General features: G+C 39.2%; 5 protein-coding genes and 2 long non-coding RNA genes across 9 annotated transcripts; all 7 read right to left on the minus strand.

Moving 5' to 3' along the window:
• Nucleotides 1–294: 294 nt before the first annotated feature.
• Nucleotides 295–1554, minus strand: LOC112555615 (complement C1q tumor necrosis factor-related protein 5-like). The gene is made up of 3 exons (XM_025224045.1): nt 1410–1554; nt 1000–1270; nt 295–780 (listed from the first exon to the last, which is right to left on the minus strand). The coding sequence occupies exons 2-3, from the start codon at nt 1046–1048 to the stop codon at nt 386–388; spliced, it is 444 nt and encodes a 147-aa protein (XP_025079830.1). The 5' UTR covers nt 1049–1270; nt 1410–1554; the 3' UTR covers nt 295–385.
• Nucleotides 1555–2112: 558 nt separating this feature from the next.
• LOC112555419 lies at nt 2113–3304 on the minus strand. Its single transcript, XM_025223805.1, has 2 exons — nt 3052–3304; nt 2113–2496 (listed from the first exon to the last, which is right to left on the minus strand). The coding sequence occupies exons 1-2, from the start codon at nt 3098–3100 to the stop codon at nt 2120–2122; spliced, it is 426 nt and encodes a 141-aa protein (XP_025079590.1). The 5' UTR covers nt 3101–3304; the 3' UTR covers nt 2113–2119.
• Nucleotides 3305–4155: 851 nt separating this feature from the next.
• Nucleotides 4156–9068, minus strand: LOC112555570. Its single transcript, XM_025224005.1, has 7 exons — nt 8935–9068; nt 7356–7465; nt 7142–7195; nt 6188–6550; nt 5813–5958; nt 5331–5655; nt 4156–5034 (listed from the first exon to the last, which is right to left on the minus strand). Exons 1-7 carry the CDS (start codon nt 9066–9068, stop codon nt 4613–4615), a joined length of 1554 nt encoding a protein of 517 aa, XP_025079790.1. The 3' UTR covers nt 4156–4612.
• A 535-nt stretch (nt 9069–9603) lies between these two features.
• On the minus strand, nt 9604–11680 carry LOC112555262. Its single transcript, XR_003097429.1, has 4 exons — nt 11573–11680; nt 10845–11205; nt 10067–10212; nt 9604–9927 (listed from the first exon to the last, which is right to left on the minus strand). It is a non-coding gene; the product is annotated as an uncharacterized LOC112555262 (long non-coding RNA).
• Nucleotides 11681–12619: 939 nt separating this feature from the next.
• LOC112555238 lies at nt 12620–15996 on the minus strand. Its single transcript, XR_003097427.1, has 5 exons — nt 15752–15996; nt 15023–15384; nt 14441–14586; nt 13615–13938; nt 12620–13466 (listed from the first exon to the last, which is right to left on the minus strand). It is a non-coding gene; the product is annotated as an uncharacterized LOC112555238 (long non-coding RNA).
• A 15542-nt stretch (nt 15997–31538) lies between these two features.
• On the minus strand, nt 31539–34696 carry LOC112555909. Of its 3 annotated transcripts, none has more exons than XM_025224483.1 (5): nt 34415–34696; nt 33741–34102; nt 33229–33358; nt 32275–32629; nt 31539–31982 (listed from the first exon to the last, which is right to left on the minus strand). In XM_025224483.1, exons 3-5 carry the CDS (start codon nt 33262–33264, stop codon nt 31555–31557), a joined length of 819 nt encoding a protein of 272 aa, XP_025080268.1. In that variant the 5' UTR covers nt 33265–33358; nt 33741–34102; nt 34415–34696; the 3' UTR covers nt 31539–31554. The 3 variants fall into 3 exon arrangements, with proteins under 3 accessions (XP_025080268.1, XP_025080267.1, XP_025080269.1); XM_025224482.1 differs by having other exon boundaries at nt 33213–33358; XM_025224484.1 differs by lacking the exons at nt 33741–34102; nt 34415–34696 and having other exon boundaries at nt 33229–33398.
• Nucleotides 34697–35242: 546 nt separating this feature from the next.
• LOC112555224 (serpin B8-like) lies at nt 35243–40805 on the minus strand. Its single transcript, XM_025223520.1, has 8 exons — nt 40723–40805; nt 40090–40342; nt 38863–39044; nt 38187–38338; nt 37854–38037; nt 37307–37548; nt 36867–37088; nt 35243–36623 (listed from the first exon to the last, which is right to left on the minus strand). The coding sequence occupies exons 2-6, from the start codon at nt 40133–40135 to the stop codon at nt 37363–37365; spliced, it is 750 nt and encodes a 249-aa protein (XP_025079305.1). The 5' UTR covers nt 40136–40342; nt 40723–40805; the 3' UTR covers nt 35243–36623; nt 36867–37088; nt 37307–37362.
• Nucleotides 40806–55129: the final 14324 nt, after the last annotated feature.

A 55129-nucleotide genomic window follows, 5' to 3' on the forward strand; every position in this document is an offset into this window, starting at 1 on the left:
TACGCTTTTAAATTTTTTAAATTATTTGGTGATCAAAGACCTATGTTCTAGTGGAACAGAAATCTGTGTTTTATTCACGCATATCTCTAGTCATACAATGAATACAGGGACGAAAATTAAACGAAATCGTTTGTGGACATGGTATATAAAACTTGTTATTTTATTAAAAACTTCATTATTTGTTAAGGATCTTTACAGGGAAGACATTATTAGCCTGGAAACATTTATGTGTGTGTGTGTGTGTGTGTGTGTGTGTGTGTGTTGTGTGTGTGTGTGTGGTGTGTGTGTGTGTGTGTGTGTGTGTGTGTGTAAAATTATGAACTTTAAACATTGTGGTTCATGAAAACAATTTAAGGGGAGGGGGAAAAATAGAGCCAAATTTTTGTTATGGGATGTCAAGGTGCAAGGAAAAGCCAACGAAAGAACTGAAACGAAAATTTAAATGAGAGCTTCTAGAACTCCTCACCCACACCTGTTGACCCTTTGCTCGGTACACTGTGGCTACACAGCTTTTTGCAGTATTTGTAGTTTCCACTTGACAGAATGTCGAGCCATTGTCACCTAAAGATAATAAGACTGAGCTATAGTGTTGGTATGCGGCTGCGGTGAGCACAAAGAAATAAGTCCCATTAAAAGGGGCAGTAAACACTCCTGTAGCTGGATTGTAAGCATTTCCTTCATTTCTTCTCACTTGATCAAACACCACGGGATCTCCAGAATCAATATATACATTGCTTTCACTTCCACTGGCGTCAAACATGACCTTCTTGGACCAAAGCTCTAGAAACACAAAAACCGGACATCAAAAGAAAAATTCTCAAGAAATTACATTTGTGTTCATACAAACATGACTAAATTAGCCTAAGAACAAAATTTTCTATAATTCAACAAATAAGTATATCAAAGATATTTTAAACAATTTTGCTAATTCAGTGACTTTGGCTTCAATAAATACTTTAAGAGCTTTTTTTTTCATCATAAGCCTTAAGGTCTACTTACTTCGGGCATTTCTCTGTTGAGAGTTCAGAATCTTTATATTATCAGTCATTATCTTTCGTTCGCCTTCCAGCAGTGACAGCCTCGCTTTCACCTCGTCTATAGACACCGAAGAGACTGCAAACACACTGTCATTGTGGGGTAGGCACGACACGGGCGGTAACTTCGAGGACAGGCGACACGTGTAGTTACCTCCCTCCACGGGGTTGGGCAAGGTCAGAAAAAACTTGCCGTTGATGTGCGTTGAAACAAGTTGTGTTTCACCAGAAGGGAACTGTCCAACAAATTAAAAAAAAAAACATTATTAATAAGGAAACTAGATTTTTTCTTGATAGTTATTAAAAAGTACTGCTTATCTACAACATCATAATCTGTTTACTCATTTATCAATTCATCCATTTATCAATACACACCGTCCATTCCACAGAGACAGGCGGGTGTCCAGTGATGATGTAATTTCCACACGACAGCTGCACGTGCAGCTGACCAGTCTTGTTGTCGTGGACCGTCAAACGCTCTTGTTGTGCTTTCAGAGCCTTGCTGTGGTCAACCAGGGCCTTTTAGGGTCACTATATGTTTGTTTGTTTTGTTTTTTTGGTTTTTTTTTTTCATTCTGTATGATATCCGACACGTAATATTCTTTCAATTTTGTGGTTTTATTTTTGTTTTGGATTATTGTAAATCATGTATTTCTCACACCAGCACGTTACATTTTGTTTTAGCAGGACAGGCGCTTAAAAAAGTAGCAGTCGTAATTTTTTCATCACTACTTTTAAAAACAAAAATATGTTTTTATGTTAAATATGAATCACAGTAACGCGATTTAACAAGTTATATAAAATAAAATACACCAAGAAAGGAAAAGAAAAGAGAATGATCCACGAACAGACTAGATGACATCATTCATTATACTCACACGCGCGCGTACAAACACATGTATTTAAACGCATATATTTTACTTATACATATAATTAATACAAACAAAAGGTATAGACAAATAGTTCAGAGGGACGGAAAGAAAGACGAAATCTGACAAGAGATAAAGCAAAATACCTCGGAGGTATTAACGCTAAGATCAACGGTAAATAAGAGATGGAGAGAAAGAAATGTAAGACACCAAGGACTACAAGTTCTTGCCTTCTGCTACTACAAGAGACACAGTGCGCGTGTGTGTAGTGAAACATGATGAGTTCTGAACGGTCACCGCCACCGAGTATTGTCCGTTATCTCTTCCGGTGACAGAGGTCAGCGTCAGTCCTGCTTCCGGTACATGGTGGAGTCTCTTAGAGTTAGAGGAGGAGAGGTGGAAAAAGCGATTTTCAACGATGGCGGCGATAGCTGTACGGTTGTTGTTTCCTGGGTCAAAGTACCACTTGACATCCTCAACCACTTCTCCCTCCTGCACCGCGTACCGCCACCTCATGGTGACAGTGTCATCTACACACGCGTAGACACCAGCGCCATCTTGGAGGTCAGAGATCCACTCAAAAGAGTTTACTCCTGGAAGAGGAAACAAGTTTCATATAAGTGGAAGCTTGTTTGCATGCCTGTGTGAGAGAGAGAGATAAAGGAAAACGTGAGAGTGCATACGAGAGAGAAAAAGTGAAAGTGAGTGTGGGATAGTGTTATTATTATAGTTAACATTGTATTTAAATGATTGTATTCTAATGTGCTGTAAGAAAGAAAAAAAAATAAAAACGTTTATTCTGATATTAACCCTTTTGGTCTTAGTACCATAAAGCTCGTAATCTGAACTCTTACTGTAAATGTGTTTATAAGAAAGCACACTACTTGTGTCAAAGAGCTAAACAAAGACTATCAATAATACTATTATCATTAAAATCACAATAAAAACATATATCCTAGTCACTTATAGTCGCCAGGGATTCATACGGATACACACTGAAAGCTACAGTGTGTGCTACTTATTTCCTTTATTATAAATAGTTAATGTTTCTTTTACAATTCTATTTTACTCATATCTAACGACTTAGGCAATGTTTACTAATCTTGAAGTCGATTTTCTCTAACAGTGAATAGAGTGTCTTCTCTTACCTTGACAGAAAAAGGAAAGAACGACCGTCGTCAACAATGTTAGCCTCATGATCTTGCTGGCTTTCCGCAAATGCTAACTTCCTTTCACAAGACTGGGATGTAAAAAAACTGTCTTGGCTTTAAACACAGAAGTCTCTCGTCACGTGGTCGATTGTAATGTAAGCTTTTTCACTTCTTAGAGGTTTTAAACAAGACTTCTGGATCAAAGAGACCGACAGCAAACTGCAAACTAATTAGGGTTGCTTGGAATGCTCAGTAATGTGTTCTCGAACTTATATACAAAACAAAGAGAAAGCAAACACTGTGGTTTTTTCCCAAGAAAGATGATTATCAAACCTTGTGAAGGACCTGTTGTGAAATGTGAACAAATAAATAAGACCTTGAGGACCTGCCATCTGATGGCTGGAGCCTTTACTTATTGCTTATTATTGAGTTCTCTTCCATATTCTTGATATGATATGAGAGGAAGAAGGATTTGGGGGGCAATGGTTAGGAACTCATTAGTTAGACCAAGTGGGCAGAACACTTGACGAGAAGCTTGCTTGTAATCTGAGCTTTGTGTGATAATTGTTGCCATTTGCGTTTACACTTCAGTTGCTAGCGATGTGCTGTGAAACTATACATGTTTGCTATAACTTTCTTTATTGGCTTCCCTTATTTCGAAATATCGTTTTGTTCTTCGACAGTGATTTATTGATGGCGACACGTCCTCATGTGACGAGAATTTTGTACAGATTTGCTTCGTCCACAGAGTTTTACTCGGTAGCTCTGGCCCCTGGGGAAGATATCATGTGAGACTGAGAAAAACATTTCTAGTCAATCTCTTTGTTTCCCTCTGTGTGTATGAGCATGACTAGAACGCTTGATGAAACTTTTATAACAATTGTTTGAGTTTACACTTCAGTTACTAGCGATGTGCTGTGGACATGTAAATGTTTGCTTTCTTAACTGTCCTCGATAATTTCGATATATTGTTCTATTGTTATATAGTGATTTCTATAAGACGACATGTACTCAAGAGACGAGAAAATAAAAAAGCTGTTGAATAGAATCCTGGGGAAGATAATTTTCCACTTGTTTTCTTTTTCGACAAGTTAACTCAAATTAACAAAACTTCAGAAAATCTTTAATTGTTCACCAGAACAAAAAGCATAAATATACAGTTTATAAACATACAATTGATTAGAAGTATTATTATAAGTAAACATTTAACTTATAGAACTAATTAAAAGCCAAATAAAATTATAAGCTGATAAGTTTAAAACTGATCGGAAATATTATTATATTAACCATACAGATTATTGTACCTAAAAATTACAATACCAAACAGTACTATGGATCATAAGATGAGGCAAAACCACTGCAAATGTTTATTAGCCGCCATCTTTATTCAGTTAAAGAAAAACCAACAACCTAATGACATAGACGAGGACTAATATACTAACCTTGTGTCGTTGATAAGAAACTAATTCAATGTGACTCTTCAGGATGTGCTTTACATTCAAGTTTTTTTCTTAAGATAACTCATTAAATTTTAAGTGTTGTGCCAGGCATGAAATCCTCATGTTTCTGTTGGGATGTCAAGGTTTATAGAAAAGCCAACGAAAGAGCAATACATTGCAATTAAGCTAAAACTATAGCCATAATTACTTTGCATCGTTACCCACAGCTGTTCCCCCTGTGATAGGTAAACAGTGGACTCACAGCTTTTTACTATGTTGTTAAATGCTTGAAGATCTACTTGGCAAAAGTTGTGGTCTGATTGGATAACTTTGCTCCAGCTGGGTAACCGGGATGATGAATATTGGTCCAGCGTGAGCTCAAACAAATACAAGCCGTTTAAAGGGGCCGTGAATACTCCTGTGGTTGCATTGTAGGCGTTTCCTTCATTCGCCATCATGAGGTCAAATATTATAATTTGATTAGTACTAAAACCTTTTGCTGTTCCCAGTCGGGCGTCAAACCTGACCTTCATGTTCTCTTCTAGATGCGCACCACCGGCATCAAAAGAGACCAAAAAAAAAAAAAAAAATCAGTGTAAGTCAAACTGCTTTTCAATGTCTACAAAAGTGTTAAAAAAAAAAACAACAACACCATTAATTAAGTTATTCATATTACTGGCAAGTTGACCTCAATTTAATATTCAACAACGAAGGTTAGTATGAACACAAGCACATGCTAAATAATCAACAAAATGTAGGAAGATACGCTTGTGTATAACAAGTGTTACTTACAACACCATTTAGAGCAATACTTCTTGTCAAAACACTCCATCATACCTCTGTTGTATCTCTGAAGATTGTTGGCGATCTCCCTGAGCTTCTGGTTTTCCTCTTTCAGGCGATCCACTTCCTCCCGCAAGTCTTGTTTCTCTATTTTATTCATCTCTTGCTCACCTTCCAGCAGTGAAAGTCTGATTTTCACCTCGTCTACAGTCACAGATGAACTCGCAAACACGCTGGAATTGCGAGGAAGGCAAGACACGGGAGGAAACCTCGATGACAGGCGACACGTGTAGTTACCTCCCTCCACGGGGTTGGGCAGGGTGAGAAAAAATTTACCGTTGATGTGCGTTGACACAAGTTGAGTCTCGCCGGAGGGAAACTGTACAAGAAATTAAAAAATCTTTGTACATTGAAATAAATTACAAATCATGGCAGAAAAATATGCAGGCTTGTGATGCACATTTCTTTTAATTTTCGTCCTCCACGTGTCTGTTCCTCGCTCTACTCATCTGTACATTCACCAACTTTATACTCACCTTCCATTCAACAGACACAGGCGGGTTCCCAGTGGTAACGTATTTTCCGCACGAGAGCTGCACATGCAGCTGCCCAGTGTTGTTGTCGTAGACTGTAGCACGCTCTTGCTGTGCCCACAGAGCCTCGCTGTGGTGAATCAGAGGAGCTGCGATAAAAGTCTCAATGTAACGCTATCTACTTTTCCACCTGTCTCAAAGATGACACATGAGGACGCTGAGCAGCACGAAAATTGATGATGATGATGATGATGATGATGATGATGATGATGATGATGATGATGATGATGATGATGATGATGATGATGATGATGATGATGATGATGATGATGATGATGATAACGATGATTATTATTATATCCAAAGAAAAAGACGTACTTTCTGCCATTATTAAGAACGCTGTGCGATTGTAGGTAGCGAAGGACAATCCGCGGAGAACAGTGACTGTCACGGAGTAGCTCCCCCGGTCACGTGTGGTCGGAGACATCAGCTGAAGCCCCGCCTCCTCGACTTGACGTATTCTGTTAGAAAATGGCGTCGGCAGAGGGAAAAACTGACCTTGAACGGTACCGGCAATGCCCACGTGACTGGAGGTTTGTGATTGAAAATACCACTTGATGTCCTCGACCACCTCTCCACGGTCTACAGCATAGCGCCAAGGGAAGGTCACGCTCTCGTTTACGCATGCGTACACATCGGCGCCATCTTGAATGTCAGACGTCCATTGAAACGAGCTTATTTCTGGAAAAGGCAATTTTATATGCATATTTTTGTATATTTATTACTGTTTCAACAGTAACAGGCAATCCGACAAATGTAACAGTGTCGGTTATTTATATTAATAAAGTAGATCATTACAATTATCACTACTTCCAGTTTGTTCTTACGATATTAATATACTAATGTAATACGTGTTATTGACAGTTCTCATTACTGTTGCCATGAAATAGTATTTTGTGTAAGTACTTGAAACTCAGTACTGCGCGTTCCATTGTTTCCAGTGTTTCTTATTTTTCTTAGACATGAGCTAACAAAACAATGATGAACTGCATATACACTGTACATTACATATTGCCTCTGAAACATCGAAGACTTCCACATCTCGATCAAGTGGAATTTCAGAAAATCCTAAATAAAAGTTTTTATTTTAATACTATTGTTGCAGAATGTGAATGCTTTCAAACTGCAAAACAACTAACATATTTAGAGAGGAAGGCAATTCTGATGTTCTAAAATCATATCTGAAAGTTGAAACATGTACTTTCCTGTGTATGTATTTACGTGAATATCTGGAATTATGGATGGCGATCTTTTTTCTAAAAAATACATTACCAGTGCATAACAAGAGAAGGACGACCACCAGCCAGCCAGTCGAACTAAGAACATCTGTCAACAAGAAACCATCGTGAGATTACAAAATGTTTACAGCCACATCACATGAGAGGGCTTAGTTTCTGAGACAGAGAAATTCGCTAAATACTTATTGAGAGGACAGACATCAGCATCATGTCAACTAAGTCGTGGATTTAAAACTGAAATCTCTTACCAAATGGTTGAACATAATGAACTTCTTCCACACAGCTACAAGTCACTGAGTAACTACAATCTCCAGCCAAGGGGTAGATTATGAGCTCTGCGGTGTCATTGATTTTTTTTCTTATAGGAAAGTAGAAATAACAATTAATAGACTGTTGATTGGCGAGAGTTAGAACAAATGTGTGACACGTTATCTTGTAGTCACGAGGACATCAAGGTCGCTGGGTCAGGTCAGATAAAGTCGGGCAGGTAAGTTCTTGCACCTATCGAGTAAACTTTATCACCTCCTTCATCCCTTTTTGTCAAGCACACCTACAGGCCCAGTAAGCTAATCCCTAAATGTACATTAAGTGTAAGAAGTTCACTGTTTCCAGAATAAGGCTTTCTAGCTGCATGCTTGGGACACCTTAATTAAGTCATGGCCTTTCTAAGAAATCCGAGGTATACTAACAATCAGCTAACGATCTATTTGTTGGATGTTTTTGATATAACCCAAATGGTTTGTTAGTCTGTGGGTAGATTTTAACAACAATCATGTCTCCTGACTTCGGAAGTATTTTTTACGTGTCGGCGTATGTGTACTTATCTATAAGTAATTATAGAGAAATACAAAAGTATAGTGCGACCCTATGCTCCTCGAGGAATAACGAGGACTAAAACTAACAAGAATGTAGTTCACCAACAATTTTAATACATTAACAACGAAATCGACTGTTTAACTATCGAACTGACAGTGGAGAAAGCCCTGTTTGAGCACAACCACTAGAAGTGCAGACATGAAAACAGGTATGCACATTTAAGGGATGATTGTATGTTCAGAAGTATGCGTCCGTCGGTCCGTCTGTCTGTCAAATATAATTTTGCAATCAGTGAATGAGTTAAGCAATTTTTAAAACTTTTTTTTAAAAATTAAGATGAAGTCATTAAAAGACGAAGTACTAACAATCTATTTGTTAATGTGTGCAAGTCCATCTTTCAGGTCTTCCGAAATAATTAATTCCAAAATAGTAAAGTAAGATTCAGAACCTTTGCAAAACCGTACAGTCTCTATAGAACAATAATTTTACTGAAGACGAGCACTTACATGATATAAAAAAATCATAAAGTTTAATGTTTGTGTAAATAAATATATATATATACGAAGATTAAGCTCTAGTTATTAACCTTATGTTGTTAAGAAATGACTCAGAAAAGAAGTGATTCTTACAGAGGGTCTTTTGCACTGTCATTCTCTCTTGAAAAACTCAAATAATATCATGATTCGTCAAACGTCTGTATTATTTTGAACATTAAATCAATATAGACACTTTAATTTCAGCCTACACACAATTCTGGGTAATTAAAATGCAACACAGCTAGCATCATATAGTTGTTGAAATGTCAAAGTTCAAAGAAAAGCCACTGAAGGAGCTGTAATTACCCGATAAATACAAATGTTCGTTGCTCTCTATCCACACGTGTTGACCCCGTGCCTGTGGACAGTAGCCTGGCAGGTGAGACCGACATACACCAGCGCCTCTACCAACTGTAGTTGACACAAGGTGGTGGTGTCATCAACTAACGATGCTGCTGATGAGAATAAACCATACTGAGCCACAGTCAAGATGAAGAAGTAAGTGCCGTTGAAAGGGGCCGTGAATACTCCTGTACTCACGTTGTACCCGCTTCCTTCATTTGTGATCACGTGGTCAAAGATCACGCGCTGGGGGACTCGTGTAGTCATAGTTACCAGTCGGTCGAACGTCAAACCGGACCACATCTTAAAACACAACAAACCGGAAACAGATAAACATTAAAAAATATCTTTCATAATCAACACATAAGACTCCAGTATCCTAATAATAAAATCATATACAAAAAAGAAAAGTAATTAAAACAGATGCAAACAAGTTTATAACACAAAACTTCCTTGAAAAACCTTAATTTTTTTTTAAATATCAGCTGGAGTTTTACTTTTCTTGATTAAGATTTACCTGTATGTATGTTTCATCTCTAAACTGCCCATGTTAGTTTCTATATATCAAAAGTATGTTTTAAGAAGTTATTACAATGTAAAGATATTTACATTAATTAAAATATTTGCCCATTCTGAATGTGAAAGCTTTCTGTTGTATTTTTGTGGGGTTTACCTGGATCTTGAATCATGTTCCTCTGCATTTTATAAACAGATTCTTTTTCCATCGATTCTATAGTCAGTAATTGTTTGTAATTTAATTGACTTTGTAAACATCGCTCGTTACAAATACTTCCATCATACCTTGAAGGTACGTTTGATGGCTGCCGGCGATGTCACTGAGTTTTCTGTTTTCCTCTTTCAGCAAGTCGATTTCTGCCTGTAGACCTTGTTTCTCTGTTCTAATCAACTCGTGTCCGCTTTCCAGCAATGACAAGCCTCATTTTCACCTCATCTACAAACACCGAAGCGCTTCCAAGTGTGCTGCCATTTTGGATAAGCATGACAAGGGAGGTAACCTGGACCCCAGACGACACGTGTAGTTACCTCCCTCTACTGGGTTAGGCAAGGTAAGCACGAACGTACCGTTAACGTGCGTTGAAACAAGTTCTGTCTTGCCAGAAGGGAACTGAAAAAAATTCGAAACAATATTATAATTTTTACCTGTCAGTTAACTAATGACACTTTTATATTAATGGGCAGTAACTGGTAAAATATTGCAAATTTAAGGTGAAATATATTTACTGTTCCTCTTTGCTGATACTCACTGTCCATTCGACATAAACTGGAGGCGGACCAGTGATGACGTAACCTCCACAGGTGAGCTGCACGTGCAACTGAGAAGTCTTGTTGTCGTAAACCGTCTCAGGCTCTAGCTGTGCCGACAGAGCCTCCCTTTGGTTATCCAGTTCGTCTGGAATAAGTTTAATTTCAAAGATCATATTTGCTCTCTTCTCTCATCAAAGAATAATTACTACAATGGGAACTTTTGGATATTTTTCGATCTAAAGGCTTAGCGTATTACATAAAAAGCTTACTTTGGGTTTCCTGCAATATTTAAAATCATTTTCTTGGTTAGTGGAATGCCCACGTGAACGGTTTATTTTGCTTTATCCTGGCATATTCTTAAATGTCAATAATAGTCAGTTGAATTACTATTCACACCCACATACACACACGCACACACGCACACATTGCATTTAGGCAGCCCACTTTTAGAGAGTGAGAAAGAGAAAACCAAGCAGAAAGACAGAGAGAGGTTAAACGAAAAAAAAAACAAACACATCTTGACTATGTGGCTGTAACAATACGGTAAGCTGAGCACAGCTTACACGTTTAAAGATGTCAGGTGTAACATATACGTAAGTGTAAATAAAAGCTCACGTAGACAATTGTTTCAGTGAGTAAATAAACAGTGAGAAAAGAGAGAGGGAGCAGAATGCCAGGAGTGCAGATGAAGTAATTGGAAAAGAAATAAGAGATATAAAAAAGTATGAAAGTCGAAAACTAAAGAGACAATCAAATAAAATCAGTGTTTCATCTTACCTTCCACTAGTATCAAAGACGCTGTACGGTTATAGGTAGCAAACGTTGACCCACTAAGAACGGTAACTCTCACTGAGTAGTTCCCCTGTCTCGAGTGCGGTGAGAGACGTCAGTGCAAGTCCTGCCTCCCAACTTGATGTATCCTGTTAGAAAACGGCGTCGGTAGTTGGAAAAACTGGCCTTCCACGGTGACAGCAATACCTACAGGACCTGCCATGTTGGTCATAGTACCACTTAACGTCCTCAACCGTCTCTCCATCTTGTAGAGTATAACCCCAGGGTAAGGTGATGTTGTCTCCTTCGCACGCATATACATCAGCGCCATCTTGGAAGTCGGATGTCCATTCAAAAGATGTTATTTCTGAAAGAGAGAAAAACAGTTTTTTCCCCTTTTCTGCCATTATTATAGCTATGATGGTTAATATTACTGCAACATAGTATTTACAATAATGCATACTAATTATCCTAATATAAATATAATTTATTGTTATTTATAAAGAGCCCACTTTTGCGATACCAATTCAAGGCAGCACTCACAAACGCACTTTCAAAAAAAGCTATTGTTATGTTGTCATTGTTCAAGATCTTGACTGCTAATTAAAATATAATGAAAATATATTGTCTGGATACTGCTGAATTTCTTAATTAATCAATTTCTTCAAAAAAAAATAATTAATTTGACTAAAAATAATATATAAGGATGATTTTCAAAGAATTTTGTTAAATACCTGTACATAATAATGGAATGAGAAACACTATCCAGTCACCCCTCATCTTCAAAGAAACCTGTAAACAACTCGCAAGCATATACTGTCTTCTGCATGTGTTCTCATCTATGATGCTAACGAGAGTTAAAACGATTTTACCTTTCATAGAAGAGCATTGAGTTGATTCGTGAAGCGTTATCAGCCAGTCACGAGATGATCAAAACAGCCAGGTAGGGCCAGGTGTAGTCAACAGGTGAACTAGTGCATATTAATTATCATGTTAAACAAATACACTGTCTGCTGTCCCACAAACTCACCCACTCCCCAGTCATTTCTCTCGGTAAATTCAGTCTCATAGACATCCTCAGACTGACGAACTACATTGAAATTTATTGTACTAACCAGTATGTTGTTGTTTATTTTTAGACAATCTTTGATTTACATTGACTTGCACGTACACTCCACTGTCTTTAAATAAACTGCTGCCGTCTGCTTAATTTATGTTTGTCAAGTCCGCACACTTTTTGGGTGCGGTTATCTATACTTGAACATAAATTCTCACATGATGATAGTGCTCGGGCAATGAAACATTGTGTGTGTGTGCGTGTGTGTGGTGTGTGTGTACGTGTGTGTGTACGTGTGTACGTGTGTACGTGCGTGAAAAGATTATTTACGGGGTTAAAAGGTTACAAGCATTGATACAGAGGTAGGGCTTTAGTAGAGTCGTTTGTCAGGATCTCTTCATTTAAAGCATGTTTCACACCATACTAACAAGCTTAATGTAATACCTTTACCTGTCAGAACTAGCACGGTTACCTGAAAATAGTGTCAACAGATTTATTTAACACACAAACACACACGAGCGCGCGCACGTATAAATAATACTTATACATCAATGATAAAAAAGCGGAGGTTATATTCTTTTAAATATTTTATTACCACCTTAAGCTACCCATGACAAAATGGAGCATTTGCTTTTCAATTCATAAATTGCGCGTGCAGATGAGGGACATGTTTGTCTGTCGGTTATAAGTTTGTGCACTCAAATGTCTATGAAAGAAATCAAAATACTTTGGTGTGTTCAAGATATTAGAGAAGATATTATTGAGCGCATTTATCAATCTACCTCACACTTAATCATTCAACTAGTTACTGTCGAATGTAGATAGTAAAGGTCAAATATGCGTATCAGCAGCTTCGGAAAGCAGTTTATCAATCTTATCTACATCATCTGGACTAAAAAAATTTTTTAGCTTACGCCGACCTGTAGATAAAAACATTTGCATAAACCATAAATGATTTTAAAATATACTGCGTTCGCTTTATACAAGCGTTTGTGGATGTGTGTCAAGAATGAATTCATAATATCTCATAATATTAATTTAAACTCGACGACGCATTAAGTCTCTATTATATTTTTTAAATAACAGTTTGAACCATCACAGACATTGGACTACAGTTAATAAAAAAATAAAAACCCAACTAGAACTCAATATTAAATTCACATCAAGGAATATTAACTTTGTGTTGAAATGTCAGAGTTCAAGGAAAAGCCACTGAAGGAGGTGTAAGGACTTGACAGGGACAACTCTCCGTTAGTCCTGATCCAGAGTTGCTGGCCCTGTGCTCGGTACACCGTAGCGTCGCACGTGAAGCCGACGTTGATGAACGACTGTAACAGCACCTTGCAGAACGTTGTGACGTCATCAGCCAACGACACGCCAGGTGAGTACGTGACCGCTGGGCCACAGTGAGCACAAAGAAATAAGTCCATTGAACGGGGCAGTGAACACTCCTGTGTTCACATCGTAGGCGTTTCCTTTGTTTGTGATCACGTGGTTGAAGACCAGACGCTGGACACCATTAAAATACTCGCTTTCGCTTGGACGGACGTGGAACATGACCCTTCTGACCCCTAGATGCGGAGAAGATCAAAGCGAAAAAAAAAAATTTTCAAAACCGGTGAACCATAGAGCAGTTAGGAAAGACACACAAACACCAGTTTACTGCTTTACTTTAGTATTTATTTATTAAATCTGCTTGTCGAAATCCTCCTACCATACCTTGGAGATACTTCTGTTGACTGCTGGTGGCCTCGCTGAATCTCCGGTTCTCTTCTCTCAGTCGGTCCACCTCCGCCTGCAGGACTTGTTTCTCTGTTCTTATCATCTCCTGTTCACCTTCCAGCAGTGAAACCTCATTTTTACTTCGTCCACAGTCACTGAAGAACTCCCAAACACGCTGCTGTTATGGGGCAAGCAGGACAAGGGAGGTAATGTAGTCGATAAACGACACGTGTAGTTACCTCCCTGAATGGGGTTGGGCACGGATAGAACGAACGTACCGTTGATGTGAGTTGAAACGAGTTGTGTCTTACCTGATGGAAACTGTCCAACAAATTGAAACATTTTAGTAAAATATCTTGTTCATGTATCAACTGAGATGTGATTATCGAATTGGCAATGAAAATAATCAATCACTGACTTAAAAACAGAAACATAAATGTCTAAAATCTTGGGCTTTTTGTAGTGTTTTATTTTTTTGTAAATGCTTAAAAAAATCTAAAGAAATGTATTAACCAATAAAACCAAAGAATATGTGGACACATGTCCGCAATAATAAAAATTAGTAAACACAATGAAACAATTTAATGTAAGCTTTTAAACTCTTAAACGTTTTTATGTAAGTGAATCTACAACAGACTGAAAAAAAGTACTTAACTGAGGAGATTTTAAAAATAAAACATGTTCGGAGATTGTTTTAAATAGATCTTTTTAATTGCAATCTTTTTGTAAACCCCTAATTTTTAAAATTTTGCTGACCTACTGCTCCGTCATTCTTATTTATCCATCCAACCAAGAATCCATCCATCTGCTAGGTTACACTCACCGTCCATTCAACAGACAGAGGCGGGTGACCAGTGATGACGTAACCTCCGCACGACAGCTGCGCGTGCAGCTGACCTGTGTTGTTGTCGTGGACCGTCAAACGTTCCTGCCTTGCCCATAGAGCCTCGCTTTGGTGAACTTGGACATCTTGAATAGATTTCCGGTCATTATATATCTCAGAATGGTGAATCCAGTTTAATGATACTAGTCAGTAATTTCTGCAGCTGTGTGCCAGCTGCATCTGGTATAAGACATATTGAATACCTCCTTAGCTGATAATGTTTGATAATATGTGGTACGCTGTCAGGCCATTTGTTTTTAAAGATGGCCCACCTACTGCTTATTTACAGCTCAGAAAAAGGACTTTGCTATTTACCGTACGGTTTGACGACACACACACGGACAGGGAGTAACACCAACAAAAAGGCAGATAATAAGACAGAAAAATGAAGATGAAAGGAGTGAAAAAGGAGTTAAGAGAAGTCACCAGAGAGCAACTAACGCCGTTGTAAAAAGGGAAAAAAAAGAGATGACTAAAAGAGACTGATAGACATAGGAAAACAAAAAAAGAGCCTTTTCTTACTTTCTGATAATCGCAAGGACACAGTGCTGTTGTAGACAGCAAATGTAGACCCACGGAGAACAGTGGCCGTCACAAAGTAGTTTCCCCTGTCACTTCCAGTAAGGGAAGTTATTAAGAGTCCTGCCTCCTGCACTTGGCGAATCCTGTTAGAAAATGGCGAGGTCAGGGGGAAGAACTGGCCTTCCATGGTGACAGCAATACCACGTGGCTGCCATTTTGTGGGTCAAAATACCACTTTATGTCTTCGACTGTCTCTCCATCTTGTGCCGTGTAACCCCAGGGCAAGGTGACACTGTCACCGATACACGCGTAAACGTCAGCGCCATCTTGGAGGTCAGACGTCCATTGAAACGAGGTTATTTCTGGAAAAGCACAGTTATAGTTTTTTTTTGTTTTTTTTTGTTTTTGTTTTTTTTTTTGGTTTTTTTGCCACCTCTGGAATTCGCCAAGTAAAAGTAGCTTCCCAATCACTTATCTTCCTTTTTTCAGTTTAATTCCCTGTACGAATATCCACTGTGACCCAGAACTAAATGAGGTTTTTCAAAGTTTTAACAGCTGTTAAGCAAACGATTTATATGTGATAGCAAAAATCTTTATATTTGACCTGTCATAACCACCGAGAAGTGTAAACACATTGTTTTAAGAACGCATTTAGTTCTTCCTTCCATGACATAATAAACACAGCCATACGCTCGTACATTTATTGCAAACTTTAAAAAAAAGCATTACCTGGACATAATAAAGGAATGATGATCATCAGGCAGTCGAGCCTCATCTTGAAAAAAATATTCGCAGAACGAGATTGAAGTGAGGTCACATAGTGGATTCGAACACAAAAATCTCGACTGTGTTTCTGAGATTGCTGAAATATGTTAAAGTTTTATCTTCTGGTCTTCCTGATGTCGTGTGACAACCAACTTGTTTCTAACACACTCAATATCAAACCTAGTGATAGAAACAAGTATAACCGTCAGTGACAAGACTACAATGACCCAGCATCCACCTGATACAGAGAACAAACCGAAAGTTTAATTACCTGCAATAGAATAACGGTTGACATGCGAAAAGGATGAAAGTACTGAAGTGTGATATGTTATCTGCTTGTCACGAGGTGATCAAAAAGGACAGTTAAGTATAATCAGACAGGTGAGTCACCTGGTGTACATGTTGTGTTTTCTTTACATGTACACTGTCTGCCAGTGTTTGAAAGTTGCAGGTCTGCAAGGTCAGGGGGATGAACAATAATAATAATATTGCAGACGCACTATCAAGCCAAGGAATTATGTGCATACCTGAAAGATGTCCTGAATGACTGTATGAAACTCTGTGTATGTGTGTTACAAAGCTACATCATTGGGCTAATGTGGAAAATGTCCTCTTGTATTTGACTAGTTTCTAAGAATTATCCAATACTGGTGCAGATTGCTAACATTACCCGAACACAGATACCCAATACAGTGTTACAATATGTTATGTTTACAAGATAAGGCAGGTGTAACTGGTCCTCTCAACTTTTATTATTTTATTATGTAGCCATGACTTTGGGTGTGCATGGGAATGTCAGATAGTGTCGGTAATTTTACCTTACTCATTACCACGGTGAAAGAAAGAGTCAAAGAATATTTTCGTCGAAAAAGGCACAATTCAGTGTCTACCTCTGATTGTTGTGACTATCATTCAGACCTAATTAGAACAACATACTTATAAACCAGGTACCACGATGCAAACACAGGTGTGTCCTGTATTTGTTAGCAACTCTGTGTGTGTGTTTTGGGGGTTATGCTGAGGAAAGTAATGCCTAAAAACAAATAGGATGCATTATTTCATTAGTATGTGTTTCTGTGTCTGTGTGTTTGCGTGCGCGCGTGCTAGTGTGTGTGTTCATGCTAGCGCTCGTGAGTATATGTGTCTGCGTATGTCAGCGTGCCCGCCGGATAAGTCTAAATGATGGATAAAGAAAACATTTTATGATGAGACTAATTAAAACCTGATAATTTGGTTGTTGGAATGTTTTTACTTTACCTGAACTAGAATGCTTCTCTGTCCATGTGTAATATTCTTCATCCATTAACATCAGTCGACTTGGTCTCATCCTTCAGTTATCTCAACAGGTGAAGGAGGATTCAGTGAGGTGAAGGTTTGTGCTGTGTTTATTTTAGTCAGTCTTCGCAGTTCTGTCCATATGTCTTACAGTCTGACAATCTCGACCTCTGACTTATTGTTGTTCTGTGTTGTTGACGTGTTTAACGATTTCGATATCAGTGATGAATCTTCAGTAGCATTTTCTGCTATTCTAAATTATTCTGTCGCCGAGCTACACCACCATTACATAGAATGGAAGCTTAATGATCAAAAAGGCTGATACTGCATGTGGAGATAAGTCTTAAATACATTATCCACAGGCAAGCAAGATGTGTGTTTATGTATCATATATGAATCAAATTATATTTGTGAATCGAAATATATATATATAATTTAAGCAAACAAGGCTATATATACTCTGTGTGGCTCTTAACTAACAAAAGTCTTCTATTCGTGATTGTTAACGAAATCAACAAAAACAACAACAGTTATTGATGCCTTGGTTGTTTTATTTCAGTGAGTTTAGAAACAGAACATCAGGACAGTCTACCTAAGATGCCATCTTCAATAAGGAGAAGTAGAAATAGTACAAACTTTTTTTATCCAATCCAAAGCATGCACTCAAGAGCTATTAGGTTCTAATATGACGTCATATGAAAAAGAAGTCTACTGTGGCGTCATATTGATGATGTCTACTATGACGTCAAATATTAGTTGACGTCAGGGTCCTAAAGAAAACAAATATTATATGTCTATTGTGACGTCAGGGTCCAAAGAGAAACCAACGAAGGAGCTGAAAGGACTCGACAGGTACACCTGACCCTCGCTCTTGACCGAGACCTGTTGACCTTTGTACAGGTACACAGTGGACTGACAGCTGACCGAGATGCTGCTCGTGATGGGTAACTGCAGTCGGCAGAAGGTGGTGTCATCATCACCGAGCACGAGGCCGCCTACGCGGTCGCTGTACTGCGCCCCGGTGACGACGAAGAAGTAGGTGCCGTTGAAGGGCGCTGTGAAAATCCCAGAGTCCACGTCGTAGGCGTTATTTTCGTTGGTGATGACCTGGTCGAATCTTATCCGTTGGCCGGTGATGTAGTAAGGGTTACCGGCCAAACGGACGTCAAATCTGACCTTCTTGGAGTCCAGCTCTGGAAAAAGCAAAGTGTCAAAGTTTTAGGAAAGTACTTTAAAGTGTTTATCTTTTAATCTGCGGCTAGTGAATAATTTACAATTAAGCATAAACTAATATGAACTGCGATCTAAGACAGTTTGTGCAAATTTTAACCTGTAATTATAATGTTAATGTGTTCTTCTTTATTTTTTAGATTTTACGTTTACAAGACTAATGTATCACATTTTAAATGTCAAGGTCCTAATTAAAATAAATTAAAACGGTGCAGTTGGTGTCAATAGAGATCACAAATCCCTGCAAAAATGAAAAATTTTTGACAATTTTTCGACCGGTGTTAAAAAAATAACAGCAATAAATGTTTACTGCAATTAAAAGCCAAGATTCTGGGACAAAAATACTTGGTCTAGTTTTTAAAAAAAAGTAGGACAAAGTCTGAAATGAAAGCGGAAACCAAAAAAATAACATGAAGCATGAAAGCAGCAATGAGACCTATGCTTGATGGTTGTTTCACTTGAGGCATATCTTTACAAAAGAAAGGAGAAATTATGTTACATGGTGTGTGCCGAACCTTTAGTTGTTTAAGAGTGTAAGTAGCAACTAGAAGCTACCCTGCTAAAAGTCTCCTTATCTCAGTCAAACATAATAGACAGTGGAATACAAACCTTTTACTTCAAAGATGCTTAGAGGTCAGATCGTTTCGTCACAGCATCTTTGGATACGTTTTATAAGCATGACCCAGGGCTTCTACCTTTAGTTTGTTTAGGGTTATAGGTGCAAGAAGTTTGGAGCATACACAACTTATATACTTGAAAAATTCTATGCAAATAATATCATACATGTTGTGTGTGCTTTATTTTGTCTTTCATGCCGTCTGCATGCCTCTAAGTAATATTTATTTAATTACCTAGTATTTTCAAATATATTTGTCTTTTTTTAGCTTTTCATATTTGTTGTTGCGAGGTATATTTAGGTTCACCAGTCGTACTTCCCCATAAGATTATAGCAAGGGTTTGTTTGTTTGTTTGTTGTTGTTGTTTTTTGGTTTTTTTTTTGTTTTTGTTTTTGTTTTGGCTAAAACGGTTTTAAGATTAGCACAAATATTAAACGAATTCTGCTTGCTTTTATACCTTCGAGGTAGTCCTTTGCTCGGTTCAATTCGTTCTGGAGAGCTTTTTCAGAGTTATTCAGACTCTTGTTTTCATCCGTCAGTAGTTTAACTGTTTCTTTCAGATCGGTGTTCTCTTGTTGTAAGATCCTCTGTTTGACCTCCACAACTGTCAGCCTCGCTCTGACTTCGTCCACAGTCACAGAGGCATTCTGGAATATTATATTGTCAGGTTCCAGGCAGGATAAGGGAGGTGAATCACTAACCAGACGACACGTGTACTGGCCACCTAGATAGGGTTAGTCAGATTGTAGAAAAACGTGCCGTTGGTTTCTTCATCAACCCTAGTTGTCTCACCTGTAGGACTCTGACCAACACAGAGACACAGATAGACTAATTAATACAATTTTAAACTCGACTTGTAAAAATGAATTCAAAAACAGTTCAACAACAAGAATATATTCTTTCTCTTTCTTACTCTGCTTCACACAAAAACACATAATGGCGCGCGCGCACACACCACAACACATAAATAAGCATCATCCCGGTTACTAGAAGAAATGCTTGAAGGAAGAACGAACCCTGTAATAATAAATGTAATGTTCAGACTTTCTACATTAAAGAAAGGCTAATAGTGCTTAACGTATCTGTTTTTTCCATGTTAAAAAAGTTTACGTTTAAGAACAACATTTTAAAGATTGCATTATACTTTTCATGTATCAGCCATTGTTCTGTACATTTTGTAACTGCTTAATTTCCCGAAAAAGAGTTTTTTGTGAAGCTGCAAAAAAATACAGAACTCAACAATCCGCGAATAGTAACTGTGCAAAATGAAGGGGAGAAACTTGTATGGCACCAATAAGACTGAGTAACAGATTTTTTTTTTTTAGCGAAGCTATTTTCGCTGATAAGAGTCTAGTAGTCAACAAACAAGGCTTTGAATTGGGTTTCCGAATTTTTCAGATCGCTTCAAAACTTCCAGGTATCTTAGTTAAAAAAAAAAACAATACCGAGACTAAGGTATGCACAAACTGCGAACTTTAATGTAGCAAAGTGCATCTAATGATCCTGCTGTATTATTAATTAAACTAACCGTCCACTCTACAGCGACAGGGAGGTTTGCTGGTATGCTCAATTCCCCACAGGACAGCCGCAGAGCAAGTTCATTTGTTTGGGGGTCGAAAACTGGATCTCCTCCTGGCGAGCTACTAGTGTCCCACCCAAAGTCACTTCTGAACCTTGAACAAACGTCAGGCCACTATCATTTTACCTTGAACATAGATCAGATAAATATCAGTGAACCTTGAATAGACCTCAGGTGATTTGATTATCATGTAATCGCGAATATAAACTTTGCTTTCTCTTTACTTCTATTTAATCTTCTTACTAATTTCCTTTTTTTTCTTTGTTATATCCATTCTTTTAAAACAATACTGAAAAGATTGCACTGCTTACAATTCTGTGTACTGCATCTATGATTAATATTATCAAAGAAACTTTATTATTTTACCTCTTTTTAGACAACTCCATGCATACATGACACAGCTGTCATGAGCGTGTTTGAGAAAAGAACAGGTCAAACTGAGACCCGTGTCATATTAAAAAAAATATTGTTAAATAAAATTTATCTAGTAAACATAGCAAATGACTGAATCTGCAATGAACGGCTTGCTGACACTGATAAGATATTAATTAGTCTGCTGTAAAGGTCATAGGTCATAATAATATTCTCTCACACACCACACACATGCTGTAGGGGAAAAGGCACTACAATGGCAAGCTTCCAGAAAACGCCTACTATGACCAGGCAAAAGAAAGGGAGACCACGCTTACCATTCGTAATGTCAAGAGTCACCGAGCTAAAGTATTGGATGTAAGTTGTTGAGTTTTCGAGGATGAGCACAAATACTGTGTACGTGCCGCTGTCCTCCACTTTGGTAGACGTGAGTTCGATTCCCCCTGTGGGCATGTAGTTCAGCCTCCCCACAAATGAATCAGAGACAATAGCGAAATGACCGTTGACGTAGTTGGCAATGTTCTCACGTGTTCCATTAAGAAAATCGTGATCCCACTTGATGTCCTCCAGCTTCTCTTTGGGTTCTACGGAAAAACTCCATTGCAAAATCAAAGACTGATTTTCGCAAGCGTATGTCTTATTAGGGATGTTCGATGTCCATTGGAACGAGTTGGCTTCTAAAACAGAAAACAATATTTGTGTTAACTAGTCTTACTTTTTTTACAACAATGAATCTTTAAGTGTTTTCAGGTTTGTTTCTACTGCTGCTGTCGTTGTTACTGGGAATACAATTTAAATAATGTTTAACCATGGTTTTTTTTATTTTCTACATAATATGTAAGCAATGTGTGTATGTCTCAGTTCTTTCTAGAATCAATAACAGTTTTATGGAGATATTTTTTCTGTCATCTCTGAAATTTTACATTTCACTTGCTTCTGCATTTATGTGTATCAACAATGAGAAAACCAGATAGCTATGTAATTTTATCTTTAAACATTTCAGTACAAGTTCGTAAATTTTTAACTGTTAGTGTACGAAACACATTCTCTACACAAGAATCCTTTCCATGTTTGAAATCACAATCTATGCTCATTTTAATACTTTAAACAGTAATTTTAGTAATTTAAAAGCATTAATTTTCTTTATGCTTAGTTATTTCGAAAGAATTTTCTTGTTGAAGTTTATAAAACATCACCTCGACAAACAGAAGCAATGATGACTGTAAGTAGCCATGCAGACTTCATCTTGAAGGAAATCTGTAATCAAAAGGATTATTTGATGACTACAGAGAAACACATAAACTATAAAATAAAAGACTACTTAATAATTTCTAAAGAACACGGAATCTGTAAACAATCATATTACTTCCTATATGGTAACACCAAAAAAGGATCCTTACTATTTGAAGAATAACATATTTTTGATATGATCACGTGATGAAATGATAACAGGAACTCATGGATAAGTTAATAAGTTGTCCCGTCTGAAAAATAGCTGGAACCATTTTGTAGAGTTTTACAAACATGGTAAAGTACTGCTTGATGTTTGATGTTAACCGCTAGATTTAATTTAAGAATCGTACATCATGGTATTCAGCGCACAAAGAACACAATGTTACAGGGCTTCTGCTTACGCAAAAAAATTGCATACAGTACGCATTAAAAGTTCGGAGGACCCCTTCATTTCGTCAATGGGGTCCCATTCAAATTTGGGCGAAGAACAGGGACCCCTTAAAAATCTGAAGAAGGGGTCCCTGGGACCCCAAAGAATTTAGCCTTAGCAGAAGCCCTGATGTTAGCTTTGCACAAGACACACCTGAAGACCTGAGGACTGAAGACAGTTACCATCAAGTGTGCCTCGGCATCTGCATAGCCGCCTTATATAGGTGCTAAAACGAAAATGAACTGATATCTGTGTCCGGGAAAGGACGAACCAGAGAACATGATGGTGACCCGATGTGATACATTATCTACGACACCAGGCAGCCAACTCTGGTGAGCCAACGGATGGGAGCGAATCTTCTTTTAATCAGCATGCGCGATGACCTGCATGACCTTCCTGGTTATACTTTCATTGAGAGGATCATCAGAAACACTGCTGCATATATTGATTTGCTAACTACTCACTGATTACTTATGTACCAACCCCAACATCTCTACCTTCCTTTCCCTTTTTTCTTCTGCTATTTGCTGTGTCGGCACTGATTAGTTGGACAGAGGTGGCTTGGCGTACTTGTGTGAGTGTGTGTGATCATCATCATCCTTTAATAACACACTGAAAATAAGGAAGGAAAAGAGTGTATCTAAGCTCGTCTTCATTTTACAGTTTCAAGTACACACGCTTCTCCGCCTGTATTAGTGCGACAATATTATGACTTTACTTAGCATACAACATTGGCAAACATGTTGTATTCTCCCTTTTTTGTTCCCTGAGTTGTTGTCACTTGTCTAAAGTATTTAATTAATCACACAAAGCTAAAATTATAACTGATTTACCATTCAATGAATTTTAATGCCATGAGTTCTCAATAAGCTTAATAGTGGAGCTGAGCGAACTAAGTCCTGCCAAGTGCTAAGAAAGTGTTTTTTAATCTAAAAATGAGGCCTCGGGTTTCAATGTTGTGTTTGACAAGTGTGTAGAACTTGTTGTATCCGATGTTTACGTCCCTAAGGGTCATAGCCTCTAGACTCTAGAGCACACCTGGGCAAGGGGAGGCCCGCCTCCTGTCTCTGACCGGCCCGCCCGCCAGTATATATATTATATATACAGTATTGGGTAAAACTGAGTTAACTATATTAGTCCTGCCCTCTAAAACCATCCCAGTTTCTCATGCGGTGTGAATGTTTCTCATGGTCTTAGTGTTGTCAGTAATATGATTTAAGGTGTGTGAACCATGATACAGTCATAAACGTGCCTCACGTTAATAACAGAAACACAAATAAAAAATTATTCTGGTATTTTGTTGAGTGTAGGGAGCTCTGAAAAGTCTTGTTGTTAAGTTTCATCTTATTTTATCGTAGCATGATTTCCGAAAAAAAAACCCAGATAACCCAGGGTTGTCGTGATGATCTACCAAAACTTTAGGGCCGATAGACCAAGGTCCGTTTCCTATATCAGATAATTATTTCACATTCTTTGCAGTCATGAGCGAATCAAACCAACGTATCAAAGATCGGTTGTTTAGGAGTTGTGATATGGCAAATTTGCAGAAACACACTTAACTCTCATACACACTCACACACGCAGTGTTTTGTCTCTTTAGCGAAAAATAATGCTATCATATCAAAGAGCCAAATCCCGCTACTACTTTCCTCCCTAAAACTCATTTCAGCTTTTGGATTGTTGCTGTTTGTTCATTACATGTTTTGCTAAATGGCTGGTAGTGAATTAATACCATGTGTAAGCTGTTGGAATTTTTTTTTTTTTTTTTTTTTTTTTTTTTTTTGGGGGGGGGTTGCTTTGTTTCTTTTTCGTCTCGTCTTCTCTTTGCGCCACATAGTCTTTCCGAATATCATTATGATTAGCAATAATGAACATTGTTATCACTTTGCTAGTTTGGTGTCTGCTCATTAGAAAAAAGTAGGTTTGTTGATAAAGCTCTTAACCGCTGAGTCATTCATGTATACAATTTTATACAACCGACGATGTAGTGTCATCTGTCTTCAATGGTCTCGACTAGTGATTAATAACTGTCTGGACACAAGTCTATGGGATGACTTCCTCTTCTTAGCACTCTTCATGATGTTATTGTCGGATTTGTAATCAAGTCAGTCATTCTTCTTTGTAAAAAAGTGAGGCTATGTATTTGTAAATATGACGGGCTATCTTTACTAGTAACAAATAGTCGTATCGTATATTATTCAGTTGTATCATCCTTTTTGTGTAGATGCAGACCAGATTATGTCACCAACACACATATATATATATATCAACAGATGAAAATAAATAGGACATAGCTGATATGATGCTCGATAGTTTTGCCTAACGATGCCTCATACAGCAGACGGATTGTACTTAACACATTTAATAGAAATATAACAAATACAAATATTTTTTATAACTTTATTCTTTGAGTCAGATTATTAGTTTTGTTGAAGTTCTGTTGTCATTATCTAGTTGATTAGCTGAATATACAATTCTAATGTTACTGCTTTGATAGACTTCGCTACTTTCGAGCAAACACACACAAAACTTTATTTTGCGTTTGTACTGGAACTACAAAGATTAGACCTCCAGGTCAATGTCAGGGTGCACAGAGAAGCCACTGAAAGATGTGAAAGATGACAGCAAAGTCCCTTGTCTATCGCTTCTAAGCCACACAGTGTCCTCCGTGGACAGGTGCCGTACAGCTTGGCAGGCTCCATAGTACGTGCTTGACAATGACATTACTTGACAGAAACACGTGACCTCGTCACACACAGATGCAATGGTACTTGAAGTACTACCTTGATTATAAACAGTCATGAAAAAAAAGTAAGTCCCATTAAAGGGTGCGGTGAACTCCCCAGTACTGCTGTTGTAGGCGTTTCCTTCATTGGTGATCACGCGGTCTAATATCACACGATCTCTGTACACCGATTGGTCTCTGCTTAGACGGGCCTCAAACAGGACCTTGTTGGAGTCCAGCTCTGTAAGCACATGGCGGGCAATGGGAAAAAAAGACAAGTCTATTAGTAGTAAGTCAAGAGGTCCAAAACAAGTACAACGGGACTGATTTGAAATTGTGGCTTAGATACTCGTAAATAAAATCTCGTGAAAGACAGAAGAAATAAATATCGAGTGTGTGCATCTAAAAAAACAATGATGCATGAATGGCATATACGGAAAAAGCATTAAATGATGATAAAATGATAATATATTTCTCTTTATCGTAGTTGTTTTATTATTTTCATTCATGTTCCTTATTTTTAAGTTTTATTCTAACCTTTTTTTTTATTTTTTGTTTGGCTAAAAGTCATTTCACGATACCTTTGAAATAGTCTTGAAGATTCTGGATTAAGTATGTTTTATTGTCCAACTGACTCTGAAGACTGTCTGCGAGCTCTTTGACGCGGCGGTTCTCCTCTGTCAGTCGATCTATTTCCACTCGTTTCTCGTTTTTAAGGATGTCCTGCTCGGCTTCTACAAGCGACAGTCGCATCCTCACCTCGTCCACACTCACCGATGAACTCCTGAGTACGCTTGCGTTTTGGGGTAAACACGAGGCCGGAGGTAACTGGGACGACAGGCGACACTGTGTAGCTACCTCCCTCTACAGGGTTCGGCAGGTTGATAATAAAGAAACCGTTGATGTGTATGGAAGTGAGGTGCTTCTCTCCAGAAGGAAACTGCCCAACAAGAACAAAACCTCTTATGTTAAAGAAAATTTGAATTCAACATTTTTCTATGGAGGTTAAGAGATTGCCAGTATGTTCAGTATGTTTTATATATATATAAGGTCGATTACTTTACACGTCATTGAACTTTTACTCGAGATCACGAGAGCGGAAGACGAGGGCTACTTAAAAATTTGAAAATCTATGAACAACATCTTTGTGGCTTTCTGACATTTTCTTTTTTGATCGCAAGTTATGCTAACCCAAGTAATGAGTACTGTTCCAATAACTTAAATTTATCCAACAGACGGGTGACTTGATGTGTATAAATATCTCTCAAAGAAGGCAAACAAATTAGTTATACTCTCAGGAAGGTTGTTTTACTTATTATTATTATTCCTGTTAGCTTAATAGTACTTGGCATGAAAACTTTAATCTTTGGGTTTTGTTGTATTTTTTTTTACTGACAAAAATCTGCAGTTGTTATTTTCAGCAACGTCTGAAAGAATATTATTAAGTATATGAATCTACATACTACATCGTTTGGTACTTTCATAAACATAATGGTCATTTACTATGTTCATTTATATACTAACGGTCCATTCAACAGATAGAGGAGGATGACCAATAATGACATATCCTCCGCACGACAGCTGCACGTGCAGCTGACCGGTCTTGTTGTCATACACCGCCACGCGCTCCTGTCGCGCGCTCAGAGACTCGGCTCCGTAAACTAGAGGATCTGGAACAAAAGTAATAAAGTATGTCAAGCTGATGGATATAGTAATGACTGAGGTCAGAAATAAGTAGTTTATATCTGTCATCAAACACGTTTCTCGTTAATTTTTGCAAATGAGTAAAAAAGATGGACGGTTTAACTGTACAAGTGTCTGTCTGTCTGTCTGTCTGTCTGTCTGTCTGTCTGTCTGTCTGTCTGTCTGTCTGTCTGTCTGTCTGTCTGTCCTCTGTTTTGCCTGGCCTGGACTGGCCTGTACTGGCTTGGACCGGCCTGGACTGGCCTGTACTGGCTTGGACTGGCCTGGTTGTTTGAGTAATATATGCTATATCGCTTGTCCCTATTACATCAATTCTCTCCATTTGATTCCAAGCTTCTAATAATAAAACCATTTTACTGAACTACTTACCTTCTGCTACTACCAAGAGAGCCGTCTGGTTATACACAGCAAAGGATGTCCCCTGAACAATGCTGACCGACACAGAGAACTCGCCGCTGTCCTGGCCGGTGACAAACATCAGGGTAAGTCCTGCCTGCAGGACAGGGTGTATCCTGTCAGAGAATGAGGTGCGAAGTGGCAAAAAGTTACCTTCGACGACGGTGGCAATAACTCTTCGACTATCGTTACCAGGTTTGAAATACCACTTGATGTCCTCGACCACCTCTCCATCTTGTACAGAATAATCCCAGGGTAGCTTAATGCTGTCGCCTACGCAAGAGTATAAATCAGTGCCATCTTGGAGGGTTGATGTCCACTGAAAGCTGATTATTCCTACAAAAAATACATTTATAGATACATTTGTTCTACATCACCAGCAATAACAGTGATACTGATTATTTAGTATTTAAAATTCTTAAAATTCCAAATATTAAGAATGTCATGTCTTATTTAGTGACGATGTGACGATGAAACAGAACTCAATAATATACTAGATACAGGATTTATGCATGGAATATCTCTTCTCTAGAGAGATCCTTTCAAGATGATGCTTACCTCGACAAAAGAAAGAAAGAAAGACGATCCATGTGTATGTCATCCTAACAAAATCCTCCAATGGATGATGACGAGCTGTTGTGAAGTAGATATGATATACCTGTAAGGTCTATAAACGAATCACATCGACACTAAGGTTATTTTGCAGTCGAATGAACGAGTCAAGCAAGGTCTTGTGGAAGTTCACAGATATTTAGAGCAAAAGATAATGAAAGAGTGATTGAGCAACATGGTCTAAAAATAGTCCTGTACATGAAGCAACGGAGATAGTAACGTCCACAGTCACGTGTTTTGATGGTTGCTGAGAACATCGCTCATATCAAAGATAAGAATAAGTCTAGATGGCACAAGGGTGATTAAAAGATGTTAAACTGCTCTAGTGTACGTGGGAGGTGGAAACAATCCTGTTTTCGTATGGGTTTATGTTCAAGGAAAAGATTTTTATTATTAGAACATAATCGTGTTTCTTAATTTGCTGATTTGTTTTTCAAAACTCAGGCTTGTTTAAAATCGCATAGTTATTTATATCTTGCATGATGATAACTGGTGCAAATATATTTTTCAATCTATAAGCTAATATTTTGTTGTGCTTGTTTTTTTTATAGTGTTGTATACTCTGTTGCACTCAGCAGCACACTCTCTCCTTGTTTCAATCCCACGCATGCGCATTACAAATGAAAGACAGATGTCTGATATCACACTTCTGAATGTACTCTCCTCGCCTTCTCTAAGCGATAACAGTGCAAAGTCGAAATTTAAGTTGTTGAAGACACAGAAAACATGACACCATCCGAGCTCACAGTAGATAACGAGGCTGATAAAGTATCACTTAAGTCTTTTTATGTAGGTGAGTGTAAAGCACAATAAAGAAAGATTTGTTGTGGGTGAGGAAGGATCGCAAGCTTGTTATGGACAAGTATGAAGACAGACAGACAGACAGACAGTACTTGGACAGACAACAGTGGAGGAGGAGGAGGAGGAGGATAAGGAGGAGGAGGATTAAATCATATATTAGTGAACAAAGAATTAAGGAAATTATTTTATTTTTAAATTTACACTGAATACTGCAAAGATGGAGACAAAAATATACATGGAAATACACCAGCTTCACATATCTGTTATTAATATAATTTAGAAAGTAACAACATATTTCTTATAAATACAAAAACTGTTTCAGGAGTCACTTCCTTATTAAAATCTGAAACAAACTTTTGTGAATTCATCTGAGAATGGAAGTCAATGTAACTTAATTTTACTTCTTTTTCTTTTTATTTACCATGAAGAAAGCAGAAAGTTAAATTTGTATTCACACTGTAGTACATAGATCAGGGGTCTCAAACTCAATTTACCCGGGGGCCACTGGAGGCAGAGTCTGGATGAGGCCGGGCCGCATCAGGTTTTCCACAAGAAAAGCTCTTACAAAAACATTCCAATGTTATCAAATGTCTTATTTTTTCATCTTAATTTTGTGTTAAAAAATAAAAATAAATTAACAAATTCAAAGAAAAAATAAATCAATTAGTAATAAATGAATAAATTGAAAATGAAAATATAATAATAATACAGCAGATATAGAAGACTGAAGAAAATATAGTTGCTGACCAGAGAAATGTAATTATTATTATTCAGATTCAAATGTCTGTATTAGCATTTCTTTAACATTTAACTTTCTGAACATAATGGAACATTGAACATAAACTGTTTTGAACATGGCTTCTTCTGCCTACTTCTTGCTGCTAGAGGTCTGGCAGCGCTTACTCTCGCATAGCTGAGCCACATTTGGCTTAAGGGAGGAAGCAGTTGAGACCCTCAGTACGGCTTGAAGATGTTCATCAGTAAGTCTGGATCTGTACTTGGACTTATTGAAGTTCAAGGTAGAGAAGAGCTTTTCGCACAAGCATGTGCTCCCAAAAAGACACATGGTCCGCTTGAACATTCGGGAAAGCTCAGGGAAGCTAGGGGGCAATTCTCTCAAAAATTGCCCGAGCTTGTCCGCTTTTCCACTCACCTCCCTGAACTTGGCTTTGAGTTCAGAGTTGCACTGCAGGTCAATGAGCTCCATTTGAAGCACAGGAGGAGCATCTTGTACATAAAAGGAGTAGGGTCCTCAAAAATTTGAACTGTGGTTCTGTGCGTCTTGAAATCCGCAAATCTGTGATCGAATTCCTCCTGTAGCTTCAAAATGACATCCACATACTCTTCACCGCTGAACGGTGTGCCTGCATCCATGAGTGCCTTGCATGCTGAGAAATGGCAAAGGTCTGTCTGAGAAAGTTGGGCTTTAATAACATAAGTTTTGTAGAGAATGCTCTCACGTTGTCATAGGCAACACTGACAAGTTGCCCCTGACCTTGTAGCTTCTTGTTCAGTACGTTAAGCTCATGTGTCATATCAACCAAAAAAGCTAAGTCCATGAGCCATTTTGGATTACTTAGCACAGGAACAGCAACCCCATCTTTCTCCATGAAGGCTTTCACTTCGGCTCTCAACTCAATCTCTTCAATATGTTTCCCCTGCTGACCCAACGTACCTCGGTGAAGCAGAGCACATCCCCATATTCTGACTCCATTTCCTCTAAAAAAGCACGAAACCTTCTGTGCTTTAAGCCCCTGGATCTGATTTGGTTGATACATTTCACAACGAAAGACATCACATTGTCAAACTTCAGGCATTTGCTGAAAAGGGCCTGCTGATGAATAATGCAGTGCAGAGCAATGGCCTCCTCCACACCTTCCTCTTCCAGTTTGTTTGTTTTTTTTTTGTTTTGTTTCTTTTTTGAACAAGTGCCACCAGTCCTCCCTGTCATTGATGGCGCTCCATCAGTTGTTATTCCAACAAACCTCCTCCAAGGCAAACCGGCATTCTCAATGGCATCACACAGCTGGTGAAATATCTCCTGAGCTGTGGTCTGGCCATGCATTGGAATCACTGAGAGCAACTCCTCTATGACTTCAAAAGTGTTCATCAACACCGCGGACAAAGACTGCGAGTTGGCAGTGTCGGTGATGTCTGTGGTCTCATCAAGAGCGACTGAGTATACAATATGAAATAATATATATGAACATTTTGCTTTCTCACACAGTTGATCATAAATGTCACTTGACATTTCAGAAATGCGCTCTGCTACGGTGTTGGCAGAAAGGCTGATGTTGCTAAACTGACCTTTCTTTTCTGGACAGACAATACATGCAGCCTGTAATATGCACATTTTTAAAAATTCACCTTCTTTGAATGGCTTTCCTGCTTTAGCAATCATCTCACTAACCACGTAGCTAGCTTCGACTGCTGCGTCATTCTCTTTGGTTGCTTTCTTAAAGAAATTTTGTTGCCTCAGTAGATGTGTTTTAAGATTAGCAACCCGGCTGACTCTCTCATCTCCCTGGTATTTTGCATACTCCTCAGTATGTCTAGTTGTGTAATGATGTTTCAAATTGTATTCTTGTACACTGCAACTTCTCTGTGCAAATAAGACACTTGGGCTGCCTCTGTGGGAGCGAGAGAGGAGAAGATATAACAGTATCAAACTCGGGCCGCACTAACATGAAACTTTGATATTGAGGTGGGGGCCGCAAACTTTTGTCCGGCGGGCCGCAGTTGGCCCGCGGGCCGCGAGTTTGAGACCCCTGACATAGATGAAGTCTGGGAACATCACAGCTCCGTTTCAACATCAGAACGCAAGGAAAAGCCAGTGAAGGAGGTATAGACGGAGGACAAATACCAAGTTTCCTCGCTTCTCAGCCATGCCTGCTGGCCCTGGGACCTGTGAACAGCCGCCTGGCAGGTCCCTAAACTGTATTGCTGGTTCATAATGGTTGCTCGCACATAGCAAAAGCACGTAGTGTTGTCACATAAAGCTGCAATGTCCTGAGCGCCAATCAGACGGACGCTCTCAGTCACCTGGGCTGTGATCATGAAGAAGTAAGTGCCATTGAAAGGAGCAGTAAACTCCCCTGTAGTTTCATTGAAGGCATTCCCCTCATTAGTGATCACGTGCTCGAGTCTCACTGGCTGGCCCTTCTTGTAGTAGTAGCTTGCGGACGGACGGGCATCGAATATCACCCTGGGGTTGTCCAACTCTACAGACATTTGTTGACCATGATTAATGAAACATAAACAATCTTTATGTCAAACTACTTCAAAAATATGTACCAGTCAATAATATCATTGATTTCCTTTTTTATAAAGTTGTTTTTCTAATATATTTCTTATGTTTCCCTTTAACTTTAGAGAGAATCTGCGAAACATTTCTTAAAATATTCTTAATGTCTTAACTCTGTCATTAGCTTCATCTTTAATGAAACTTTATCACTCTTAAAGATGTTCGTCTCACCAAGCAAAATATTTACCACCAGCATCACAACACCATACCTTTGAAGTAGTCCCGCAGTTGTACAAGTGAGTTGGTGTTGTTTTCCAGTTCATTCTGAAGGCTGTCCACCATCTTTTTGAGCTTCCGGTTGTCGTCTGTCAGCCGGTCTATTTGAACTCGTTCTCGTCTAAGCACCTCCTGTTCGGCCTCTATCAGTGTCAGCCTCGCTCTCACCTCGTCCACACTCACAGAAGAGCTCCCAAACAAGGTGGCGTTATGAGGTAAACAAGACATGGGAGGTAATTGCGGCGACAGGCGGCACGTGTAGTTACCTCCCTTCACAGGATTAGGCAGGTTAAGAAGAAATGAGTTGTTGATGTGGTTAGAAGTGAGAAGCTTCTCTCCAGAAGGAAGCTGCCCAACAAATGCAGAAAATTCCACCAAATATTTCATATCCTAACATAAATTTTGAGAGAATTAAGGGACAAAGACTAGTTAAACACTTCTCCACATATCTATCTTACAGTGGAAAAAATTTGTCAGAAATCATTCCTACGATAATGTAGGCATGCATTGTTCTTGGTATTTAAAGACGACTTCTAAATTAAATTAAATATTTACCATTTAAAAAGATTGATTCTGTCGCTCGAACACAACCTGCAGTTATGAATTTTTTTTCTAAAATTCTTAAACTCGGTACTCTTAGTTTTCACAATCCACCTTAATCTCTCAAGAAACTATAATTATATATATCCTCCACATAGATATAAATTTTAATGTGTGTCTTCCTGTCCTGTCCCGTTACTCTTTAAGTGCTGTATAATAAGAGCTATATCTAAATATTTCTTTATAAATTGTATTTAATGAGAAAGAGGTGTCTGTCGCGAAAGGTAAGGATAAATGATATTACTCCATTTATAATCTGAAATATCGAAATGAATAAATTAATATATTCAATATTTGTCCATCTTTCCATATTCCATCAGTTAATGCTAACCGTCCATTCCATATACAGAGGCGGGTGTCCAGTGATGAAGTAGCCGCTGCATGAGAGCTGCACGTGCATCTGACCGGTCTTGTTGTCGTAAACAGCCACCTGTTCCTCCTGAGCCCACAGACCCAGTGGTATTCGAACTAGACTATCTTTAACAATAGAACGCATTTTTAAAATAAAATTCTGAAAATATCGATAGCTGATTCGTTGATTCACTCTATTGGAGTTATATCTTGTACGTGGTTTTTTCTGTGTCTGTTCGCATGCCTGTCTGTGCCATTCCCTTCTTATCAGTTTTAATTCATATACGAGAGTGATGTACCTTTATTCACCTATCTGATAAACTTATTTTTTGAATTGTGCTATGTAAAAAACATTTTTCCTGACAATAGACACTAATGATAAACAATATTAATATGTAAGGAAAGAGGGTAAGTTAAAGAATATCCAATACAGTCGAGGTCCCAGAAACTCTACTAAAGCCGCCATAGGCTCTTAGAGGAGAGTAAGAACCTCAGAGACCTGTCTTACCATCTGCTACTACTAAAGACGCCGACATGTTGTAACTAGCGAAGGAGGATCCATGAAGAACAGTGACCACCACAGAGAATTCGCCACTGTCCTGAGTGGTGAGTGGCGATAGTGCAAGTCCTGCCTGCGGACATGGTGTATCCTGTCAGAGAATGAGGTGCGAAGAGGGAAAAAGTCGCCTTCCACGACGGCGGCAATGCCTCTCCGACTGCTGTCACCAGAGTAGTAATACCACTTGATGTCCTGCACTACCTCCCCATCTTGTACAGAGTAATCCCAGGGAAACTGTACACCTTCCCCTAGACATGCGTATACATCGGCGCCATCTTGGAGGTCCGATACCCATCTGAAAGTACTTATTTCTAGAAAAAAATACTTTTCTGGTATCAATATTTTACAGACCAGCAATACCAACAGTACACATTGCTTAATACTCAAGATGTATTTAAGATGAATTTAAGAACAAAGCTATTCCAAAAATGATATTTAAACTTCATTTTATACTTACACTGGTACCTTAAGCAAAGAAAATGTCAATGATTTGTTTCAGTCAGATTTTGTTTTTCAGGTTTTAAGATACTATTACAAAATAAAAATAAAACGACAGTCGCAAATAATTATTGCTTACAAATGGAGAACATCATGATCTAGAGAAATGCTTCTGGAAGGTTTACCTTGACAAAAGAAAAGAAGAAGGACGGCAACCATCCACCTGTACATCATCTCAAAATCTTTTTGACAAGACCCTGTATACTTGCTGACAAAAGAGATCGTACAAGCGAGATTACAGCGATAACACAACGAGATCACACCTCGATAAATCTTGGGAAATAAATACCTGCGGTATTTTATAATTTTTTTGCAAAATATTTGAAAAATGTGTAAGAAGATGGATTAAAAATCAGAAAAAATCAATGTGCAGCGTCGTGTAAAATAAAAAAGGAAAGCGACTGAGGTTATTCGACTTTCGCTGCAAGCTACTAACTTTGTGGCCTTTATCTCAAATATTTATAGAAACGAAAGATAAATTATCTTACTAGAATAATGATGATTAAGCAAAATCAAGTTGAAGGTTTTAATCATTATCTCTGTATCGTGAGTCATGGAGATAAGTGGACACAAACCTGTGTTGAAAGTTGATGACTGCTTTTTAAAGTTATTTCGTTCTACAAATATTTCTCTGGACTCACGTGACAAAACTGCTTTGTACATCGTATTGAAATTAATAGCTTATTATTTTTATAGTTTGTTACTAGTAATATTTGTTTGACAATTATGTATGTTCGTCAAGTATAGCACTTATGCTTAGTCATTATCTTTGACCACAGAGCACACACATATTTGTGAAGTCTTTTTTATTGTACAAACACACACAGACTGTTTCTATATCAAATATCTAACTGTGATGTTTCAATCTTTTGTTTTATTTTAGTTATTTGTGTCAAGCTCATTCAAGTGAAACACCAGGTAATGATATCGTTGGCCATCTCTCGATGTCCTATCACTTGGCAGACTGACAGTCCAGGTTCGGCAACGGTGGCAGGACGATACAGGTGACAGGTGAGATACAAGTGGGCGGTGTTTTCAGCAACCCTCACCCTCCTCTCTCTCTGCAACTTGTTTGTTTACACCCTTTCCTTTATTTCTCAGATAATGCAGTGTGTTTACTGCTTCATTTCATGTTGGGCGTGGTTTTATGGCCTTCATTCAACAATTGTCAGATGCACATTTGGTTTCTTATTATAACAAAAAACTAAAACATTTTCCTGCTACAAATTGCCAACAATCACCCACGAATCGTTTATTTGTCTTTTTAATTTACTAGTGAAACGGTAGAGGGCGATGTTTTTATCAATGTAAGCTTTTGTCTACTTAATCTTGTCTTTCCCTTGAGTCACAAAGTCTTATTTTCAGCTCCAAAGTCTCCGTCATCTCTTTTATTAGCAGGTAATCGTCTGTCAGCCGATAAAGTTCTTTTCTAAGCATCTCCTACTCGGTTTCTAACCTCTGAACCTCGTTATCACCTCGTCCATAAGTCACAAACGAGCTCCCAAACGCACAAGCGGTATAGGGTAAACACGTTAGGGGAGGTAACTTACGAAGAAATGAGCCACTATCATCATCATCATCATCATCATCATCATCATCATCATCATCATCATCATCATCATCATCATCATCATCTGCAATGGTCATAGATTCAACAATTCATTAAAAAAATTACAACATTGTTTTAAAATTATATTTTAAAATTTCCAGGAGTTACAAGTCTTCTTTACCTCTTTATCATACATACATAAATGCAATGGATGAAAGTCTGGAATACTTGTATATATATATATATGTATATGTCATGTAATCTATGTATGTATATGCGTGTTTCATTAGCTGGTAAAATAATCTGCCCTAATATGTCTTAATATTATTGATGGAGATTGGTCTTGAGTTATACCATTCAAGATCAGAAATAATTTTGTTAGTGTAGAGGTATGTAAATCTAAGATCATTTAAAACTATATTTTAGTTCAGTTATAAAAGTTAGCAGCATGTTAGCAAGGCTACGAGCCACAATACAGATATCTCAGATAACCTCGAGAAGATGAATATCTGAGAAATCCATGGTCTCCCCACGTTCAGATGCCGGAGTTCAGAAATGAGCCCCAAACTTAAACATGTCTGTTAAAGCCAACATCCGGGTTTTCGTGGCAAATCATTGCTGCTAGCAGACGGGTCGGTAATTCGTCCCATGAACAGATTCTGCCGCTCGGTCTTGTCTCGAAGAATGAAGAAGAATGGACGGTTGACACGGAAAACTCGTGGCATTGACCTGAATGACACTTGGACGACTGTAGCCGCAGATGCTCTTGTTCCACTTTCTGTCACCTTTAAACACAGAATGTGTATATATGTGTGTTTGATATACTTCACAACATTCACAGTCTACAACAAATCATAAATGGATATTTTCCAGTAAGAAAGAAAAAGACGAAATCAAGAGACAAATGACAAATGACAAATGACAAATCCTAATTTACGAGGACAACAGAATAAGCAAATGTTGGAAGTGAGAAAGCTGAGGTAAATAAAGGCTCTACCTTTCCAGCCTCTTTCATTCTCGTGGATTACCTGGACCAGAGCCTCGTGTAGAACTGTGCTGACGTACAGGTGTCCAGGGACTGGGTGTTGCATCATGGGAAGGAGATCAGCGGTATGTATGTCAAAGAGACTGGACAGTCCCAGGGTCTTCAAGTATTCGGTGAGCTTCCTGTGGACTCTGACTTCAAACTTAGGCAAGGTAAGGAGGTAACGAGTGGGTGAGGGCATGTCAGTCACCGCCTCCTCCAGCAGCTGCATCAGAAATATTTGTACTCGTACCTCTTGACCTGTGCTTCTAAAGTGCACCACTCACATCTCTCGCCTACCACAGCCCTATATGTAGTCATCACTACAAATGGTTTGCATGGTTTTATCGACATCATATTTACCTGGAAAATTCTATTAGTGGCATATCAATGGCTGAAGGAGTAAGGTAATACATCTTCAAATAAGCTTGTTGCGATGCTAACCTGACCACTGAGAGTGTCCTCCAGGATGGACAACTCTTGGGTGGAGTCCGGGACGATCAAGAACAAGCTGAAGCGATCGCCCTTGTAGGGAAGTTCCAGAACAGTCGATTCAGTGGATCGAAGGACTTTATGAAGTAGTGCCCGTCGCCCATCATTGTTTGCACCTGGATGCTGCTGCCGAGGACTGTGGTGAAGTTGGCGGCAAATGTGGGTTTTTGGTTAAACATCTGTTTCCACTGAGCCTTCGGGAAAATCAAGAGTGTGTGCATATAAGTCAATGCATCCATAAACGACGACGACGAGCGATCAACATCACTTTATCATAACAGTTACCACTGTACAAATATAGAAACTGAGACCAGCAGAAGGCAGATGTAGACCAAAGAACATCGACAAACAACTAGACATGAGGACAACAACATTACATAATATTGACAGATGTTCACATCGATAGACATATACCTTTTTTGTGTACACACAACCATGCACGTGCAGCAACAACAACAACAACAACAACATCAACAACTGCAGGCTCATTTGCACTCACCTCAAAGAACATTGTGTTTATCAAGAGGAGAGTGGTCTCTTCAGTGATGGTGCCAGTCTCCAGGAGCTCAGGAATGGATCCCCTGGTTGTGCGATTGACCCACGAGTTGACCTCTCTCTCAGGGTCTGGTCTCTGGATTTCTCGCAGCGTCTCGCCATAGTACTGCGAGAAGTTCTGAGAGTAGCTGCAAAAATAAAAGTTCTGACAGGTCCACGGGATCGTAGGTTCGGATGTAAAGAACGATCAGGTACAAAGACACTTTCAAGAATTTCCTTGTGGTGTGGACAAACCAAACCGACACTTCAGCAGATAAAAAGAAAAGCCGACTGGTACCTGTCAGAAACCCTTAGCTGCCTGGGGTCGTAGAAGAGTGCGTTGGCGAGGTCTATGGTGATGTTTAAGTCTGAACCAGAGGTGAGCATCGATGTCAAGATGGAACTGAGCTGACGATGGACATTTTCATTGTGTCTCACACCAAGCACTGACTGTCGGAAGCAACCAATCGTGAGAAATAATTCAAGTTAACAAAGGTTTTGCTTGAAGCATCAAATGAAATTTGGGGGAGAGAGAAAAGCAAAAAAGATAGAGAAGGCAACCAGAAATCAAAAGGAGTAAATTCCAACAGGATCACAAATTAAATAATATCATCATCACGAGCAAAAATAATATCTTTCAGTAAAAGCTACAGGCATATGAGAACTGGATACGACTTTGTTGAAATTTCTGTTCCTTGTTTCATTGATGAATAAAAGTATCATGACACTAGTGTAGTAGAGCAAAATAAGCTTCTTTCTGTGAAGAACTGTGAACTCTCCTAAGTAGCCTAGGAATGCTCCATAAATTGCGGCAAGCCTAGAGGGCTGAGACATACATACTAAGCATCGTACACCTTTTTCGTGCGGTTTCATCCCTCCCTGTGTAATAAACATATCAACAATACCTTTCGAAGATGTAAAAAAAGGAAAAAGAAAGAAGAAAGTAGCCAGGAAGGAAACAGGATAATAGTGACCTCTAGCTCCTTCTTCGTAATTCCATCAGCTCCAAGCAGAGTCATGCTCAAGGCCGTGTAAACGCTCAACGGCGAGAAGACGACGTTGCCATGGTAACCGTCAGTTAGCTGCTTGTGGAGGTTAACGCCGAACTCCGAAGTGGCGAGGTAGAGAGGTCTGTCCTCACTGATGTCACCATAGCCTGTCAATGAAAGCATCAATCATCACATTCTGATGATGATGAGGAGGAGGAGGATGATGATGATGAGGAGGAGGAGGAGGACTAGGAGGATTGCAATGAAATAACAGAAATAAATTTCTTTAGTGTAAAAATAGTGTATTCTTTCATAAAACTGCGCAACTTTCGACAATCTCCAGAATTGTGATTATCGCCGTGCAGTTTGCTGTAGCTGGGTGTCGAGCAATTGAAGATTAAATATTTTAAACATCACACATCATTGTGACCACAACATTGTGGTCCATGCTTCACAAAGTAGTTTGCCTTTACTTGTGACATCTGCGCAAGCCGTTAGAAAGCCGAGGGTAGGGGTATAGTAAATACCAAAGTATTTATATCCATTTGCAGTGAGTAAACTCGCGCTGTCCTACTTCCAAATAACGCGAGAGAGAGAGAGAGCGTGTGTGTTGGGGAGTGTGAGGAGGGGTTCTTTCTGTAAACATATGGCAAAGGCAACAGAAAGTCAAACATAAACACAGACATGAGCACAAACACAGTGCTTCGGGTCTAGTCATCAGGTCAGCGAGGGTCAGGAAAGGTCACGCCGTAACCTTCACCTTACCTGGCCTCGTTTACACTACAAAGTACAGGAGCATCTCCCTCCCCTGGAGGGCATGCGTGGCATCACAGTGGGATACATGGGTGCATGTGCGTTCGTGAGCGCGTGCGTGCGCGAACAACTGAATAACTAAACTCTGCCTTGTATGATGATTTCAAGCTGTCATCACATCTGGCTACATTAACATTGCGAGATTTACTTACCTGCTTTTGAGTCAACGTTATATCACTTTTTACTCGCAGCCAAATGTTTACGAAAGGTTAAAGGTAAAACGGTGCAGGTCACGTGGCGCTAAGTGGATGGCGCACGCTTTCCTAATTGGCCAAGATGTCCGGTCCTCATGTCTAGCTGTCTTCTCGGAGTGTTTTTCTCACTGACTGTTACACTTCCGTTTTACCTTAACGTCTTAAGAAAACAAAATTAAGAAAACAAAATCAGAAAGATACTCACATGGAGACAAAAGGATGCACAAAATGAACACGCTGCCAGTCGCCATGACTGCCCTCGACAAATGAAAAGCGGCCTTGTGCCAAGGTTAGCTTTTTTTTTTTTTTTTTTGAAAATAACATCCCACCCCGCCTCTTTTCTTCATCCCTACATCCTCACCAAAGCTCCACACCTGCCAGGTTGTTAGCTGCTAACTCCTGATTGTGTGGCGCACCAGTGACGTGTTGTTTATGCCCGATAATCTCAGTGACATCCACTTTAAACAGAAGACAACTACAAAGAGATTGTGCAGCTACTATTGAAAACAACGTGTTTACAAGAAAAGGTTGCTTTAAGTGTCAGATGTATGGATGTAAACAGGGAAAACAAGCTGAGAGTAGTATCGCTGGTTGGGAGATACGAACATCAGTTGTAAAAATATGATTTTTTTTAAATTATGAACATTCTCAGCATTTCCCGTCGGTCTTAAACCTCTCTAGAGACCAATGAATAGCATAGTCCCACTCTACATCCAAATAAAGCACATGGAGGACAGGCTAGGATATCGGGTGGACGGGTAGAGAGCTGGGAGACAGAGATGTCTCAGGCTGTGTACAACGCTGTGTACAGAAAGGAGACAGGAATGTTTACACTTACTGCAGCTACACGTGTACATTCAAAGGTATTTTTTTTTTATTTCCGAGTCATCCTGGCTACCCTGTCGATACAGGCAGCTTGACTGACCATCACAATAAAGTGGAGGAGATAAGATGTGTTCAAGACAACCAGGGGAGACAAATGCACTTGCGTCTGATTGATAGTGGAGTTGCCTCTCTTTATCTTTACGTGCGTATGTGTTGGGTGTGTGTTGGGTGTGTAGGGGGTGTAGAGGGTGTAGGGGTGGGGAGTGTGTAATGCCAGTCCTTCCGGTTACACATACACTTCTTTTAAAGTGAGCGCCACTGTAGTTCACAAGTTCATTAAACAGACTCCGTAGTGTACATGCAACTCATGTGATTGAATAATTATAACTAATGTAGCTGGTGGTGTACTTATAACTACGTGTTATGACTGCTATCAATGCCACTTCTCCTAAATTATCCCATCTGTTGTCACTACGTGTCCTTTATTTATTTCCTCTACCAGCGACTTTAAATAACATATCGACCTATCTATAGAGCTACAGAAATAAGTTATTTACCTGTTCTTTCATTTCATTTTCGGTATTTATCTACAATGTAAAACCAGTCACAGATTTGTGTAGAAGGATTAGGAGGATATCAAAAGCAAGAAGTCTTTAAAATGCGCTTTATTATTATTATTATTATTATTATTATTAAACTTTTTTTTGCGAAAAATGTACGCTCATATAAAAGAATACATTCAGCGCTTACTACAAAAGCTAGTTTACCGTGTAGGACATAAAAGAACGGAAATGGCATCGATGAGGATGAAGGACAAAAGACAGAAAAGACAGACATTAGCGATAAAAATTAATCAACAATGGCATATCAGCAGGACCAGCTCAGTAAGAAGTAAAGAATGTGGAGGAGAAAGAGAAAGACAGAGGATGCAGAAGTAAGGAGAGAAAAAAAAATGTTAGTAGTAATGCTGACGTGGAAAATATGAAAGCATCGCAATTAAGGACAATTTCTGAGGCCATGAAAAGCCAGGGACATCTTCATCAATGACCGAGTAAGTCACTTCACATTTTCTTGCAGTGACAAGGTTATGACCTGTAAACATTTTGTTTCATAAAGCAACTACACAATTCTGCAGTGTAGACCTTCTTCAGTTGAACTTCTTGAGTGATTTCCGTTTGTTCTCATCGATCATGTTGTGAAGACTTTACGGATGTCACGTGTTGACAAGTGGGACAAGCAGACGCCGGGTCACGCAAGTACACGACAAAGCTCGGCTCTCAGGTCAAGCGCCATCCAGTCCAATATGCCCACAAGAAAGGTTTGAGTTCAGTGCTCCAAGGAAAGAATTAACCTGAATCTTGGAAGACAACGAACAATTACAAACGACAAGGAAAATAACAGTCTTTGAAAAAGAGATATAATAGTCAGGAATTTACAATACTCTTTCAGTGTATATTGTAGAGAATATTTTAATACAGAAAAGGAAGAGACAAAGAAAGATTGGAACTGAGAGAAAGTTTGTGTAGAATGTTTACCCGGAGAATACTAGAAGTCCAGACACAGAAAAAGCGATGTAAGCAGAACAACTGATGGAGAAAGAACAAGGAGCGGCACAAATAGAAAAACATCGTAACAAGTATCATTAGATGCAAGAAGAAATTACATGATAAAATGAGCAAGGTCTAAATTGTAATTACTTACATTGATTACGAGGTAGAATTAAAATCAAGGAAAATAAAATGCGGTTGAATTTTTTTTTCTATTATATATGTCCAAAAAGATGTTTTGCATTATAACTTTGTATTACATGTCCTTAAAGTATTCCAGAACTTAAAGCAAATGTTACATTGCTCATGAATAACTCAGAAGCAGGAACCTCAGTTAGAAAGCGAAGGTAAGTCGTTACCGAAAAATTGGGGAAAAATAGGAAACCCGAGGGTAGGAGTCTTGATTTTGTGGTTACAAAGCGATGTCCAGACCCCGATGATATTACTTTGTCTTACTTCTACCCCGGGGCCTATGTGCCACTGCTTTTAAATCTGTGACCTCGGGTATCAGGCACCGACCGCGGAGACTAGACACACCCGTGTGACAACATAGACAAGCCAGAGTTATGCTTGCTGCCCTCAAGTCCAACCACTTCATAATTACTGCCCCAGGGGTATCTGCCTGCCTCAGAGGTGTCCTTACACTCAGTGCCATTGCAATACCGCTGTATACCTCCTCCTCCTCCTCCTCCTCATCATCATCATCATCATCATCATCATCATCATCACCATCATCACGCGCGCGCTTGCATCCAGTCACGTGCTCTCAGAAGTGCGTGGGAGTGCATCGATCTGCGCCTTCGCGTGTTTGCGGTATGTTGTGAACATGTTTGATCGCCTTACACAAAGTATGTTTAAATAAACCCCAGCAGATTAGCCATCTTGGCCTGGCGGAAATAACAGGATTTCCTCCACCAACATGAAAACTGGCAATAGCCTCCAAATACCACACGGAGATGGAGACTAATGACAATAAATAAACAAATTAAACAGAAAACCAAGTCAAAACAAAAAATTAAAACCCACGAAGACCAAAGTACAGTGTTTACACCGATTTAGTTCTTGTGAATGGTTTTATAATCCTTCTACAGCTAATTTCTTATACTACATAATGGTGGTACTTGTGAAATGTTTATCTTTCTTAGCCATCCGTTACCGATGGAAAAAATGCATTTTAACAGGATAAATATGTGAATATTTCAATGAGCCTGTTGGTGGCAATGTAGGTAGGGCAAGATTCGAACTAAGAGAGTCCTGCTGATGACACATACAAGTCTTTATTGTTAGTAAAGGAGCTGTTGTTATTATTATTATTATTATTATCATCATCATCATCATCATCATCATCATCGTCATCATCATCATCATCATCATCATCATCATCATTATTTTCTATCTTCATTTAATTTGTTGTCGTTTACCTGTTTCATTGACATCCACTTGTTTGCGTGACAGTCGGTCATTTGTTTGTTGGAGTTACCTACCTTTCGATATGATGCCGAAGATTCACGCCCCACTGGTCACGAGAAATCGCGTTATGTAGCGCGCCCGTCACGTGACAGATTAATACTTGCCTCGGAAAATAGTGTGGCTGCAGTGTTCTGCCGATGTCAGCAGTTCCAGAAACATTTTTGGACAGGACCACCTAAGTAAAAATCCTATTCCATTCCACTAGTAATTGAAAGAAGTTAGGTATTAAGATAACTTACTTATTTGTTCATTCTTCCTCCCTTCTAGTGCACCAAGGGACAATAGTTTGTTGGGAGGACAAAGCTTGTGATCTGCATTGCTTTGTTCGTGTTTCATCTTCAATCAAGAAGATGCCCAACATCTGATGTAGTTGCTCTTAAACGACACCACAAAACTGAGACGATTCCAGAACACGACAGACAGTTTAATATAATCCTACTTATTTACTTATCCCCAAAAAATGAAAGAAGAAAGTTTTTTCGACTATCAATATTTGGCAGAAGTGCAAACAATTAAGAGGAGACACAGGATCGTGTAGGTCTCATGAACCACTCACAATCTCCGGAATGCAGTTCGGGGCTCGCCCGTCACGCGCTGTTTAAACACAGACATAGATTTCAAATCATTTGCATTTGATGCTGACCGTTGGGGATGGAGGGACCAGCAGCCTGATAGACGCAGAAACAAACATGACAGGCGACTGCTTGCCCCGCATGTAAGATGTTCCCACGCGAGGTGGGTAAACGTTCAGTTCCCGAGCAGCAGCCATCTTTACATCCGGGTCACGTTCGCACACTTTAACCGCGACTTGCAAAGTCCGATTGCATGGGCCTGGAACAGTGGAACGAGGGGAGAAACAATTAGCTCTCCTCTCTGGATGCGGCGATGACTGACATAAATCTGTCCTTCCTGACGATTCTTTTCACTTCGCCGGTCCTGGGTTTTCGATTGGAGAAAAATTATCTGACCGTGACCGCTGTTACTGGAAATGAATATTCACGCGCTTCTCTTGTCTTCTCTCACCCTCCAGACTTTAAGTTTTATCTTTTAATAAAACCTGGCGAGACCTACTGTAATCAAAGTCTGCAAAACACTCTGATTTATGTATAAACATACAAGCGACTGAGGACGCACACACACACTCTCTCTCCCTCTCACACATACAGACACACTTACACTCTTTCTCTCCCTCTCACACATAAAAACACACGCACACACAGAAGTAAATATTACAAAATAAAATCCTCACTTTCTAAGGTCAAGGTTCCATAAATGAATCCACCTTTCTTTACCTCAAACGACTATTTTTCAATTTTGTGAAATCGTTGGCTATATTATCATTAATATTTCCTACACAGGACTTTTTTTCTGTGAATGATCTGCCGAAAGGGACTATTTTTGTAACTTTTGACTCGTTACAAGGCACAGACCTTTCATTTCGGCAATCATTCACTTCCCTTTAATGTACCTGTTTCTCTCTGTCCATCTTTCTTTCTTGTTCGCCATAATTTTTTGTTTTTCTCATTCTCTCGTACCTCGATAGTTCACCTCGCATATTATTTCGTCCTCGGTAGATTTCTGTAAATCTTGTCTGTAAACTGTTGATTATATAGTAATCTTATAATATTTCAAGAAGAAACCACGACCCTCAAAAAAGAGACTTTAAATTTAATATGAAGTGACAGACAAGAACTGACCCACAAATCCGCCAGATCATTACTGTCCCTCACCCTTCATCTTCCAGCTTTTACACTAATCGCCTCGTGCCCCTACAATTGACCCTCCATTGCACTCAACCTGCTTTATGCTGCTTTTATGTCTGTGACATCTTTGTGCCACTGAATACTAAGCTTTCAATGTCGTGGTGTGGACGGGGATGGGGAATGAGGACCAGAGAAGAAGATGAAGTGCGTGTCCTTAGGTCTTTAATCCCTTTTGGAAAAGCAAAGTAATTTGAGGCTTCGACGAGTCAGCAAGAGGCCATGGTCATGTGACATTTGGTTTCCAAGGCTAAGAGGAATCACAGAATGAGTTGAGCTCGAATGAAGGGCTGTCGATTGTTACATCAAATCCGAACCGAATTTTAAATTACTTTCGGTGCTCACGTGGGTTGAGTGAGGTTGTAAATACTGACCTCACTGAGTGCAGCAGGCAATGGAGGATTTTGCTTGTTCGAGAAAATGCGATGTTATGGGTGAACATTGGATAAACAGCCTCCCCTAGTCTACAAAACATCACCATGACAATAATGGTGACGTCACGTTTGTACACAGATATTCTGAAATATAAATCCAGATCGACTCTTACCTGGGGTCTTCACAGTGTAAACATATCCATGTACAACCCTGACTTCTGTACCGTCCATTTCTTTCTGAGACTGGCGATCTTTGCAGGAGTGTATCGTGAGCACATAAGAAATGTAAAATTTGCGGTAATAATGCAACTTTACCGAAACTGTGCGCCACTTCTTAAAAGGCGCAAAAGAAGGATGAAGATCAAAACATGCTTTTAAAAGTTCATTCATGCAACCATGTATTTATTCAACTTACTGTAAATAAATATTTTATAAATAAAATTATGGTAGAGGAAGACAGTGACAATGACAATGGACATTTTATTAATCCCAGTAAACAGTTATACCAAGCAAGTGTGTTTATGTATAAAAATGGACAGAATAGTCCTAGTTACAGGATAATGATAAGGACAAGATAAGGATAAGGTTGTGTATCAAAGGATACTTAAATCCCTCTGTCTGACACCAATTACCTTCTAACATATATTGACAATACTGTTCAAACCGCTCTGATAATGGCCAGACAAACTGCGGAGAAGGAAAGAGAAAAAAAAAGTCTTTCAATCAACGACCGATGAAAACGGCTGACGATTACTTTGCTAACTGTAAAACTGTTCAGGTTGGAAACTGTTTGCTGTCCACCAATAACAAAATATTCAGTGTTTTAATCCCATTTCAGCTGGCAATCAAAGACAGTGCCTAGGTACTTGAAGATGTAAACAATCTCAACATGTTTATAGTCTGCTCAATGACTAAAGTCTCTGCAGTTGAGTATAAAAAGTTTTCAAAAAGTCATGTGATGTGTCCTCTAGAAAATTCTTCCTCGACAGTCGCATGTAGATATTTCCGGATACATCAGCACTAGATGTTTGATGTTCAAAGTAACAACGCCCTCATTTTGCTCGTTTTCATATACCTACATGTGTGTGAGAGAGAGAGAAGGCTGTAACTTGTTTGTCCAGCAGCACTGACCCTGGAAAATTCACATTTTCTCGCTTACGGATCAGACCAGTCATGTGTTGTCGGAGTCGCTTCCTGCAGCTTGCGGCAAAACATTGACGACAGCCATCGTTCATCCCCTAATAACGATGATCTGTCATCCGACTCCACCCACTTCATTGACCGCGCCGTGTCACGTGACTGCTAATTTGATGATGTTGTGCTTGGTATCAGACAGTTGGGGAGGCATGGGTGGCCTGTCTGCTGTTCTCCAATTTCATTGAGATTATTCCTTCTTTTAAAAAAAAGCAGATGATTAGAATTCGTCTGCAAAAGAAACGAAATGGCTGCTCAATGTTAACGTCCATACCACGTGATATAATAACAGTCCCATCTCATCGTCTCCTACTCATTTTTTCTTGATTCGAAAGATTCGAAAGCGGCGCAACACCACAGGGAGGTTTCAGTTACTTCCCCTTTGTACCATAGCTTTCTCACCTTACAAATGAAGTGACCTCCCCTGGGGCCGAGCTCTCCTGTCAGGCGGTCACTTCACGTCCATGTGAGGACTGCTAATATCAGCCGCCGCCATTTTAGCTGGCTGTACGGCTGCGAATCGTGAAGATAGATGGCGCTCGTTTTCCTCTTGGATCTTGGATCAGCTTCCGGAAGAGCTTTACGAGGTTACGGGTGAAGACCTATGGCATCAGGCCGCGACATCCTGTAGAGTTAAATGCAGCTGGAATCTGGAAAATTCACTTCGGTGGGTATCAGACGCAGGGGCGGCAACTGCAGTCGCTACCCATTGCAGGAACAAGAGTGAATGTTTTAAATTGAGAGAGACGTGTCCGATAATTTGTGTTTTTGTTTTGTTATTTTTTTTTAAATTTTTGTGTGGAGAAGAAGAATTTTAAAAAAAGACAAAAAAGAAAAGAAGAAAAAAAATACTAAAAAAACAAGCTGTTCCTTCATAAATTTCTTATTCCATTCTCTAAAGCTTTGAGAACTGTTAACGGCTATAAAAAAACAATTGTAAAAAGGGTGGAAAGAAAACACATCGTTCATGACATAGCACTGAACCTGACACGCCCCCTGTAAACAACTTTAATTACTACACCTGAGAGGTGCACAGTTTAAAGATGAGAGCTCCTACGAATCCCTGGAAAATTTAGCTGAGAGTCCATTTTATCCAACGTATCAGTTTCCGTTAAACAAAATATTATTATAACAGTCACACTCAAACTTCTTTTTTCACGAACAGTCAATACCAACATCGTATCGAACAACAAGACGAGAAACAAACACTAACTTTATACACAAATAAGTTTCCTTTCTCTGACAAATAACAGGAAAGAAGTAGTAGTAAAAAATAAACATACAAACGAAAACATACTTTATAGATAAATGGACAGATAGAGAAAACATTATTTGAGATACGTTTATTGTTGAAGCATAGGTCTGTACCCTTTGAACTCTGGCAGCCATAAATATATTAAAACGTGTAAAAATAACTTTTTGATCTTGGTACAAACAAACCTATTCATAGATAGACAGATAGAAATAAACGAACACTAGCGGGAACGAATAGACAACGAAATGTGCCAATAGAGGACAGACGAGAAAACACGAGAGAGAGAGAGAGAAAGAGAGAAATGACGGGTTGTGATGGAAGGGGACGTCAGAAGAACAGAAGACCGATATATAAATCTGTTGCCTACGGCTAGGTGGCCCACAGGGAGGAAAACCGATGCCTCGGGAGGCAGACGATCGATAATCAAGTATTTATTTATTAGTTTGGTGTGGCTTTAACCCCGGATGCCAGCTATTCAGACTTAGCTATTTCACGCTGCGGTGGTCAGGGTTCAAGGGGCTGGCGAGTGCTTGCACATGCGCGAAGGGCCAGCGACAAAGGAACGACAGAGCTTCTTCCTCTTCTTCACACGAATAGGTGGTGGTTGGGGGTAAGAGGACGTGGAGGGGTGTAGAGGAGTCAAAAGAAAAATGGTCCAATTTCAAGATTCACTGATTTTGTGAACAACGCACAAATATACTAAAAAGTATTAGACCACTTACCGCAATTTTCTTCGTCTATTTGGCTGTAGGCCATTGTCTTCATCTCTTTCGCAATAATGAGATGATGATGACGTTGATGATGATGATGATGATGATTATTATTATTATTATTATTAAATTTCACTTACAATCCAGTCTTCAGGTCTGGCTGCCAAAAGGCTGGAGCACAATCTTCGCGACGTCCCTCGACCACCAGCTCGGCTTATATGGCCAGCATCCCCACCATCATATACAACGCTTGGCTTGTCACATGACCACGTGGAAAACAAGGTCTGGCAGGAAAGCCACACAAACGCCGGCTTTCGTCCGCCGCCACTGAAGCCTGACTTCAGTTCGTTAAAGCGATTTTTCGAGGCCGTCACCGTTAACTGTCATCTGATGAAGGGAAAAGTTGGGGTGGAGGGGAAATGGCGGTGACTAGCAACGGATCAAAGAAAATGTGTTTTACGCATGTCAGGGTGGCGGCGGCTGGGGTCGTAATATTCGGGAGGCACTTTCGCACCGATCCGATAAACTTCGGCTTCTTTTACTGCCGTATCCTTGGCAGTGGAGGGACGTGGCATTGTCGCTGGATGGGAATTCCTGTAATAAGGCTTGCATGCAGTCGGTAAAATGCAGCTGGAAAAATTGACTGCTTGCGTGTACTTCCTCCGGGGAATAGAAAATTCGGGATACTTCACGGTGACTTCATGCGTTAGTGCGTGTGTGGGTGCCGTGCATGCGTATACGTCCATGCGTATGTCTATGTGTATATGTGTGTGTATGTGTGTGTTTAAGCATTGGAAACAATGGGGTCAGTCGAGCGCCATGTAGAAGACCAGTGACGTCACACAAGAACGAGCGCAGATGGAGTAATAATGTGGCAGACGACACTCGCCAAGCTCTCGTCCAAGAAAGTGTGACAGGATATTTTTACAAAGGATGGATTAGTCTCGAGACGGACTGTAGATTGAATCACAAGCTGACTCCACTGCTGATGGCCAACACAAAGACGTGCAGTTAAAAGCGTCACGTGATCAAGTCAGGTGTGGGAGGCACTCATGCGAGTTGCTACCGGTTCCACTGCGCTATCTCTGGAAACAAAGCTTATTCATTATTTACACCGCAGAATGTGTTTTGTTGTTCAAATCGTTTGTTTTTTATGATTCCATGCATATTTGAAACAGTCTGAAGCAAACAACACTGCCTGGCTTCGTCTTCATCCTTTTTGTTAATTCGAAAATATTCTGCTTCTAGTGAATGGCTACACATGTTTAGCTTTAGTTTTAATTTAGGTTCATTTTTATCTATCCTTACCTATTCTTTATTTATTTAGTATTATTTATTTTATTAGGCATGAAAAGGACAAAACTTGATTAGAAGCAATGCTACGGTTGTCAATGGCTTCTTATCTTTGGTGTTCGTCCTAAATAATTCGTTAATATGTTACCTCCGTGAGACATTGATTTCACTTTATTTTGTTTTGTGTTTTTGTTTCTTTTTTTCTTTCTTTCTATGTCAAATCCATGTCTTATAGGACTCGCGTTTCTATGCATGCGTTGATACAAACAAAGTCAATAGATGAACTGTTGCGATACTTTGTCTCCTGACATGCGCAGTTCCTCTCTCTATGTATTCCGTGCTGCTTAATTTTGACTCTGCAAAAAAATAATTTCAATGCATTCAGCTCTACAGAGAATGTGTTCCACTTCTGAAAGCAGCATTTCATTCCCTAAAAAAAAAAATTTTTTTAGAAAATAATATTTTTTCATTAAATTCATGTCCAGTTGTTGGTCAACAACAAAAGGTCCATGCACTGATAAAACACGTATTTCCGTATTTCAGGATTGAGTTGGTGGATGTATTTTTAGCTGTCTTTGATTTATCTATTGTTTATTATTAGAAAAGCATTTCACAGACATCTCTTAAGTCTGGAATAACTAATGAAGTAATGAAAGGTAAAAAGAATAAAGTATTGGATGGAATCTCGATATAAAGCCTCCATTTGGATTAGGGTTTACAGAAATTATATCAGGACTTCCCTATAAACAGATTTTATTCTTCTGTCATTTCAGTCGATGTTAATATGTCCTTCTTCATGCCAACCTTGAAGTAGTTGGTGTTTGTGGTTTTAAGGATGCCAAGATGTAATTGCTGGAAGACAACGACGGATGTTCGTTGTCCATACGAGGCAGAACATTGCCACTCATATCACGAAGACAATTTTTCGATTCATGAAGAATGAAGATTCCGTTTTCATTTCTCCTTTCTTATTTCGTTGTCAAGATTCCGCAACCACTTTAAAAAAATAAAACATTTCGGTCATTCAAGCTTTTAGTCGCACTTAAAACAAGGCGGGTTTGGCGACTTTCCTATCACCAGAGGATTTAGTTTCTTGAGAGCCTGACATGGAGCTGCACAACAGCATCAGAGGAAGCCTGGAATTTTCTCCACAAAAAATCTCCTCTCAAAGTCAAGTTTGATGGTGAAGCAGCTGGTAGCAATCGCCGTTTTGGCCCGCAACAAAAAAAAAAACTCTTCGCTAAACGACGAGAGGATTTGTATTTTATTTTAACCAGAACACGAGTGGTTCAACTTTCTCACTGCAAATTGCTTTACCAGATATATTGTACTTATCCTGGAAGTGGTTTAGCCAACCGGAGCTTGCTTGGAAGTCATTTTGTCCAAAGGGCGACATGTACAAAGTCTTGAGCTTTGTTTCGTAGAATAGTTGCACTCACAAGAATGGTCCTTGTCCCCGAGTCTTGATGAGCACTCTTCATCATCTTGCTCGGTGGTCACAGTTGCTTTCCTCTGTTTCACAATCATCGACATCGAAGACACGTACTACCAAACCCGTCTGTTACATCTTCATTTTTATTTTCCTCGTCAGGTGGGTTGTTGAGCTGCTCTGCATTGAAAAGTGACCAACTCTTGTTTGAAGCCAGTTCACTGTTCTCTCACACTGACTAACAAATAAAATTCTCTTCGCCAACAGACGACACGCATTCATTCTCCTACCCAATAGGTGTTTGACAAAAGTGAATTGAATGTCAAGTCTTCTGTCAGAAACTTTCTGTCGGTCGGCAGTTGTGTGACCCCATCCCATGGGGGAACTGGAAAGGGGACACAGTCTACGACATCCTCATCAAAAGTTCATTATGATGGATATTTTTCATTGTCTTGAATTTTAGTTCCGTTGTTCTAAAAATGCATTATAATTAAATTTATTATATCAAGATTTTTTTTAATACTTTTTCCTGTAAAAATCTACAAGGATTTTGCAATCACACACTCTCTCACACGCACTCTCTTTCACTCACACTCTCTCTCTCACACACTCACTCACACTCTCTTTCACTCACTCTCTCTCACACACTCTCTCTCTCTCAACACAGAGCAGGATGCAGTGTCATGCACATGGCTGTCCAAGTGAGTTTGCCGCGACTGTGAACACGGGATTGAGTTTCAAATTCTGATTGATTTTTTACACTGTAGACTGACAAGTCTGGTAGAGTCAACACCTTTTGAACTGCTGCCGGCGTGAACCTGCAGATCACGTGACTGCAGACCACCCTCGCGCCGCGAACCTTCCTCCAGTGTGGACATTTCCACCTTCATTTGCATGTGTAATAGGGCCAGTGGCCAGCAGTAAACAAACACATCCACGTGTATTTTTAACTCACGCAGATGCCACCCCATCTCCAACTGCCAGTGTGGACACGGAGGAGAAAAAAACAAAAAGCTATTAAAAGCAGGCAAGCGTTGTTATTGTTTCTAATCTGGACAGCTTGTTTACCTTTTTACTTTGACAACAATGTCTAATAGTCTTTTGTTTCTTTGTGTTTATTATAATTGTATTTGTTTTTGTTGATTCATTTGTTTGCTTGTTTGTTTGCTTGTTTGTTTAATCAGTTTGTTTTGGTTGGTTAGTTGGTTGGTTGGTTGGTTGGTTGGTTGGTTGGTTGGTTGGTTGGTTGGTTGGTTGGTTGGTTGGTTGGTTGGTTGGTTGGTTCGTTCGTTCGGTTCGTTCGGTTGTTGGTTGGTTCGTTCGTTGTTGTTGGTTGGTTGGTTGGTTGGTTTTGGTTGGTTGGTTGTGTTGGTTGTATGTTGTTAAATAAGGTATGACTGCAATGATTTCAATATCTTTCATGGTAATGAGATAAAAATATTAGTTTGGACGTGCTTTGCCCACAACAAAATTTCTCCATCTCCATTTTTATTCTCACCTAGTGACGGTCATTCGTTATGTAAGAGTTTAAAGGAAAACTGCCAATACAGAAATTTACTAGAGACAGTAATCACTGTAATTAAATTTAGTTTAGATTATACATTAATGATAAGCTGCACAAAACTGATGGTAATAGTCACAGGTTCTTTGCCTCATATATATGTTACGTAATGGGATATTAATAGATAAACAAAACTAACAAAGAAATACACTTTTAAAAAAAACACATAAAAATCCTCACAAGAAAGGAAAACAAATCCAAGGCAAATATCCGGCTGTCTGCCAATAACATGAGAGGCTGGTTACATCACGGCTCTGGGGCACGAATTTGACAAGGGCACATCGCGGGTGACGGGGTCACGTGATGCTAAAAAAGCTGACGGAAAAATGAAGGTTCCATCGATTTGAGCATTTTAAAGGGCAAATCGAAACAACGAATCGCAGAAAATGCTTATTCATGAAAATATCACCATGACTATTTACGACCGCGCAGGGAAATCTTATAAAAATGTTGATAGTTTTGTTGACAGTTCTCTGTCTTCTTTGACTTTTTGTTTATTTCTTGGCATCCTATTTACATGCTCACGTGCAGGCTGACAAGCACATTACAAAACACGAACAAGTGTAATTACACAAGCGACAAAGAAAGATGAAAGAGTGTAGCAAGGAACTTAGAGAGAGAAAGAAATACTTGAGAGAGAGATAGTGAGAGATAGTCACGGAAGGATAGAGAGAAAGAAAACCCTTAGAAGACCATTTGTTACTACCGGACAGCGTGGACAGCTAAAGCGGGATAATGAATGACACGATCAAACGACCGTTATAAGGTGCTACTGAGGTCACTGAGGACAGTCGTGGTGACCCCACGATGACCCTTCTTCACTGTCCTGGACAGTTTGAAAATCGTGAATATTATGATTGCGATTATCAGTCACACTTTCAATGTATGATTGTGAATATTTATTCTTGAATGACTATCAGACCCTGAAATATTGGATAAATCAATTTGAACTGTGATTAGCAAGTGCTTATTATCAGAGTTTTTGTATTAATAATATTTTTATTAATCATTATTTTGAGGCTACGCAGATGACACAGCATAAATAATAACAGGACTAATCTTTCTGTTTTGTTTTAACGTATATTCAAGTCATTTAATTGAATTAAATACTATAATTAGATACATAGACACAAAGCTGTTGTTTATCAAAAATATTTTAATTAGTCAGCCGTGAAGACTCATTCTACCTTTGTGTTGAATAAACAATGCAAAGAACGTTATTTTTTCTTTCTTTTCATCCAATCCAGTTGTTAACTTTTCTCCCCCGTAATCTACCTCTGTGTTGACGAGAAAACAGAAAGGAAAAGTAAAAACAAAAATTGAGAGAGAGAAGAAGGCAAAAACGACAAAAAGACGAAGTCGTTAATTTGTCAGGGCTGAGAAAGTTGCTGCTGGAGGAATAAAAATAAAAATGTGGTATGGATCTCCGTCTGCCGACTCAGCTAGTGCCAAGCTCCTTACTCGGATGGGTGGGTTGCCTAATTGAGTTTTGCTCCGGTGTTTCCGAGGAATCTTCGTGCTTGGGTGCGTCACTGACTCCCCAGTCACCAGGGCCGGCCGCTGCAGGACACCCGAGGTGAGGTTGGGGGGCGCGTGCGCGGAGCAGATGTCAGAAGCAAGGAAGCAGGGAGGACGGACGACAATCAGGTGCTTAGGGGGAGACAACCAATCATCCAGCAAGCAAGAGGACGGCCATCATCATCATCATCATCAGCATCAGCAGCAGCACAGCAGCAGCAGCAGCATCATCGAATGGAAAGTTTCGCTCCACCTAAAGTTTAAAATAATGAACGGCGAGAAGGTTCAATGAAATAAAATAACTAAATT

Source organism: Pomacea canaliculata, linkage group LG14, assembly GCF_003073045.1.
Source record: "Pomacea canaliculata isolate SZHN2017 linkage group LG14, ASM307304v1, whole genome shotgun sequence".
NCBI classification, from domain to species: Eukaryota; Metazoa; Mollusca; class Gastropoda; order Architaenioglossa; family Ampullariidae; genus Pomacea; species Pomacea canaliculata.

What these genes read in the sequence shown, in the direction of transcription:
- LOC112555615 (XM_025224045.1), bottom strand. Translation starts at nt 1,048, where the DNA reads ATGACTGATAATATAAAGATTCTGAACTCTCAACAGAGAAATGCCCGA. An exon ending in TCAACAGAGAAATGCCCGAA is followed by an intron (nt 781 to 999) that starts GTAAGTAGACCT and finishes TTGTGTTTCTAG; the next exon opens with AGCTTTGGTCCAAGAAGGTC.
- LOC112555419 (XM_025223805.1), bottom strand. Translation starts at nt 3,100, where the DNA reads ATGAGGCTAACATTGTTGACGACGGTCGTTCTTTCCTTTTTCTGTCAA. An exon ending in TCTTTCCTTTTTCTGTCAAG is followed by an intron (nt 2,497 to 3,051) that starts GTAAGAGAAGAC and finishes TTCCTCTTCCAG; the next exon opens with GAGTAAACTCTTTTGAGTGG.
- LOC112555570 (XM_025224005.1), bottom strand. Translation starts at nt 9,068, where the DNA reads ATGACTACACGAGTCCCCCAGCGCGTGATCTTTGACCACGTGATCACA. An exon ending in CCTTCTCTTGTTATGCACTG is followed by an intron (nt 6,551 to 7,141) that starts GTAATGTATTTT and finishes TGCCTTTTCCAG; the next exon opens with AAATAAGCTCGTTTCAATGG. An exon ending in TCTTCAGAGATACAACAGAG is followed by an intron (nt 5,035 to 5,330) that starts GTATGATGGAGT and finishes GTGCGCATCTAG; the next exon opens with AAGAGAACATGAAGGTCAGG.
- LOC112555909 (XM_025224482.1), bottom strand. Translation starts at nt 33,768, where the DNA reads ATGTCGGCGTCTTTAGTAGTAGCAGATG. An exon ending in GTCTTTAGTAGTAGCAGATG is followed by an intron (nt 33,359 to 33,740) that starts GTAAGACAGGTC and finishes CTATTGTTAAAG; the next exon opens with ATAGTCTAGTTCGAATACCA. An exon ending in CTCTGTATATGGAATGGACG is followed by an intron (nt 32,630 to 33,212) that starts GTTAGCATTAAC and finishes TTTGTTGGGCAG; the next exon opens with CTTCCTTCTGGAGAGAAGCT.
- LOC112555224 (XM_025223520.1), bottom strand. Translation starts at nt 40,135, where the DNA reads ATGGCGACTGGCAGCGTGTTCATTTTGTGCATCCTTTTGTCTCCAT. An exon ending in TTACGAAGAAGGAGCTAGAG is followed by an intron (nt 38,339 to 38,862) that starts GTCACTATTATC and finishes TGCTTCCGACAG; the next exon opens with TCAGTGCTTGGTGTGAGACA. An exon ending in CAGCTAAGGGTTTCTGACAG is followed by an intron (nt 38,038 to 38,186) that starts GTACCAGTCGGC and finishes TTATTTTTGCAG; the next exon opens with CTACTCTCAGAACTTCTCGC.